The 60,948-nt window shown below is 45.9% G+C and overlaps 1 protein-coding gene across 2 annotated transcripts; it reads left to right on the top strand.

Annotated features, from left to right (window-relative positions):
* The first annotated feature begins 711 nt into the window (after positions 1-711).
* On the top strand, positions 712-36,744 carry LOC115087495 (sulfite oxidase-like). Of its 2 annotated transcripts, none has more exons than XM_029594761.1 (4): positions 712-1,261; positions 9,571-9,634; positions 20,950-21,133; positions 34,400-36,744. In XM_029594761.1, the coding sequence occupies exons 2-4, from the start codon at positions 9,582-9,584 to the stop codon at positions 35,891-35,893; spliced, it is 1,731 nt and encodes a 576-aa protein (XP_029450621.1). In that variant the 5' UTR covers positions 712-1,261; positions 9,571-9,581; the 3' UTR covers positions 35,894-36,744. The 2 variants fall into 2 exon arrangements, with proteins under 2 accessions (XP_029450621.1, XP_029450622.1); XM_029594762.1 differs by lacking the exon at positions 712-1,261 and adding an exon at positions 5,501-5,512.
* Positions 36,745-60,948: the final 24,204 nt, after the last annotated feature.

The following is a 60,948-nucleotide window of genomic DNA, read 5'->3' as shown; positions in this document are numbered from 1 at the left end:
ACAGTACATATATTAAAGTTAAACTTTATTAATTAGAGCTACAAATATAACAAAATTATGGATTTTTCTAGAAGTGACACATCACCTGCGTTATGCTCTTTTTTTTTTTTTTTTTTAATAGGAATTTTGACACACTGAGCTCAAAAGGTTGGTCATCATTGCCCTAGGAGCTGAGCTTTATTTATCCAGAGGAAGTAGCCCTAGGCCTGTTGTTCCTGGAGTGAATATCTGCTCCACTAGGCTGAAGACTACAACCAGACAGCTGGGAGTCTAGGAATCCTATTGTAATAGTCCAGCATGTGCCACTATAGACAGAGAATACTGGCAAGTAACTAGCCTGCAGCACCCTTAATACAATGTTGATGTCACTGAAAAGTGTGGGCCTCTGTTTCCATTTGCAGCAGGGCGGTATGAGTCTGGTCTGATCTTAACCAGTTGATAAAGAAATGGAAATCGCTTCTAAAAAGTTGTTCCCTTCTTGGTAGCTCGGAACAAGGGGTTTTGTGCTTGGAAAGCTGCCTCTGGGGGCTCTTCTGAGACCCTGGGCAGAAACTAAGGATTGGGCCCAGCCAGTGCTGATGCACTGAAGGTCTGCCTCAGGGTCATCACTCAGCTTCAGCAAGGAGACCGCGTTCTGTTCTGGACAATTGCCCTGTTTGCACCCTCATTAAAACTGATCTGGCTACTCCCCCCCCCCCCCCCCCCCAGTTACACTGCTCTGCCCTTTCCTCCGATCCTCGTTTTTCCCCTCCTCTATGCTTCCCATTTCCTTCTTTATCAGCCAGCCTAGCCTCTCCCACCTCCAGCGTGCCAGCAGCAGCTAACTTGAACACGTGGTTGTTACCTCCCAGCTCCGTCCCTTTAGGAGAGCCAATCAGCTGCTAGAGGCGGAGTCTCCTCGCCGAGCCAGCCGCTGCCTCTCCCGAGCAGACGAGTAGCACGGCCCCCACAGCTATGACCCCCGCCATCTGCCGCTGGTGACGTCCTCGCTTTCCCATTGGTCCGCTGGTGTTTAGCTGGCCTTGAAGGCGGCCCCTCCCCCCGTCTGCTCCGCCTGGAGGGTCAAGGGAGGTTGTAGCATGCGCTGGCGGCGTGGAGGGAGTGCGCGCTTGGCACGTTGCGCCCCTGCCTTTACCGCGAGCTCGGAGCCGCCTTCCTTCACCTCTTAATCTGCTGTCGCTGCTGAATTCCTGTTCCCTCGTCTCGGCCCTTGAGCCTGAAGCTACTGCCTGGGAAGGGGAGGCATAAAACGCCACGAGAGGTAAGAGATTGGGGAAGAAGTCGTGGTTTTCTTTTTGCCTGACTGAAGTTTAACTATCGGGGAGATGAGTAACCGTGAAAAGAGGGCATAGGTTCGGTCGAGTGTGCAGGGGAGAGAAATTTGGGAAGGGCTTTTGGTAGAGGTGTTTTGGGGATGTCCAGCCCGTGTGGTGGGTGTTTTATTGTTGCTTTTCTCCTTCCTACTATTGCTCTCTCTTTCTTCCTATCTTTCACCCCCCTTTTCCGCTCTCAAACTTTGGTTTAAAAAACTGTAGTTGGATGAGATGCCATGTTACAGTATCAGCATTCACAATGAGCGCTTCAAAGTCAAAACCATTCCCGATTGGATTAAGTGTAATGCCAGAATGTCCTTTTGTGTACAATGTGGTGAAGGAGGGGTTTACATATTATATTTCTGTAATATGTATATCTACCTGTGGACATACTGTTAAATAGTGTTTTAACATTAGAAATAAAGCTACTGAAAATAAAACTTGTTAGCCTAGTTGGGCTTCTGGTGTTTGGGCTGCTTCTGGATTTGGGACTTCCTTTTCCCTGAATTACTTAAACTAGTGTTTCTCAACTCTTTCCTGGAAACACCTCCTAGCTAATCAGGCTTTCGGGAATGCATGCGAAGCTTGCATACACTTGCTTCCCAATGCATGCAAATTCTCATGCATGTTCATCTTAAGGATATCCTGAACACCAGACTGAATGTGCCTTGAGGTGAGGACTGGGAAATGCTGACTTTATGATAATTTTGGGCTACAAATGCTCTCTTAAAATCCAGCAATACTGTTTAGATGCAGCATCAGGTAAGTAGGGTGTGTGCCATCTACTGCTCCGCCATGGGTAACTGTCTGTCTTTCTATGGCTGAGGAGTGGAGAGGGGAGTAGCTAACACCAGCTCCCCCCCTCCCCCCCCCCATACTCTGCAGCCCTGGGATCTGACCTGGGGAATAAGGTGCCACACTATAATCCTTTAACGTCACACATGGGCAGTAGAGGGAGAAGGTGGTGTACTGAGCTGTGTGTGGTAACAAGGGTCACTCCCTAATGACAGTTGGGGGGAAAAACTGTCTTGGTAGTATGCAATTTTTTGCCCTCTTTCTTGATGGGTAGGAATAGACTTTCTGTAACCTCTCAGTCCCACAGGAGGGGGAGAGCTTTGGTTCTTCCTCTTTCACGTTCAAGTTTGTGTAACTACATGTGTTCAGAAGCGTCAATGTTTTTGTAAGGGCCAGGTTACTGCTGCTGCTCTGGATTGGCTGTGGCAAAGGCAGGGCTAGCTTCAGCTTCTCCACTTTTTTTTTCCAGTGTGCTTTTGAGGAGATAAGGCTTCTATGTGTGGGTCAACCCACTGACTTGATAAGCTCACTCACTTCTGGATGGAATGTCTTGGGTTTTTCTTTGTGTAGTAAGGCTGTATAAACTTCTCCCGTTCACTAAATCTAAGAAATGTAGAAGGTATCAACTTTCTGGCTAAGCACCCCGGGTTACTGATTTACTGAGCTGGATCCTGGTAACAATCAGGGCTTAATGGGGCCAATGTAACAAGATGTACATCCAAAATGGGTGTGCTTTTTTTTTTTTCCTGTGCGCACAGCCACGTCTCCTGGGTGCCCAATGCAACATTTAAATGAGCTGCCACATTTAAAAAGGATGTGTCAAGAATTATGCGTTCCTAGCACTCAGTTGCATCAGGTGCCCAGGGGATGTGGCTGTGCACTCAGAACTGCAAAGGCATGGAAAAATTCACTCTTCAAACCCACCTATAGAAGACATGACCCTCAGTCCTAGGAGCCTGCAGCTGCCACCAAGCCCAGGATGTGAATGCAGGGTGCTCTAATGCTCATTTGGCAGATCTGTCACTTTGAGTTTTAGTTTGTGGGTGATGTTATGTACAATGGGCTTGCTTTTAAATAGTTTCTCCTTCCCATGTGCCAATGGCAGAACTATGGAAACAAGGCTGTCCAATTGTGCATATCTCCTGGTATTTCTGTGTGTTGGTTTTGTATTTTTACACATTGGAAATCTCTCATGGCTGGAGTTAGTGTGTGTTGGGTGCTATTACCCCCTGCATCGGGGGTAATAGCTAATTAGCCTCACCTACATGGAATTTACACAAGTGCTGTCTTGCTACACAATTGTTCAGGTGTGTGTGTTCTGGATGCGCTAATCCCCTTATTGTATCAGGTGCTAGTCTAGCATGTCCAAAACATTCATCCAACCATGAGCAAACCTGGGTGCACCTTATTGCGTCAGCCCCAATATGTGAGGGAAAAGCCTGGAATGCAGTTCTACCACTCCTCTTCAGATTTGAGTGGAACACCTTTGCTACCTCTTTGGTCATTCCCCCCCCCCCCCCCCCCTCCTCCTCCTAGATAACCTGCAGGGAAGAAATGGGGGGAGGGGAGTGAGCCTGGAGCAGACAGCAGAGAATAGCCACTGATCCCTAATTCAGCCTCTACCCTCTTCTGTAAGAAAGAAGGGCTGATACTGAAGCAAATGCTGCAGAGCAAATTCATTCACAAGGATTGAATTAGCACAAGTTTGGAACTAGAGTAATAGTGCCAGTCATCAAGACTATATAAAATTGTTCTAAAGCGTATGGGGTTAGACCAAGACCTAAACAAGTATACCCTGGAGGAAAGGTGAGAAGGGAGATATGATAGACCTTCAAATATTTCAAAGGTTTCCATATACAGGTGAGCCTTTTTTCAACAGCCTAGAACAAGGGGTCATGGGATGAGGGTGAAAGGGGGGGTAGACTTAGGAGTGATATTAGGAAACCTTTCTTTACAGAGAGCGTGGTGGTCGTGTGGAACAGCCTCCCAGTGGAAATGGAGACAAAGTATCTGAATTCAAGAAAGCATGGGATAAATACTGGGGATCTTTAAGGAAGTAATGTGACTTATAAAGCTAAATTAACTGGATGAATCAACAGACTAGATGGGCCATATGGTCTTTCTACCGTCATGATTCTGTTTCTACTTGGCCTCGATAAATGCTGCAGTTAACACTTCAAACTTGTGTTAATGCAACCCATTTTTGTCTGTTACCTGGGACTTAATTTCTGGTGAAACAGCCCAGCATGGTGTTCTACCTCCTTTTTTTTTTTTTTTTTCCTCCCAGGACCCAGAGGTAGAATAGAGACAGCAGTATAAATCTCTTCTGCCCCCCCTTCCCCATTAAAATGGAGCAGAGCTGGTGGTATAAGTCATTTACGGCTCTCTGCAGAAACAGATCCTGCCTGGTGATGGCAGGATAACTTCTGTTCTGTCCTTCCCCCGAGAAAACAGAGCAGGGAGTGTTGGACCTGCTTACCCCAAGATGAGAGCAGCTACATGGCCTTGATTCTTGTGCAATTTCCGGACACAAAGGTGATGAGAGGATGGGAAAAGATACACGTATTAGGTGAATACCTGTTAACAGCACTGCTTCTGCTGCTATGGAGTATGTTATGTGTAGGGGAGAATTCACACCTGATCCCTATCTCTACTCCCACAGTTCCACTTCCTGTCTATCTACAAATTCAGCCCTGGTATAACTTAAACCAGGACAACAAAACTGGGCTCCTACAGTATCTTTGGTGATTCCTGAGACAGTGCTAACACAATTCTACCACTTTCTTTCCTTGGGTTCAGCACGTGTCACTTCTGTTTAACAAGTTCTTTAATTGAAGTGGCTCTGGGCCTAGGCCAATGGTACCCTGCATGAAAATTGAAACTGGCAGTCTGCCTGCTCAAACAGATTTGCATGATCCACTATCCACAGTTGCTTCTGGGGATCTAGACTTCTCTTCCAACCCCTTTCTCCTTCCTCTTCCTCCTCCCCCTCCCCCTCCCCCCCCCCAGCAATGAATTTGTGGTGCCTATAGGCAATGTTGATGCTCTCTCCTGCTAGGTCAGATAACCAACCTTCATTGGTTGGTTCTATATAGGAGGATGGGATTGGATTTAATTATACTGTGTATCCACAAATTCTGTCAATTTATTTAATGCTTTATCTTCCATACATCCAATAAAATATTAATAAAGAAAACCATGCAGTAAAAATTTATACTGCAAAATATTCTCTGGAGGCAGGTTTTTCTCTATTCCAGTAGGATCCTGGATGTACATATTCCTTTTCTTCCACAATCTGCCATCTTTGTTCTAGTTCCATCTTCATTTCCTGGATCTGCAAGACATTTTGCTGTAAACTTTTTTTTTTTTTTTTTTTAAGCTGCAGCTGTCCTTCAAAATCGGAGGTAAGCCAAAGCTCCATCTTTCTCACACTCTCTACTGTGGAACAGCTTTTAGGTTGTTGGGCCTCTCCAATGTGCAAGAACTTTAGATATTTGGATGCCTTCCATTGTCTTATTACCATACAGAGCCTGTACCTTGTCATTGACTTTGGATAACTACTTTTAAGCTAATCCACAAGGACATTTTTTTTCTTCATTTAGGGGTATTTGGGGGTGAAGGGTATGAGGAGTTGTAGGTGGTGTATGCTCATGAGCTATTAGCTCTTAAGGCTGTGATATACACCATGTTACAGTAAATATCAGAACAAATATGTGAATTTTGTTTCCTATTTCAAAAAAATATATTTAAGCAATACATATAGGAACATAGCAAAACACAGTACCATATAAGAGAGAGGTACAAAAACTTTCTGGATTTATTGAATATTAAAACATACACTAAACATAATATGACACTGTCATGTTCTGGCATATTGGCTGCCTCTGATATACAGTCCATAAAGTACTGATATGCTGAATATGCCTATAAAGCAAGCAGGGGGTACAATCAATCATAAAACAGGAACAGAATAGCAAAAGTTATACAAAAAAAACAGGAGGCATACCTTAAACAAATGAGAATCTTATTCTTGAGTGAGTGATTTAAAAGTAGCCATTGACAAACAATTTAAAAAATCAACCAAATTAATACAGGGAAAATTCCATATAAAAATGGACAACTGTAACTGACCTCACTGGAACAAATGAGGCCAAGTTAGCCTGGTAGGGTGGCAACACCCGGAACCCACCCCAGGGGCACAGCTGTGCCACCAAGGTAAACAGTCCAGTAGTGGGAGGGGGACTATATATAAGGAATGTTAGGTTTAACTTTATGAAAAAATATTCATGTTATTTTCAAACACCTGTATTTTATAAATTACACTTATGTGGGGTGATAAAACATATCTCTATATACCATTATAAACACACAAATTACCTTATGTTCTTACTTCAAGGCTGGCTTACTGTGCAGGTAAAATCAATAAAAATGTTTCTAAGCCAATTCAGCTACCTTATGTCCTCTCAAACACTAAAAGGCAAAAAGGTAAAATCATTTTAGCTATAAAAAATACAAACACCCCAGCATCCATATAAACCTTTCAGAGACCCTGCCAATAAGAACTTAGGGATTTTTTTTTTAATTAAGGGCAAGAGTCCCAACTACATCTCTTGCTGTAGTAAACTATATTATCAAAGACAAATCAAAGTTTGTTTTTAAAGTCTTGCAACCATGTAAAACTGATGAACCAAAAAATAATGGGGAAACTGGACTTTCTCTCCTGAAAAAAAAAAAAAAATCAAGGTTTAATACTGCTGATGCAAGGGAGAAGAGAACTGTCAGGCTGATAATGCTTTTGTAAAACCCTGAAGGTCAGAATAGCACTGGGGCAATAGCTTTTGCTGGGGATGTTTGATTCCCAGACTGACTTGTTAGCAGGTGCTTTCCAAGGGAACTACAAATCCTAGAATACAAGATATGGAAGTGGAGATGGCTCTCGTCTCCTGCACTCTGTAAATCTGATTCAGTCCAGAACTCTGGGGGTGGATGGCTGACTGCATTTGAGGAGAATTTCTGGGACATATGTAAGTCCCTCAAAATCTGAGCTGCTTAACTGCTGGAGCACTCCTTTGGGGACCCAGAAAATCTTTGAGCATGAAACATTTGGAAGAAACCTGTTGGTGGCAGGAGCAAGTTAATGAGCTAGAAACTTTTTTTTTTTTTTTCCTCCTTTGTGCCAGAACGAAAAAGCGGACAGTCCATTTCCAGCGAAGTGGAAAGTGACTAACCTCTTGCCACGAAGGTCTGTGCGTGTTTGTAGAATTTAATAGGGCACTGACTTCTTTTTTTTTTTTTTTTTTTTAAACCCTCATTTTATGAGGGGCTTGGTTCTTGTATATACTCTGTTGTGGTAGTCCATATTTGTATGGTCATTCACCTCAGCTGGCTGTGCGATTGTCTGAGGGGATAGAATTGCAACACTGGTTACAGATCCTGTTTTCAGTATGTTCCCTAGCAACTTAAGGTGCTATAAGGACCCAGGCTGGGAGGATGCATTGCCGGGCTGACAGACTGCTGTCACATACAGTATCCCATCCAAGAATACTGTATGGCAGGAGAGAATGAATTAAAACATCCTTGAATGTTGTCCCCAATATACTTATGAGCATGACATCAGAACTACTAAAGTGCTAAAATTTCTCTTACCATGCAGTGGGCTTCAGGCATTTTCAAATAAAGCACTCGACTTGCCAGTTTGCTGAAATGTTATGCCTATCTAAATTTTGTAAGTGTTCCTCAAACGATCCCCATGTAGCAGAACAAATACTTTGCTTTTTCAAAAATTCACCACTCAACACAAAACACTTCATATGGATTCTTAACATGCCCATGTTTCAACCGGCTAACCCATCCTCAGTCAAATTATCTAAAACAAACATCACTAGAAAAGACAAACTAATAATTACCCTGCTTAAGTTCTAATACCTCCCACCTTTCCATATAACTCAACCAACCCATTCATGACGTGGCTGAAACACACATGCTGACACTATTTCATAAATAGAGATAATCAGTAGAAATCTCACCTTTTAAAGGCACAGAACCAATTCAGACTAAATATACATATACAAGCCGTTAAGCCCGTTAAAACGGGCTACATCCCTCTGTCTCTCACCTCCCCCTCTTTCTCTCTCCCCTCACTCTTCACCCCCCCCCTCCCTCACCCCCTCCTCCCCACCCTCCCTCTCCTATCACTCAGTCCCTCCCTCCCACTCAGTCTCACTCACTCCCTCCCCCCTCTCTCCCTCCCTCTCACTCACTCAGTCCCACTCACTCTCACTCAGTCCCCACTCCCTCCGTCCTCTCCCTCAGTCCCACTCCCTCCCTCAGTCCCTCCCCCTCACTCAATCCCTCCCTCCCACTCAGTCACTCCCTCCCCCCTCCCTCTCACTCAGTCCCACTCACTCTCCCTCAGTCCCCCTCCCTCCCTCAGTCCCCCCTCTCCCTCTCACTCAGTCCCACTCCCTCCCTCCCACTCAGGCACTCCCTCCCACTCTCTCTCTCCGTCCCTCCCTCTCTCTCTTCTCCCTCCCTCGCTACCGCTCGCTACCGCCGTCGCCGCCCGCTGCCGGTACCGCCGCCGCTCGCTACCGCCGCCGCCCGCTGCTGCCACTGGACGCCGCCATTTTTTTTCTTTCTGAAGCTGCCTCAGAGCGACGTGCTCGCCCGCACATGCGCGGTAGAGCTGGTCTCTACTGCGCATTTGCGGGCCGTCTGTCACAGGCCCATTTATAAGGTAGATAGCCACCTCCACAACCATTTTTCTCCACCCATTAGCCAGAGCTACATGTGCTTATTATCAAGTGCCATTGGGTAAACTAAAGACAGGGTGATATGACTTGACCTTAGGTTATACACAATGTGTGGCAGAGCCAGGGTTTACAGTTGAGGTACAGGGAAAGCAGATAACTTTATCAAGGTCACATGGTGATAACTGCAGGCTATGTCTATATAACTATGGTGCCAGAAGCAAAATTATTTTTGATAGAACAATAAGTCTTAAGGTTTAGCTAGTGAAACAATACTTGTTCTGTATTCCTAGTTTCTACACTGGTATGAACTTGGAGGCCTTTCTGGGATAATCTTGGTGGGGTTTTTTTTTTAACACATCACACAGGAAATTCCTCCTGTTTTCTGATGCTATTTGATTTTTGTGGTGGTCTGGGGTGTCTGTTCTGACTGTTCTTCTACATGTGGTATCTGGCTTGTGTAGCATGCACAGACCTTGAGACTGGAAATCATTGAAAACGATCCATAAAAGATTATTCATGAGTTAGTCTCCTTGAAGCAAGAACTTTTATTTCTGGAATGTCTTAAAGGAAATATAGCAGAAGCATCCAGAAATAGCTAGGGAGTTTAGCTGTTAAAACAATTTTGTTGCTGTGTTTATTGGACTTTGACAGTTAACGAGCAATATTAACTTTGCTGGCATTTATATTTCTCTCCTACCCCTGTCTTCCAGGTTTGGCAGAGATGCTCCTCCGACATTTGTCCCCTGTACTGAGCGTCCTGCAGATACCAACCAGGTATAAATCAATATGTGAAACTATAACTCACTTCTCCTTCTGCAGCACCAACTCTTATTGGGAATGGATCCTTATATAACAGATGTCTTAAATGTACTCTTTGGTGATGAGGAATGTGGGCTGAATTGGAGCAAGGCAACTCTAACCTGTACATGGTAACAGTTTTAAACAAAAAAACAAAACAAATCAAGAGTAGCCAAGCACAACTAATCAAGGGGAAGAATGAATAACTTTAACCTGCAGCTCCTTGTTTTACTCCTACTCTAGTTCCCTCCCTCACAATGTTCCCATGGAAGGGCCAAAACATTGGACTGTGGCTAACAAATTCATCACTTCATTATGCATGGGTTATCTTTGTGGACTGGTTTTAGCATGGTCTGGAACTGTAGTATATTCTCTCCAGCTGCACCCTGCCAGTACGCTGTACTTCTGCATTGTTTCCCTGGCATGACTTTGCTTTCAAGCCCATTTCCTAATATTATACAACAAACTAGAGCCTTACTTGTAACTATCTTTCTGAGCTTTGAAGACCTCACAGGTCCCTTCTGTGGCTGTCATAAAGCTGGTCTTGAAGTGGCAGAGGCTGCAACCCCTAGGGAGGGAGCCTGGCTTCTGTGTCACAAGCACACTTGCACTGGAGCTCCGGGAGCAATGGTTCCATGCTGCTATTGAGAACTATTGCTGCATTGGTCAGGGTACAGGTGCTTCAGATGGGTGCTGGAGCCAGCAATGCTATTTAGAGGGGTAAGAAGAGGCTGGTGAATGGGTGTGTAGGTGGGGACAAAAGGCCTGTATAAAACATCTTTAACTCACTTTTTTACCATACCACTGTACAGAATTGAATAAGACATCTTTCATAAATATAATCCAGTGATTCACTGGCAGCAGCACCTATGCTTGGTCATAAGACCTGGCAACTTGGCATACAACAATGCTTGCCCTAGCTAGAAAGTCAGGTTTTTTTTGTTTTTGTTTTTGTTTTTTTTTTTTTACAAGCAGCATTAACATTTCTATGTATGTGTATAGAAACAGACATCTGAAAACATTCAGCATCTATGTAGGAATGAATTCTTTTATTTTTTTAATTTTTTTTTTTTGAGCTGTTCCCCCCCCCCCCCCCCCCACTGCTGTCCCTGTAGTGCCACTTCCCATCGCTAAACTTAGTACTGATACTGATCAGCCTGACACTGGTATGCTGCTGCTTTGTTTATATGTAGTGGCTGCCGGGAGGGTCCTTATTGGCTGCCTGACTTACACTTTTACCCTCCTTCCCCTGTCCCCCACCTTGGGCTGTACTGAAGGTAGTAGCACAGGTGCAATAAAAGGAGTTTGAGAGGGGGTTGCCATTAAACACAACCTGCTTCTGTTGACTAGAAAATCAGAGTGCCATGGCAGAGCCAAATAGCATGGAGCTGTATGAATTAGCATGACTGCTCATGATCAAAATATAAGCTATTAGGGCAGGTTGATGCATCGTGCTTCCAATGCAGCTCTGTGCTGGCCTGCCCAGAATTTTGCAGGAGCAGAGGTGGGATATACTCCTGTTCCAGAGCCCTCACACCAATAAAAATAGAACAAGGACTATGCCCAGAGAGTCTACCCATTTGCTGTGGTACCTTTTTCACATCTAATTGGACTCCCATGCACACTTTGCAGATACCAGACTGCAATTCTGAAGTGTTCCTCCCCCCGCCCCCCCCCCCCCCCCCCCAAATTCCAGGACAGAGCACCTCAGCCCTTCAGTCACATAAAGGTTGAAGCATTTCTTCACCGGTGTGATGGCTAAAGATAAGGGAGGGTACCTTCCAACCTCTCCTCTTTCATGATATCCGATTTACTTCCATGAAGGGGAGTCCCAGCATCCCTGGGACTCCCCTATGCCATCAGAACCCCTGACCGGTGGCTCTGGTTGCTTGCAGTGGAATCTGGTCACCTGAGGGTTGTACTCCTAGGGACCTCCCCTGACCAGCCAGAGACGACTCCTCTTCAGTCACTTCATCAGTGGGGTCCTGGATTAGTGTTCCCACACTCAGGTGCTGAAGAGGGGTCAACAGGGATCCCTTCCCACCCCATCCAGGGTCCTCAAATCTCTAGCAGAAGACTCTTCCTACTCCAGCTTTCTGGACAAGCTGGGAAAAGCATGTGAGTTGATGAAGATAAAGATCTTCCTGCAAACGTCTTCAACTTCTTCCCAAGTCTAGAAACACTGGCAGAGACAACAGCAATCCTGATATGTACAAAAACTGCAAACCAGAATGTGGGGATTAATCTTAAGTAAAGAGAACACAGCTCCCCTAGATTAGGAATGTTGCAATTACCTTAGCATTTTGTTGCAGTATCTGCTGTTTAAAAAGCAAAGAAAACAAGGACATACTCTACTAGAGAAGGACCCTCAGTTACTGGTTCATTTTGGTAAAAATGTTTTGGGGTTTTTTTTTAAATGTTTAATGCATGAATGTCCACACACCAAGGCTACATTGTTCACTTCTTACATGATTGTATTCAGAAACTCAAACCATTTCTTCCACCATTCCATGAGCTACTAAGGACACCCATGTTTCCTTATTACTTGGCCTTCAGTCCAGATCTGTCTCATGTGACACAACCGCTGCAAGCAGTAGAACCTATTCCTTACCAGTGGCAAGGGCCAGAGATTATACTTTCTTCTTCCAAGAATTCAGGGGGACTGAGCCTCATCCTGGGTTAAGAAGCCTGAAAAAGTGTACAATTCAGGAAAAATTCTCTACAAATTCTCCAGTTCATCTAGCAAGGGGATGGATGTGACTTTGATCTAAAAGAATGCTTATTCCCATCCCTCCCACTGGCACTATCTGTACTTTATGGTGAACTCTTCCCACTATCAATACAGAGTGCTCCCTTCAGCCACACAATAGCACAGAGGATCTTCAAGTGCCTGACTGGAGTAGCAGTGCAGCTACAGTGTTGGGTATCACAGTATTCCTTTATTTGAATTGGTTTGTGACAGCAAACTCAAAGGAAGAGGTGTGAATCTCTCTCTCCCTGCAGAAGTCAGTACAACTGCTACAATCAATTGGATTCCTACACCTCTAATTCCCTTTGGCAAATCGGATTCATTGGCATTGTGGATAGATTCTCAGGCTTCCCCTGTCTGATTGGATGATACTCAGATTCCTTGCATTCAGACTATTGAATACAGATCAGTCCATGGCCAAATAAGTTCCTTTGTTCTAGGCCACATGGCAGCATTAATTCACATAGTTTCACTAACATGCCTTCACGTATGCCTGCTGCATCGAGGTCTCCATTCCCAATGGGACCAACTCACTCAACCCCTGACGACAAAGTGAGTCGAAGTGGAGACCTTGCTGCTGGGATCTCAAGTTCCCTATATCCATGAAGCATCTTTGTCTTGGTTCCTCACTGAACTTATATTGGTGACAAATGCCTTCACAAAAGATTGAGGGCCCATACAGGACCCTTTCAAACTCAAGGGACATGGCCGTTCATAGACAGCTTTAAATCAACCTAGAAATGAGCTTTTGGATATGCTCGAACAACTTTTACTTGCTTCCTCAAGGGGAAGACTATTTTCATTCAAACTGACAGCCATGTTCTCTATGAATAAGCAAGGGAGCCGGGGTCATGGACTCTTTGCCACAAAGCAATCAAGCTATGGGCATGCAAACATCCAGCTGTTCTGCAAGAGGCCTACCTTTTGAGATCACCAACACATTAGATCTGCTCAGCAGTTTTTCAACAGCACGAATGGTCTTTGCAACAGTCTATCGCTGAAAGTCCCTATAGACTAGACTTATTTGTGTTACAGAAAACTGGAAAAGTGTTGCTCCTCTCTTCCCAGTGAGCACAGATCAGCTCGTGATAACTTTCTGCTTCACTGGAATGCATGCTTTCCCACCAATTCCACTGATGGGTCCAGTCCTTGAATACTCTTTGCATCATTCTATCTGTTCCTCATAGCTCCACCATGGTCCAGACAAGTTTTGGTCTGTATATCTAGTATAGCTGTCCAGCAGCCCTCTGATCCTCTTGGCTCAGATTAGTCTTAACTCAAGAGGCACATCTAGTTCAGCTGAATCTTCCCTACCTCAGCTTGATGGCTTGGATGTGGTGTGCTCGGTATCACTACATTATCCTTACCCAAGCAGATTGAAGACAATTGTGCAGATCACCTCTCCTGGGTGCCTGATTTAATATTGAAATGGGCTGTACAGTAAAAAGGAGGCATTAGGGGAAACTTTGCATCCATAACACCTCTTCTGCATCGGGCACCCAGGAGAACTGACTGTCAGTGGGTTAGAAAAACAGACAATTTTGAGCATCAGGTTTCCTAACCTGTGGCTGTACACTTTATTTTTGTGGCTGTACACTTTATTTTTCCTGTTCTCCTATTTTTCAGTTCCTCAGACTTAATATCACCATAATATTAAGTCAGATGAACTACATAAAAGCAGTATTTTCTCCTTTTTTAATAAACTTTGGGTGCTCCTCAATTAACACCTGCTCTGGGGCAGATGTAAAACTTTTAAGAGTAAAAATGTTTTTTTTTTTTTGTTTTTTTTTTTTTTTTTGGGGGGGTTCAGGGGTGGGGAAGGGGGTAATAGCTAATAGCCTCATCAACAAGAATTTACATGTGAAGAGCACTATTAGCTTTGCACTACTTTGGATGAGCATTTTGGATGTGCTAATCCTTCATTGCATGAGTGGTTTTGGCTGCACGGCTAAGTGCCTGTAAAGCAGTGCACTCAGCTGAATGCACTATATTGCATTGGCCTGATAGTGTCTTCTTAAACCCCCCCCCCAAAAATAAAACTAGAAGAGCATCTGCTTTTAAATGAAAAGTATTTTCCACCTTACACCCGTGGGACTGTGTTTTAGTATCAGTTTGTATATAAACCCAAAGAATTGATCCAAGATGGTGCCATGAAGGGAGGACTGAGTTAGAGCCACTCTCTGAAAATTAGCTTTATCTTCGAATCTACATGCTGCACACAGAGGGGAAGGATTCGGTTTGAATTCTCTGCGCCTACCCCATCCACCCCGACTCAACCTACCATTGAGGGGTTCTTTGCTCTGGCGAATGCATCGACCCCCCCCCCCCCCCCCAGGAGGGAGGTCCACAGCAGAGTTGGGGGAGGAACACACCCTGGCTTTGCGAGACACACAAACATCTTTGAGCCCCAGGGTTCCCGAGACTCCTTCTCCACTATTCCATGACCCTGCTTGGGTCCTGGGTCAGGCTCCATGGCAGATACAGCCAAAGTGAAGCAGACTGCAGAGGCAGGACCCGGAGCATTGGCTCTACATCTGGCGCTACAGGCCCGATGGCTCCATCTGCGGTGTGGTGGGCCGACTTGGAGGAGCAAGCTCAGCTGGGCCTGAGCGTCTTGGTAACTACTCCACTGGAGAGAGAAGAACTGACAGATGAATCTGTAAGAATTCCAGGTGCAGTAAGCACTGCTTTCAGCTCTAAACTGCCTAAACCTCAAGTGATTACATTAGAAGCAGTCTGGAATGCTTTAATTTCCTTGGAAAATTTGCTTTCTGTATTAACTATGGCTATAACAGATTCACAAAAAAAGTATCCAAATTATGGAACCATACTTAATTTGGACACAAGTTTCGCAGCTACAAGAAGTGCAAAGAAACTTATTACAAGGAGAAGTAGTAACTTCGAAAAGAATGGGGAATATGGAAAATGCTCTCAGATACTTAAATCTTGGAGTTTAAATTCTCCTCATGTTAAAGTTAATATCTCCATGAGATCAATTTAAAAAATATCTGGATATACTTCACTTTCCTTTGGATGCTATTCCACCTTTATCCAATATATATTTCTCATCTTCAGAAAAGAAAGGAAACATGCTTCTGCTGACTCACCTCAGAATATGGGCACGAACCTCTCAGCCTTACTGGAAACTTCAGGGGAGGATCAAGTGAACTTCCGAGGAACATTGCTAGTAACTTTGTTTTTCCAGTTGATAGAGATTCTATATTGAGACTTTTTCTTCGTAACAGAGAATAATTATACTACGGTCAGAAGATATGGGTTTATCCCAATATTACCAGAATTACCCAAACCTGCAGGAAGAAGCTGTTAGGAATGTGCCAGGAGGCTAGACAACTAGGAGCACAGATTACAATTAGATACCCTTGTAAATGTGTAATGAAACTTAATGTTTGGTATAGCTTTTTTGAGCCATCCCAGCTGCGTTTCTTCTTAGATAATTATAAGATTGAGGGCAGTGTTACTTAACCAGATCAGGGTATAAAATGTGTATTTTTTGACTCCCTTTATTTCTTGTTCCCTTTATTCCAAATTTGTGTTCTTGTAACCCTTGGATCTGTTAACTTATACAGGGTCTAATAATTACCTAGTACTAGGCAGATATATTGTATATCTTTAAAATTATTTGTAAATGGCCCTTTCTAGATTGAATGATTTCTATCTAAAGTTGTTAATAAATGAATAAATTTAAAAATAAACAAACCCAAAGGATTACTGAGCTCTTTGCTTTCTGCTTCATTAGTTATCTCAGAGCTGTAGTAGCTTACCATGCTCAAATAAAGGGTAAGCCAATCTCTACTCATACCCTAATTTCCAAGTTCAGGAAAGGCTTATGCCATAGTTTCATAACTATTAACCCGATTAACGGCGCGATTACACCAGGCGTCGCGCAACGAAGGGGTTTTCCCCTTTGTGCTCCCCTTCGTGCTAACCTTTGTGCTCCTTCTAATATAATTATATTTATGTTTGTTAATAATTTAACTTATTAATGTTATTTAGCTTTTTGCTTTGTTTAAAATTATTTCATTATTGACGTTTAAATGTATTAGACTAAGGAATTTTACTTCCTACTTATTCTGTTTCATTGTAAGCCGGTTTGATATGCATTTTATGCAGGAAAATCGGTATAAAAAAACTATAAATAAATAACTGGAGGTTTATTATCTGTTCATGGGACCTAAATGAAGCTGTCTTTAAACCATTAGTCTGCTTCTCTCAAAGTAGAAAGCAATATTCCTCATAGCAGTAACATCCACAAGCTTCAGACTTTAGTTTATCCTGTTTATATCAAATTCTATAATAGTGGTGCTCTGCACTCATCCAGAATTTTTTTTTACTAAAGGTAATATCAGCTTTCCATGTTAAGGTGTTGCTATCTATTTTTCCCAAGACCACATGCCCAAGAAGGCCCTTCATACCTTAGACTGTAATAGGAGCCTTGGCTTACAAAAGACCTTTGCCCCATCAGCAGGCAGCCTAGGTATAGCCATGGCCAAACGTTGTCCAACTGGATTGCAGACTAATCTGTAGGCCTGCTAGCGTATAGCAGTGCACAATGCAGAGACTGAGCTATGGTTGCATCACTGGCTCACTTGCAAGCTGTACCACTTGTAGATATCTTCAAATCTGCAACTTAGTTGACTGAATATACTTTTTCATCCCATTACTGAATGGCCAATCTCTCAGTGACTAAATTTGGACATGCAGTTTTACATAGCCTGTTCACCCCCCACAGTGGGGGGCCTGGTTGCTTATTCCAGTAGCTGCTCCTCGGCAATCCTCAGCTTGGGACTCCTATGTAGTGGAAAATTCAGCCTAACTGTAAACGGTGTTCTATGGATAGCAGGATGAATTAGCCATGCTAACAGCTTCCCATCTCCCTTGAGTGTTAACAAGTTAGCGTTTGATTCTAAAATCATTAAGGGGATTCATGAAACACCCAAGCAGGAATTCCTGTATGTAATCTGAGCAAAAGCTCTGGACTCGGCTGTTCAGTGCTTCTGGATGACATCTCGTATGTAACTGGTTGCATCCTGCTATCTATGGAAACCAGTTTACAGCAAAGCAAATGTGCTTTGCTTGATTTGTATCCCATTAACTTTCTGGTTTCTACTGTGCATCTTAACCAGAACCAGTGCTAAAAATGTAATGCTTGTTTAGCACGAGTCTTACATCAGCTCTTATCTTCACTTTTGTCTTTTCTCTTTCCCTGCTCCTCTGTCCCCATTACTTTGTCTCTTTGAGACCTAACCTGAGCCAGCAATCCTTGCACTGTCTGGCCTTGTGGGTGTTTTTGTTTCCTTCTTTTGCAGCCCTTCTAGCTGCAGCTGCTAGAATTGGACTTGCCAATAACCTGTCTAATGGCATTATTACACTTGTTTTCTGCAGGTTTTTTCCTCATCTTATACACCTTTAAAAATTGCTCCAGCTGATGCATTTGTTCTGGGTTTTTTTTTTTTTTTGCAACTTTATTAGAGATAATCACCCTGAGGTCTCTTGAGTCACCTTCTTGGTTTTCTAGCTTAATGGGAACAGGCCTTTATTGGTCTCTGGAACAGTGAGTTTATTAAATACCAGGAGATTCTCTTCTGGCACCCCCCCCCCCCCTTGCAGAGCAGGTCCTTGTGCTGGGCCCGAGATTGGCATGCGTCTGAAACCTGAGGCACACTTCCTGAATCTGGTCAGTGCTGGAGTGATGGCTCCACCGCTGCCCAGGGCCTGTGCACACTGTCTTCAACATCCCCAGCTGCTAACAGGGAGCAGAAGCTGGGGCTCTAGCATGGCTGTGCAGAATATTGTCACTGGATCACCAAGCCCCTCCACTCTTATTTAATTGTTCTTTTATGATTGTGCAGAGTGGGTTTTTGATGGCTTTTATGGTATAGTATTAATGGGACATGATGGGGGTCTATATTAAAACCTATTTAGCTGGATAACTTGTTATCTATCTAAATAACTGTGGCATATTAAGCCACTTATTCAGTTAAGTTATAGCTGGATACATAATTATCAGGCTGGCATATAGCCAGAGGGGGGAGATCTGGAGAGGGTCTGAGCTATCCAGCTAAGGTATCTGGTTAGGTTAGCCTGATAACTTGCTACTTATCCAGATATCTTAGTCTACAATTCCAAACTTAAAAGGGGGGGGGGGGTGTTCCTGTTTGCTCTCCAGCAATGTAAAAATAGTTGGGAGCCATGGGCCTTTCAACTTCTGTTTTAACACTGTACGACAGCAGTACTTAGCTGGATTTCTTTTATTTTTTATATATAATGTATAAAATAAAAATATACTTGCCTTCTGTCCCATATGCCCTGTCATGACGCATGCACACTGTCTCAGATGTGCATATGTGCTTGCTTAGCCAGTGTCCCCTTCCTTGGACTGGCTAACCAATGGCACTACAGCAGCATCCTGTAAAGTTCTGCAGTGGCAGCCACCCCTTACCCAGCATGCAGCAGCAGCCACCTTTTACCCTTCCTCCTCCCTGGTTAGGATGCTCACTGTGTCCATGGCCCATTGTACTGCCCTTCTCCAAGATCAGCCTGGCCATTTCCCCAGAGGCCTTACTACCTCAACAACAACAAAAAATTACTGAAGGTAAAACACATCCTCTCATTTTTTGTTTTCTGGGCTACTGCTGTCTGTCAAAAGGTGATGATAAAGTGACTGCATTGTCCTCCCTCCCCGTGCTGTGATGTGGTGTTCTCTGCTGGGAGGGGAGAGACTAAACCAGCACAGCCTAGCTAGAGCTGAGAGGGGCTGCTCTCTCGAGCTGAAGGAGGTCCTCACTCTTTTTTTTTTTTTTTTTTTTTGTACTTTCCTATGCTATTCTAGCTAGAGGTGGTCTCTCTTGCACCCTGCTGCTGCTTCTACACATGTTCTGGAAGTAGAGAAGCTGATTGGGATTTTTTCAGCAGTGAAGGAGTTAGTAAATTTGTACCTAAAATTAGGTCCCTGTCTTTCACAGTTGTAAAATCTCCACCATCTAGCTCCAAGCGAGCTGCAGTATAGGTAGGGGGAGTAGTGAGAAGAGGATGCAGTGGCAGGCAGGTGTGCTGCTTCTTAATATGTAATGTCATTCTAGCCCACTTTCCTTACAGGCTCTGATGGGCAGGGGAAACCTAATGGATGCTCCTTATTTCACCAGCTTGGTACAATTGAACACTCCCACCCTCTGAAGCCAATGAAGATAGTGAATTGAATCTAATCTTAGGAGCCTTAAACTTTTCAGCCCCTCCCTAAATTGCTGATAACCTGAGCTGCTACTGCTACTGCTTCTCCCTGTAGGAAGACTTTTATATTATGAGGCTCTGCCCCTTGTTATCTTATCAAGACTAAGCCCTGCATCATTAAACCTTGGAGGTAATGGTTAGATGAGAGCCCATATACCTGGAAAAGAAGGAAGATGTGCATGGGATTTACAATGCTCAGCTTTAACTCATGAATTTAGGGGTTGTGAGGCAGTGGTTGCTAGTGCCATAGCATGAAGTAGGTGTAATATTTATTGGGGGGGGGGGGGGGATTGTGCCCACAAAAACTTTAAATTCTGCATACTTTATATTGGTTAAAATAATATCAGTCTGTGTAATTCATTTTAAAATGTAATAGAGAAGTTATTACTCAAGATGCAGACTTTTTAAATATTTTGAATAGAAGTACCCTGTAAGAATGTTCTTGCCTACTCCCCTGGCCTGACCTTTCATTCTGCCTTCTTAGGCCCTAATGCCTCTGCTCTTCACACTCTCTCCCCCCCCCTCTAGCTTCATTTTCAACTCCTTCCACTCTTATTTCCACCCCAGCCCTCCTTCCTCTCCTACTGCTCCTCCCTTTTGTGGGCATGTTCTCACTCTCCCACTCACAGATGATCCCTCTGTCCTTATGCACCTCCTCACACAGGCTCCCTCAGTTCCAGTTACACAGGCTCCCTTGCAAATGTCCCTCTCTCACACCTGCCTGCTTCCGCTAACACATACACATCCTCACTTGCACGTACAGGATCCCATCTCACTCACATATACAGCTTCATAAGCTCAGATTTCTTGCCTCTTACGGAGGTCCTTATTGACGGCTGGGCCTATTGATCTTTGCTGTGAGCAGGAGACACTTTGATTGCAGCCTACCACCCATCTTCAAAATTCTGCACAGAAAAAGAAAGTTCTGTGCAAATTCTATGCTCTGTCATAGTACATACTCCTGAGGAAGTAAGATTTTTTTTTTTTTTAATATAGCCTTTGGGGTTTCAAGTTCTACTGCATTACTATAGCTTAGTTTGGGTGTGGTGTTGGGAAGAAGAACTAACCCATTTCTAATTTATATACAAGAGTCTACCTTCAAATTTTTTAGGATTGCCCCCTTAAACACCACATTTAGACTGACTACCTGCCTCCAGCTGTGAAAAAAGTTCATGGTGTATTTTGCTCCACCTAACAAAGATGCTTTATACTATTAAGACAGTCCTTGTAGGATCTGTGAATTAATTAAATCTTGCACGGGCTTAAAGTTTAGGGGGGTGTACTTGTTTTTCAGGCTTGTAGCATGTGCATCTGCGAGCAGCCCTCAACTATGTATGACATGGGCCACATTTCGCCTGTATGGCACAGATGCCGGAAGAAGCAGCAGCACCACCACCAGTCACCAATGGAGATTTACCACAACAGGTGCCCTGCTGGGACTGGGCGCTGTCCTGCTGTATGGAAATCGGGAGAGAAAGGTGTGTACTCTTGGAGGTGCTCTCAGAGGAAGGAGCTATAGGCGAAGCCAAGGCCCTACCTATCTAGCTTCAGTAGAGTGGTTTTTATCTAAATAAATCCCTTGGTGTCAGTAGTAGCTTAATTGAACTTACCCATGGGATTTTGAGGTCAGATATGTACCCAGCGTTGCTGGAGCCTAATGCATTTGTGTTCTCCCCATGCCCTCCCCCCCCCCCCCCCCCCCCATCACCCTCCTTGTAGAAAATTACACTATTACAAAGTAATAAAAATTGTATTTTTCCTGTACTCCAAACCATAGAAATTTTTTTTAGATTTCACAGTTCCAAAAACTGACAGAGAAAATCAAATTCTTTCCCACCTTGGAGAAACAGAAGCAATAGCAGTCTCACCTTCCTCCTTTACCAGTCCCCAGCAGTCTTTCTCCCTTTCCCACCTCTGAGCCACACTCATAGGCAATGCAAAAAACAGAAACATCACTATTCCTCTTTTTTTTTTTTTTTTTTAACTTTAACAAGGGGTGGGAAGATTGTGCAGGTACATTATAACATATACAATATCTGGACCTTAGTCCAATATATCAGCATTCATTAACACTCAGACCATGTCTGCCATTTCCAATATGGAGACTAGACTTCATTCTGCTCTCTTAAGAGAGTAAGTCAATTTTTCCAAAGTTGCAATATTAATAACTTTAGCCTCCTACCATTCAAGGACAGTTCTTGTTTCCACATATGTACTATAAGTCAAACAGCATGAAGTAAGTGACTTAGTCAATTTCCTGAACTCCTCATACAACCCCTTACCCTCCCAGTAACCCACCAGCCAGTACCAGAGTCTTTGGGATGTGATTAACCATCAATTTGACCTAATATACTCAATGTAGCCCTAGAAACTCTCTACCCTTGGGCCGTTCTACCACATATGTAAACATTTGCCCCTTATTCCACAATCATGCCACCATAAAGCACTACTAGGATGATTTTAGCATAAAAGAGAGGGTGTGATAAGTCTGATGGACCAGCTTGAAAAGCCATTCTCTCCTCTGTACAGAAGATCACGTGGGAGGCCCTCCGTATTTGGTGCTGTTCCATCTCGAGCTTCACATGCAAGACGACTTCATTCCAGACTGACATTAAACCTGATGACATCCTCTCTGTCTATATCATTGCTAAATTTTGTCAATAGTATAGCTGTCAAACATCCCCCCCCCCCCCACACTTTGAACAGGAGAAAGCTCTTCCAAGCCCTTACTTTCCTCCACTGTATCAGGTACACCATGCAATTGCCCCATGTCCTTCTGCAACCAGAAATATAAAAATTTAGAATAAAGAGGGATTTCATATTCTGCCAAAAGGTCTGCAAAGATCCTAACTTGAATCTCCTCAAATAATTGACTTAAAAATCTCATCCCTTTTCCCTACCACTCTTGCATAGCTGGAGGAAAAAGTGACTATCAAACTGCAGGGATTCCTTACCAATGAGGTTATGTAGGAAAAGGCCATACACAAAATGCCTGCATGCTTATTAACATCTTGCCATAACTGGGGTACAGTGACAAATGGTTTGGCTTAATGCAGAGGAAGAGGGCAACTGCAATTTTGCTGCTAAGCTAGATCACTTGGTACAACCCTCCTCCAAGGATATACAATGTTATAAGGGGTCAGTACCCAACACCCATAAATATACCAGCCACTCTGCCATAGTTTCTTTGTTTTAATTCCCAGTATTTTAACCTAGATGGCCTCCCATCCCACAGAAAAGTAAGAATGCTGCTCTTCAATCCTGTAAAAGCAGAAAAAGGGACATTACTTTATCCCTTCTCTCATGTTCCACATAATCTAGGCACAATTGCCATTTTAACCAACTGCATCCTTCCCATCCAAAAAATGTGTAGCTTTTGCTGCTTTGATAAATCAAGCTTTAATCTTACCTATAATAAGGGTATAGTTTAAAATATAAAGTTGGGATAAATCCTTAGGGACCCATATACTTAAACCCTGTTTCAGCTATTTTAAATCTGTTCAAGGCTGGTGGCAATCTAACCTGAGGACCTGCTAGTAATACTTTTGGAATTGGAATAATTAATTACATATCCTGATATGCCACTGTCCATCTGCAAGATATTCATTAAAGCAGGAAAGGATTGATGTAGAGCTGTAATAAATAGCGTATCAACATACATGAGACCTTATGAACAACCCTTGAAAGGTGAAGCCTGACACCAAAGGAGAACTCCTAATTGCCTGTGTCAATGGCTCATTGCCAGGTCAATTGCCAGGTCAAAAAGTGGGCACCCGTCTAGTGCCCCTGCCTGTTGAAAATGGGATCAATGCCACCCATTAGAAAGGACTTGAGCTGTCAGATGAGAATATAATGCTTTAAGCAATAAACGAGTGTGGGAATCCCTATTTCACCAACAGTGAGAAGATACAACCAAAAATACGATCAAAGGCTTTATCTGCATCCATTGATACAATGGCTATAGATGTCCTATTTAGGGGCTAGAGCTAGGATGTTAAATAACCTCCTAATATTATGACCAACCTTTCACAAAAACACTCAGATCAGAGGAGACCTGAACAGGAACTGGCTCCTCCATACATAACTGAAGGCTCTTAGCCAATATTTAACATCTGCATTTATTAATGAAATAGGTGTATAGGAGGCAGTGTGTTAGTGCTAATTCATAAGTCATCTAAGGATCTATCAATGTCTCCATCAGACATCCCTTATAGGCATTAGGTTCATGTAGACCGTTAAAGACTTCACATAACATAGGAGCCACAGGTCGGCACCAGCCCTATAAAAATGTTTGTTTATTTGTTGAGTCTTATATACTGTCTGGTTTCGCCATCGCAACGGTTTACAAAGTTTTGATGTTTTAACAATTTTCAAAAAGGTTCGTTCAAATGGTTGTTAACATAGATTATAATTTTACAGTGTCTAAGGGATACCCATCTGGGCCAGGGCTTTTGTCTAAAACCGATTTCTGAATTGCACTAATAATCTCTCCTGGAGTAATAGGAGCTGTTAAACATCCCAAATCTCCTTCAGGTACTTTAGGAAGTCCTAGTGGATCAACAAACTGGTTAATCTCCTCAGGCATAGGGTCAGACTGAGCAGAATATAAAGTTTCAAAATGCCTGGCAAACAATTTATTATGAAAATTTTGTCTTTATTCATTTTCAAACAGTTACACTACAGCAAGAAAACAACTAAGATTGAGCTCTATGGTTTGTTCTGGCCATAGGCTCGTGTTATGTATTCACATTACAAACAACTAACTACGTACCCAACAAGAACCTCAGCTCTTCCCTCCCCCGGGTAGCACAGTCTTGGCTGCCAATTCTCCAGCTCCTCAGATGATCCATCTCATCAGCAATAAATTGCAAATTTTAAAAGTAATTTAAAATTAAACTCTGGGCTCTGTGTGGTAATGATTGTGTTATAAAGTTCCAGACCATCAAAAAGCTTTCCTCCGCTTATATATGTCCCACTTTTTCACATACTTTTTGCAAAGACCCATGATGAGTACACATCGAGGAGTTCACCGAGCCAATTCCACAGGATCGTTTTCTTTGCTAATGTTAGCACTTTGCGGATCCAAATTCTGGAAAATCTTTGCCCCCTGTGCCACCCCGCTTAAGTTATCAAAAAGTAACACATGCCGTTTGATATGTAATCCTCTTGAATATAACGGATCACCCGTTTCCAAAATGAACTAATATCAGATCAAACCCAAAACTGAGGGCCTAAAGTTCCGGGTGCCGGTTTACATTTAAGACACAGTTCAGAGGCAGATAATCTTATTTTGCATACTAATTGCCTAGGAATATAGTAATGCATTAAGAACTTACATTGTTTCTCCTCAAATCTATATTGCTGGAGAGGGTGCAGATTCATTTAAAACAATCCAGATATTGCTCTGAATTCAAGTCCAAACAGAGCTCAATGCTCCAGCTCTGTATAAATTGGCTACAGTCCATAACAAGCCTCCTGTCCATCAAAAAACGATAAGTAAAGGATACTTTGTGCTTAACTGGAGGATCCAGTGCTTAACTGGAGGATCCACGTCAAAGAAATGTGATAGATATTTTCTGACATGGCCCCAATCTCCACCCCTGAGAGAATGAATATAATGCCTAACCTGAAAGTAGACATAAAAGTGTTTTCTGTCTAAAGTAAATTCTTCAAGCATTGCTGGAAAGTTTTGACAGTTCCTTCCTCTGTAAAAAAAAAATAAAAATAAAAATTGAGAAATCCATAGAACTCAAAGAGGGTCTGGTAAGACCAGATAGGAAATCTCCATTACTTACTAATGGCTACACTGCATTTACTGAACTGTTTAACTGGAGCACAGAGCAGAGAAATCTCCATGCGTGAACCAGTAGAGTCAGCAGAAAACTGTTTCAGCATGGTATCGGTAAGAGTAGTGGGAGAATGCAATAGAAAACCCAGCTTAAATAGGGAGAACTTCTCCTGCTCCATGTGGGTAGGAGTATAAAATTGTGTTCCCAATAGCCAGTCAGCCGCATGTCATAGAGTTCAGGCCACATTATAAAGTCTGAGATCTGCTAGGCCCAGGCCCCCTTTATCTCATCTCTGGGTAAATTTATATAATGCTAAGTGTGGCTTCACTATTTTCCAAGGGTAGGCATACTATAATAGCTTTGCAAAGCTGTTATAGTCATGGGTGGTTAGAAAACAAGGTATCATCTGAAACATGTAAAGCCATTTAGGGAGCACAATCATCTGAAAGAGGTTTACGTGGCCTGACAAAGACAATGGAAAATCCTGCCAATGTTGAAAGAGCGTTTTTATGGAAACTAAAAACCTCTGGCAATTGATTCTATACAACTGATTAGGCTCAACAGGTAAAGTGATGCCCAAATAAAAATGTCCTCCATTGCACTGGAAAACCGTCTCCCGTACATGCTGTCAGGTGGGAAGTGCTTCACATTTTTCTAAGCTTAATTTCAACCCCTGCTACTTTGTCATATTGTGCCATTACATCCAATAAAACAGATAATGATGCTTGAGAGTCTGCTATATGTAACAAAATGCCATCAGCGAAAACTGCCATCTTAAATCCATTTTTACTTGCCCAATCTAAAGGAATCCCTTTAGTCTGAGCATTGTTCTGGATGTGCACTTGTAGGGGTTCTAAGGCAAGGCTAAATAGCAAGGGAGAATGGGCATCCCTGTCTCACACCTCTAGTTAAGTAAACAGGATCAGAGGTCCATCCATTTACTGAGATACAGGCTTGCACAAAATAGCCATGGATTCCAAAAAAGGACAGTGATTGAAACATAAAGCCCCACTCAAGACGATCAAATGCCTTTACTGCATCCAGGCTCAACACCAACGATGCGAATCTACCTAGTTTACTACTTTCTAAAGCAGCAATTATCCTACTCATGTTCTTAATGGGATAATAACCTTTCACAAACCCAACATGCTCATCCCCAATAATAGTAAGTAATAGAGTAGCTAAACGAGTGGCCAATATTTTCACCAAAAGCATAATGTCAAAGTCCAACAAGGAAATCGGCGATATGATGCTGGTAAGACCAAATCCTTCCCCTCCCTGGTAAAACTATAAATGGTGGCATGATTTGGAGCCAGTGGGAAGTGTCCTAGGTCAATTACACCTTAAAAAGCTTACCCAAAGGAAGCAATAACTGCAAAGAGAGGAGTTTATAAAACTCCGTTGAGAATCCATCTAGGCCAGGGGCTTTCCATAATTTCGCTGCTTTAATACCCTGTAGTATCTCCTGTAGGTGTATGGGTTGATTCAAGGACTGTAATTGTTCCAGAGTCACTTGTGGCAATGGGGTAGACTGCAAGTAAGCTGTAGCAGCTGATACATTTCTGAGGGAGGCCAAGGCTTGGTAATAAGCTTTAAAAATTGCACTGATATCCTTCCCTGAGTTAACCACCTCCCCTGACTCATTCCGCAACTGAACGACATGCCTGGCCTGGGTCCAGTCTTTTGTTAAATTAGCCAAAGATCTGCCTACCTTGTTGCCATGTTGATAAAATGTACATTTATAATACATAATACCTTCCTTAGCTTTCTGATGTAACACTATATTCAAGGCAGATTGTGTAGCCAGAAAGCGTTCCCTGTGGGTGTTAGTTGGAACTTGATCATAGCTCTGTTTGTCTCGCTATAATAGTTTTTGTAGGGTTAAGATTTGTGCTGCCCTGGCTATCTCCCCATAGCACTTCCTTATTGGTATTCCAAAAAAGTATTGGTATTTCCTGGTGTCCCCCCTTAATGGCCAAAAAGAATTCCCAGCTGTTCACTAAAAAAAAAAAAAATAAATTCCCTAAAAGCCACATCCTTATAAAAATAACAGGGGAATCTCCACGTCAAAGAGCCAGGCTTTGGGCAAATGCCCCCCTACCCCCCAGGTCCACCCTACAGGCGCATAGTCAGAGATGAGTTGACCAATTTCTGAATCTACAAGCTGTGGAAAAAACTTTCATGGATCAAAAGCATATAATCTATGTGAGATCGTGTGTTGTGAACGCGAGAAATATGCGTATACTCTTCTCTAAAGGGTGGATCGTGCGCCACACATCTACGGCTCGATACAGTAAGGCCGCGGTAAAAACAGTGCGGCAGTGTCAGGCGCACCCTTCCTCCCCGCACCCACAGTTCTCTTCACTAACTCCCCGATACTCTCCTCTAATCGCATGCAAATGCATGCCGCGGCTGTGAAGCGTTAGGGAAGGGTTATGCCCGCGCAACCCATTTTACTGTATAGGCGCTGTAACAGCGCCTATACAGTAACCTGGGTGCGCTGGTACCTGTCATTTCAAATGACATTTGAAATGACAGGCACCAGGAAGTGTAAAAAGTGTAAAAAACAAAAAACCTGTGTGTTATATAAAAAAATGTTAAATACCTGTCGGAGGGCCGTGGTTCCAGGCGGCCGGTGGCGGCGGGCAGCCATCAGCGGCATCCGGTAGTCCCTTCTCCCGATTTCGCACGGGCGGGTCGGCAGCGAGGGGGGGGGGGGGGCGGGCAGCCATCAGTGGCATCCGGAAGTCCCTTCTCCCGATTTCGCAAGGGCGGGCAGCCATCAGCGGCATCCGGAAGTCCCTTCTCCCGATTTCGCAAGGGCGGGTCGGCAGCGAGGGGGGGGGGGGGGCGGGCACCATCAGCGGCATCCGGAAGTCCCTTCTCCCGATTTCGCACGGGCGGGTCGGCAGGCAGCCATCAGCGGCATCCGGTAGTCCTTCTCCCGATTTCGCACGGGCGGGGCGGCAGCAGGATCCGGGAGCGGCAGGTAGGCAGCAGCGGGGTCCGGGGGGCAGCGGCAGCAGGATCCAGCGTGTTCGATCGGGCAGGCAGGTAGGTGGCAAAATAAAGATGGCCGCCTGCACGGGAAAAGCGTGCAATTGGCCGCTGAAGACGTGACGTCACGACGTTTGGCGCACGTGTGACGTCACGTCTTCAGCGGCCAATTGCAAGCTTTTCCCGTGCAGGCGGCCATCTTTATTTTGCCACCTACCTGCCTGCCCGATCGAACACGCTGGATCCTGCTGCCGCTGCCCCCCGGACCCCGCTGCTGCCTACCTGCCGCTCCCGGATCCTGCTGCCGCCCCCCCCCCCCCGCTGCTGACCCGCCCGTGCGAAATCGGGAGAAGGGACTACCGGATGCCGCTGATGGCTGCCCGCCGCCCCCGGCCGCCTGGACCCACGGCCCTTCCGACAGGTATTTAACATTTTTTTTTTTTTTATATAACACACAGGTTTTTTGTTTTTTACACTTTTTTACACTTCCTGGTGCCTGTCATTTCAAATGTCATTTGAAATGACAGGTACCAGCGCACCCAGGTTTTTTTGTTTTTTACACTTTTACACTTACCGTAGCAGGCCCGAGCCTTGCTACTTTTTCGTTTGTTTTTTTTTTTGCTTCGGGAGGAGGGGACCGGACGGACCAGGGCGGGTAAGCAATGTTTTTACACTACACTACACTACACTAACTCCTACTAGGGGGAGGCGGTAAACTAGCAGGTTAAGGCCGCGGCAGAACAGCGGGTTACGGAGGAGATAATATTAGCGCCCGTTACAGTATCGCAGGGAATAGCTAATTCCTTCATTATACAGCTTTTTCGTTCATTTACATGCCGGGTGCAGAAAGGGTTTAGGAAAGGGTTTAGGAAGCGCTAAGGACGCGTGAAACTGGAGACTGTATCGCTGAATGGCCTTACTCCTCTGTATTGTGCGCTCCCAGCACGTTACAGACGGGGAATCTTTAACTCAATGTTACTGTATCGACCTGCTAGTAAATACAGATTAGAGCAAAGGTAGTTTACCCCCTTACCCACTGTGGACCCGGGTGTGCCCTAGTGGCGGAACACTTTAAGTAGTTACTAGCAACGTAATTAAAGTCTTCCCCCCCCCCCCCAAAAGGACAGGCACAGGTCCCTAGGGTAATAATAATTTTGCTATATTTGTGAAAAATGAATGCTGATAATTATTTGGGGCATATATACCTCATAACACTAAGGTGTCCCGTGCAGAAGACCCTCCACAATGAGGTAACACCCCTCTTTGTCTTGAAAGATGTTAGTATCTTTGAAAGAAATGGTTTTAGTTATCAAAATTGCCACCCCTGCTTTCTTGGGCTGGGATTGAGTGGAGTAGACTTTCTCCACCCACTGCCTTTCCCATGATCTACAGCATCTCAGCGCGTTTCCTGAAGCATTACAATGTGCGCCTTCCATCTCTTCAGTGCTTGCAGTATTTTTGTATCTTCACTACACAACCACGTTCCATTAACGTAAGCTGCTAAGTCATCCAGCTTGAAAGAGACATGGTCTGTCTGTGGAAAAGTACATGACCCAGTCAAAGCCCCCCAGCCTAGGCTCTAACTTCCTAATGAACAAGCTTGACACCCTTCCCCCCCCCTTCAGAGCCTGAGCCGGCATGACACAAAGCATGAACAGAGCTACCTGTTACAGAACCCTGAACCCTTTTATCCCCCATACAAACACCCTAAATAGTACCATAAGGTAGTAATCATAACACCCACAAAGTGCTCAAAATTGAGCTGGAGCCAACGTGATACAAATGTGCTGGGGCCCCACTCCTCTATGTGAACATTAAGATTAGGTACAGAAAAGGAATAAACTAGCTTAAGATTGTATAACCCTGATGAGAAATATGAAATACCTACACCTTTGAAAAGAAACAGGAACATTTTTTTTCAGAGAATACATCAGTGACAAAACAGAGCCTGAGTCAGTAGCAGATAAAAGCATCAAAACAATTCAAGATCCGTCCACTGTAGGTGGCTACAGTGTTAGCCACGCATGAGCCAGGCAGAAGCCTCTCGTCTTCCATCTGAAGACACTGGTAAATTCAGGCATGAGCGAAAGAAATCTGCTGCCTCCTGCGCTGATTCAAAGAGGTGGTTAACGATATAGGTAACTCGCAGGGGCGCAGGAAACTGCAGCACAAAGCACGCTTGGTTCTGCACTAATTGAGAACAAATAGAAATAAAAAGCTTTTCTCTTAGCCAAAACCACTGCTGAGTAATCTGCAAAAAATGAGCATGGGGTGACCATCAAAAGCCAGTTCCCTCTTCTGATGATATTGCCTTAGCACTTCCTCCCTCCTTATGCTTAAAATTTTAAGAAGCATGCAATGACAAGTCAGGGCCTTCCCTGGGCCCTATCACACAACCCCATGCGGTGTGCCTGCGCTATCACAAGTTTCACAGGGATCGAGGCAAAATTAACTTCCGTTTGTAACCACATTTCCAGCGCTCCTCTCAGATTGCGATCACCCACTGTTTTCGGGAAGACCGATAAAACGCAAGTTATTCCTGCTTGAACGATTCTCAAGGTCCTCCATCTTTAAATCAGATTTTGCTGCCTCTGACTTTAGGGCCTCCACCTCCTGCTCTAAGGCCTGCAGCTTCACATCTGCTAGACAGTGGGAGTTATTGGCCAATAACACTTGTAAATCATCAAAATGTGCATGTATTTTATCCAATTTTGCATCCATAGCATTTAACAAAGGCGGGTGGTCTCACTCGTGTCACTCCCCCCGACACGAGAGACGGTGGATCACTTGGACCGCCCTCCATCTTGTTTACCCCAGGTGCTGGCTTATTTTTCCTAAGCATTTTTGCCACCATCAGAGCTTGAAACTAAAAAAAAAAAAGCTCCAGCCTGCAATATGCCTGGTAAGTGGTCCTTTGCCGAGATGTTTTGTCATTGCATTGGGAAGCAAAAGAAGCAGATGCCCCACAATACAGAGAGTGGGACCCCGGAGCTAACGAGGCTCATGTTGTCCTCGTGCTCTCCGCAAACAATTTATTAATATCTGCAGAGAAATAGTTCATCACCCCATCTGAATCCTGTATCCCATATATTATAGAATCTCTCTAATTCATTCTTTATCCACCCTAGCAAGCAAAGCATCTGCCTTATTACCATGTTCATAGTATTTTTTTTGTATATACCTGAGACCTTTCAGTAACATCAGTTTGTAAAGTTTTTAATTAACATCATCATTCCTCATAAAACAAACCTATAAATATAAATCAATTTTAATAGTAATCCATATTAATAAAAACTATTTCAAAGCAGGTAACAAATAGAGCATCTAATAAGAGCAAGGATAAAAAAAAAATGCAACTTTAAACATTTCCCAAAAAATCAATACGCATAAAAAAAAGTTTCCCCCTGTCCGTATCAGGGACCTTTTTATTTTCAGTCACCCTGCGCTTATGGATCGGGTGAGTAGGGAACACGCAAGCACCCCTTGCTGTTTTTTTTTTGGTGCCATGTGTGTTTACTGTGCTGGCCCCTCCTCATTGTTTTTTTTTGTTTTGTTATGTTTGTTTTTTAATGTTTAATTTTGTTTTCTTTTTCTAATCAGGACCTGTGCAAGGGTATTAGGCACCCTAAGTGAATCTTACAGCTTTGTACCTGGCCTTTCTCCTCATTATGGCCCTCTGTACACCCACTTTAAAACTATATGCATTTTATCAGAAAAGATTTTACATGAAAAAACTTAAAGTACAGTCTCTTGAAGTAAACTTATCACAACACTGTGTATATTATATTTATATGCACTGCTGTAATGTCAACCAGAAAACCCTGCAAAAAAAGCTAAACTACATTTGGAACACATATGGTATTAAGAACTATTAACGTATGTTAAATGTGGGCTTGGTTATCAGAAAGCCATGAGCAAATTAAATTTCAATTACAATATAATAAACCTCCTATTCCAAAACAGTGCTAATTGCAAACATTATGCCAGGCTCTAAAATATCAATACACCACCTATTAGGAGAACAGAACAAGCCAAGCTGCTATAGATCCCTACATTAAAATGACATGTTAGCAAATACTTAATCTCAAACACACATGCAGAACATACAGACCCTCACAAAATAAAATGACTATAAAGTATAAATGGAAAAATACAGTAAAAAAACTGGTGCACTACAGACAAACATCACCATTCTTCAACACAAACCAAATCAGGAAATATAAAAGTATAAATCATAATAGTAAAACCATACTAATAAAAATATTTCAAAATAGATGATCAACAGCACATCCAATAATTAAAAACTTTTTTGATTTTTTTTTTTTTCTTATTGATTTTCGTTAATGGGGTGTTTATTTGACCGGTATGATGTTTTTAACTATTTTATTGGTATTTGGGAAATTTAAAAAAAAAGTCTCCATAGCTGGGAACGTTGGACTTCCTGTCAGCTTGAGATTGATATGGATTAGTGGGAAGGGAGGAGCACAAACTTCCTCCTCTCGTGTACATACACGTTCATCCTCTATGCTCACACAGATATATACAAACACTCTCTTTCAAAACTCAAGCATGCTCACAGGCACACACACATGCTGGTTCCCTCTCACTCAGGCACACACAGGTGCTGGTTCTCTCTAGGTGTGCAAGGGCTTTCTCTCTCTCAGGCCCGTGCACACAGACACCCGCAGGCTCCCACTGACTCAGACACACGTACATTCCTCCTCCACTTATGCTGGTGAGCCTTATGCGATTCTCCAGCAGCTATGGACCTCCTTCAGTTTGACCACAGAGTGGGATAACATCCCCTGTCGGCCATGGGTTACAAATGCGGCTGGCAAATAAAGGCCCTGTGTGCCCCATACAGCCTGGTGCCCAAGGACGTTGGCCCTTCCCTTGGTACACCAGTGTCTGAGGTTCACCCTGAAGGTTTTCTGCTCTATGGCTGAGGGTACTGCTTAGCCCTGGCTGTTACCAATGTGGTTCCACAGAGTGATCAGTAGAGGGCAGTGTAGTTCTTACCAGCTGCCCCTTGTCCTGGCTCAGAGACCGAGGCCTCTGCCCTGCCAACTCCAGATGAGGATGCCTGACCTACACTGCATCAACCCTGCCTCTTCACTGTGGCATGTATAGTCTAGTAATCCTTTTATATTTTCAGCAAATGTGGGAGGTCATATTTTAAAGTGTTAGGAAGATCTGAACAGAGATCTCTTGTCTTGCTATTTGTTGCTGTTCCTTCTATTTATTTATAAAGCACTATTAGACATACACAGGACTGTATGGATACAGACAAGTCCCTGCTCTTTGGAGCATAGTCTAGTCAAAACACACAGACAAGACAGAAAAGAGGCTTTAGTGAATACATTTATTACAATAAACCATTCTTTAAATTCAGCAAGAATCTGATCAGAGAGGGGCAGGATTTAAGCTTTTAAAAGCAGCCTAAAAACGGTGGAGGTTTAGGCCTGGATTTTCTTATGGCGCAGAGCTCATTGAATCCCGTGGTAACGGGGGGGGGGCAGGCCTGCGAAAGCTGGCAGCAATCGCACCACCAAGGTGTTATCGCTGCCAGCTTTTGCACCCAATAGCGCCACCATGAAAGGTGGCGCTATGGGCACGCTACTGGTGCCGATAACGGGTCTTATCTTATTGCCACCAGTGAAGTTACCGCCGCATATGCCCCGACTCCGCCCCTATCAAGCTATTGCACGCGAAAAGTCCCTTTTCGTGTGTGATACAGATAGAAAATGACCCCCTTAGGTGGAGCTCTAATATGATCAGTGAAGGGGCATGGCTCATGCTCCTCTCACCCTCGCTGGAGAGCAGTGGTACCTATTGGTTTTCTTTGCCCAGGGTTTGTGAATCCTACACCTATCTATCTCTGCTTCCCCCTCCCCCATTAAAAAAAACCCAAAAAACTCTAGGCTTTGCTGATTTCTTTTTTTTTTTTCCCCATTGCAGCTCGCACAAGAGAGTCAGGACGCGACGTCTGGATCTCGCACAGTTCCCGTGCCACCGAGTGACTTGAAAGCATCCACTTCCTCCTCCTACCCCATCTACACACGGGAGGAGGTACGGCGCCACGTGACTTCGATGGATGGCATTTGGGTCACTCTAGGGAAGGAAGTGTTTGATATTACGGAATTTGTAGACATGCATCCTGGAGGGAACCGCATCCTGCTGGCTGCGGGGGGCTCACTGGAGCCGTTCTGGGCCATGTATGCTGTCCACAACCAGAAGCATGTCCTAGACATCTTGAGTGCCTACAAAATCGGGGAGCTGAGCCCTGAGGAGGAGGATGTGGCGCCCGCAGATCACTCGGATCCGTATGCCCAGGATCCCCCACGGCACCCTGCTCTGAAGGTGAACAGCCTCAAGCCCTTCAATGCAGAGCCTCCAGCCGAGATGCTGACAGAGGCCTTCCTCACCCCCAACGATTTTTTCTTCAAGCGCAACCACCTTCCAGTGCCCCGTCTCGACCCTGCTTCCTACCAGCTAGAGGTGGGGGGTCGGCCAGGGCGCCCCTCGTTGTTCCTATCCCTGCAGGACCTAAAAACGCGCTTCCCACGGCATGAGGTGACGGCGACGCTGCAGTGTGCAGGCAACCGCCGCTCTGAGATGAATGCCGTGAAACCCGTCAAGGGCCTGGACTGGGGCATTGCAGCCCTTGGCAATGCCAAGTGGGCCGGGGCACGACTGCGTGATGTCCTGCTGGCCGCTGGCTACAGTGAAGGGGAAGCGGGCGCCTTACATGTGCAGTTTGAAGGGCTGGACCGGGACTTGGCGGGGACAGGCTATGGAGCCTCCATCCCTTACCATGTGGCCATGAGCTCTGAGCATGAGGTGCTGCTTGCGTACGAGATGAATGGAGAGGCGCTGCCTGTGGACCATGGCTTTCCAGTCCGTGTGATTGTACCCGGTGTGGTGGGGGCAAGGAATGTGAAGTGGCTTGGTCGCGTACTGGTCAGCAAGGAAGAGAGCCAGAGCCACTGGCAGCAGAATGACTACAAGGGCTTCTCGCCCTCTGTGGACTGGGACAGTGTGGACTTCACATCTTCACCTGCCATCCAAGAGCTTCCTGTGCAATCTGCCATTACTTATCCCCAGCCGAATGCTGTGATAGCAGAGGAGGATGGCAAGATCACAGTAAGGGGCTATGCCTGGAGTGGTGGTGGCAGGGAGGTGGTGCGTGTGGACGTCTCTCTGGATGGTGGCAACACATGGCATGTAGCTCAGTTGGCAGGAGAGAAGCAGGCTCCAGGTCGGGCCTGGGCCTGGAAGCTGTGGACGCTGACAGCCCCGCCGCCCACAGGGAGGACTGAGCTGGAGATCATTTGCAAGGCTGTGGACAGCAGCTACAATGTCCAGCCTAATACCGTGGCACCCATCTGGAACCTGCGTGGTGTGCTGAGCAATGCGTGGCATCGTGTTTGTGTTCGGGTGAGGAGAGACTGAGGCAAAAAACCAGAGCGCACGAAAACCTCAAAACTTCTCCCTGGATGGCTGCACTCACCTAATTGTGTTTGTTTGAGGGGGAGGAGTGTGGCTTCTGAGGGTGGGTCTTTTGCCCTGTTGCCAGCTTGAACAAGATGCAACAACCATCTCTCATATTGAAAGCTGGTAAAAAGGTGGCAGAGAAGTAGCACAGCCTTGATTTTGCATTGGCGCTGTATGTACTGTCCAGGTTAATGCACAGTCCTGGATTCTATGCACCGAGCATTGTTGCCAGAGGCAGAAGGGGGGGTTCTGTTCGTTAGAATGGTCTCCTAACACCAATTTCCAGCAGCAGGGCCCTGGGAATCTGTGATGGGACTTGTACTGTCTGCCAGCAAAAGAGATTCTGCTGACAAGGTACTTTATATTTGATAGAAGGTGGCTTTGAGCCTCTCACCTGCCCAGTAAAGCTGTCATTGACTCCCACTACCTTCATCCTATAACCTTGCTTCATTTGGGGAATAATTACAGCTAAGCGCAGCTTTTGCAGAAAACTGAATTATGTGCTACTTTTTTTTTTATTGTTAATATTTGCAGTGCTGGCTTTAATAATATTCTATTGGGAGGGGGCCAGAGCCCAGACAGGGTGCTCTGCCTAACAGTTGGAACCTTGTCTTCCAGCTGTACTGATGTTCAGGTGCCGAAAGGTCAAGAGCACAGAGCTGGTTCTTTATAAGTTGTCATTGCGGCACCTTTTGTGCAGGTTTGCACTGTTGTGCAGTTTTAGCTCTCTCTGGCCTCCACCTTGCTCCCTTTTTTGTTCTTGGGGCCTCACCCCTACCATCGTAAAGGCTCTCTAGTCTTGCAGCAGATCTTGTGTTTTGATTGAATTAAATGTTTCTTTAGTGCTTGGGGGCAGAGAGGATAAAGTCTCCTCAGGTAAGCAGTGGAGGGCAACTACAGCCCTGCAGCTAAGACCTTTTTCCTGGGCTGAAATCTAACACCATTTTGCCTCCGTTTATCAGAGCAGTGCACAGGGCGTGCACCTGTTAAAGTCAGGCACAGCTACCCAGAGCTAATCAAGTGTAAAGGTTTTACTAGCATGGGGGGGGGGGGGGGAGTATTGTTAAGAGGAATGAGATGGTGACCATACTACCTTATTCAAGTTCGTCAAAGCCTACTTGGAACACTTCCTGTGCCTTAAGTTAAATATGAATACAGAGAAGCATTGGGGTATGCTGTCCTGTACAGTTTAGCCTAACTAAGGCCTTCAGTGATGAGTAGACCAATACTGCAGGTGCTGTATGTGTCTTCAGTGCTGAGTACAACCCTTCTACACTCTATGTCTCTTAGATCCTGTCCTTTTCTCAGTGTGAACATATCCCCCAGCCTTGTACAAATTTGTTATAGAGGAAGGGAGTTAGGACACTCCTGTCTGCTTGGGATGGGTTTAATACGTTCTTTAAGTTGAGTTTGTAAGTTAAGGAAAAAAAAGAAGTCCCTTACAAGGCACGGATCCAGCACTGAAAAAACGATAGAAACTCTCCTCTTAACTATAACAGGACTGTATACCTTTCCATGACTATACACAGGGGCTGTCATAGTTAGAGCACAACTGCACAAACTAGAGCCTGCGTGCATGTTATTTATACCTCCCTAACTGGCCGATAATAGTACGGAGTGCACGGTTAGCCTGCTCTTGGACGCGTGTTTTCCCTTACCCCTTATTCCGTAAGGAGAGGAAAATGTGTGTCCAACCCGCGGCACCTAATAGCGCCCTCAACATGCAAATGCATGTTGATGGCCCTATTAGGTATGCGCGCGTGATTCAGAAAGAAAAATGTGCAGCCAAGCCGCACATTTTATTTTCAGAAATTAGCGCCGACCCAAAGGTCGGCACTAATTTCTTCTGGCACTGGGAAAGTGCACAGAAAAGCAGTAAAAACTGCTTTTCTGTGCACCCTCCGCCTTAATATCATACCGATATTAAGTTGGAGGTCCCGAAGAGTAAAAAAAATTTAATTTGGCCTGCAGCTGTTGGGCCGAAAAACAGATGCTCAATTTTGCTGGCGTCCGGTTTCCGAGCCCGTGGCTGTCAGCGGGCTCGAGAACCGACACCAGCAAAATTGAGCATCAGCTGTCAAACCTGCTGACAGCCGCCGCTCCTGTCCAAAAAGAGGCGCTAGGGACATGCTACTGTCCCTAGCCCCTCTTTTTACTGCCAGACCTAATTTAAATAAATTAACTTACTGTATTGTGCGTACAGGAGAGTGGGCACTTGCCCGCTCTCCCGCGTTTTTTACTGTATCGGCCCGTAAAAATTTTATCAGTTTAGAGAGCAAAACTGGAAAAAGGAATAGGGGATAGGAGAGTGGAACTATTAATGAGACAGTAATATATATTTGACAGAGAGTCCAGTACATGTCTATCTATGTTTATTTAGAAATTTATATAGTGCCTAAGGCTGTAAGTAATTTACAAAAAGCACAAACAAAATGCTTAAAACAAGATGATAAAATGCACTAAGACAAAGTGAAATACAAAAGCTAGCTAAAAAAAATTGCAAAAAACATCAAAAATTGAAAAAATAAAAATCACTCTACAGCTGAAATGTGGACAGTCTGTAGAAACTGAAGAAAAGGTGTGGTGGAGCCAGTAACAACACCAAACACAATAAAAACCTGTGATCTGTCTCTTGTCTTTTTTTATTGCACCATCCTCTGAATGTTAAGAGTTCTTTATCGGTTATGACTGCTAGATACCAATTTATAATTGGCTACACCAGATTATAACTGCATAATCAGTCAGAGTAAGCTCCATTTACCTAGCATTTGTCTTCCAGCAGAGGCCAGTCTGGGTTGCAAGTAGCCAGCAGCTCCCACAGTGTAGATCTGTTTCCTGTTACTGGTAGGGATAGCAATGGCTTTCTTCAGTCTAATTAGCTAATAATATGTTATGGACTTTTCCACCAGGAACTTACCCAATCCTCTCTTAATCCTCGCTATCAGGTCGATACAGTAAAGTGTGCTCCGTCGGAGCGCACTGTCAGCCTGCTCTGGACGCGTGTTTTCCCTTACCCCTTATTCAGTAAGGGGAGGAAAACACGCGGCCCACCCGGCACCTAATAGCGCCCTCAACATGCAAATGCATGTTGATGGCCCTATTAGGTATGCGCGCGGGATCCAGTAAGTAAAATGTGCAGCCAAGCCGCACATTTTACTCTAAGAAATTAGCGCCGACCCAAAGGTCATGGCGATATTAAGTCGGAGGTCCCCAAAAGTAAAAAAAAAGTAAAAAAAAAAAAAAAAAATTGAATTCGGCCTGTGGCTGTCGGGCCGAAAACCGGACGCTCAATTTTGCCGGCGTCCGGTTTCCGAGCCCGTGGCTGTCAGTGGGCTCGAGAACCGACGCCGGCAAAATTGAGCGTCGGCTGTCAAACCCGCTGACAGCTGCCGCTCCTGACAAAAAGGAGGCGCTAGGGACGCGCTAGTGTCCCTAGCGCCTCCTTTTCTCCGTTTTTCCCGCGTCGCCTAATTTGCATACTGAATCGCTCGCACTGGCGAAGGGCCGGTGCGCGCGCCGGGAGAGCGGGCGTTCGTCCGCTCTCCCGCGGTCTTACAGTATCGACCTGTATGCTAGTTACCTTGACCATGTCCTCTGGCAACAGCTGCCATAACTTGACAATGGGCTGAGTAAAAAAAAAAAAAAAAAAAAAGTGTGATTTGTTTTTAATAATATGGGCAGTTGATACTGATGGCCCCTCCCCTCAGCTCCTTACAGCATATAACAATAACCAATAACACTCACCACAAAATTGGAGTTAAACAAGGCCACCGCTATTGCTAACAACCAATAAACAGACACCAGAGCCAAATTGTCATCACAAGTGCCCCACCCCCGGAAGCATCTGCCAAGCCCCAGCATGACGACTCCTTCGCAGGCCACCAAACCTGCAACTCTCCAGTGGTCTCCGGCAGCTACGCAGGGACCCCCACCACAGCCCCCAGCAAGGGGTCCCCAATTATGTGCTGAACCCAGTCACATGAAATTAAGCCAGAGACAAGAAAGTCTGCCACCTAGCGGCTTCCTATCTCTACACCCCGCCCCCACGAGTAATGGCGCTGGTAATTCCGCCACAGGGAGAGGGCTGTGTGGTTGTATCCACATGGCCCTCTTCCCCCCCCCCCCCCCCCCAAACCAAGCTGTGGCCTAAACAATGTGAAAAACATATTCCAAGGCCTCCTGTATAGAATTAAGGAAGAGATCCTTACCCACATCCGAAAGGTGAACCCCGTGCTTTCCGTACAGGCCGGAACACACATCCCAGGACCAAGTATGATGAACCTGTAACCCCCCATTGCCTCGACAACCAAGACCCAACCTGTTTATTCAGTTTAATTCTACTGCGGCCCCCAAATCCTTTGATTCAAACAAAGAGGCCTTGGAATAATATCTGACCATATCAAAATTGTTTCTGGCAGCCACAGTAACAGCACAGCCAGATCCTTTTGAACTGCATCCAACAGTTGCCTGGAGGACCAGTCCCCCAGGTCATTGCTTCCAAGATGAATGAGTAGAACCTCCGGAGATGGCCACCTGGACAAGGAAGACTGCACGAGAGGGAGTAGCTAGTTCCATCTCATTCCACGTTGACCCAACCACTTACCCGGATTCCGTGTCGTTCAAAACTCAGGAGAGGGCCGTATGGTCTCTTTTCGGCCCAGCAAAGTGTCCACTGCTCAGGTTGCTGTGAATCTGGAAAAACAGATTGGCGCAGCAAGCAGACTATAACACAGCACATTTTAACATTTGCCAGGTCTCACATAATGTAGCAAACGCTCCCGACTTCCAACGGCCAATGTGATGAATTATGTCGCTGGACTGGCCAGAATCCGCAGCTGAAGTTGCTGCCCCGATCCGGAAAAAATGAGTCCCGTAATGACCCCCGCCCGCACCCAGTGCAGCAAGTACGTTACGTAAGACCATAGTAAATTGATACTGCCAAGCATGTAGCAGATAGATTCAGGACCAATGCGTATAGTGTGCTCCTGTTAGCAGTTGGAGACGGAGTCAGATTTCTATCTGATGTCAGCACCAGCACATATTCCCGTGCAGGAAGCTCTGCTCTTCAGTATTTTCCATCTCCATAGCAGTTTGGGAGTCTATACACTCTTGCTCAGTGTTAGAGTATTAAAACCAAAGAAGAAAGAAAATTCCAAACTGTTATGGTTTCGAGGTGTTTGAGTGGGTTCTTGGGTACTGAGGGAGATGACCAAGCCCACGGGAAGAGCCCCGTGGGGAGCCACAGTACTGGGCCAGACTCAGGATGCACAGAGTTTTTTCTTTTATTGTACAGCTTGTGTATACCACTAGAGGGCAGTAGTGAGTTGATCCAGAGGTAGCAGTCCAGTGACCCTTGACAGAGGGAACCCGTCTCCCAGGATGGTATAGGGATATCCAGGAGTAGGTTTCCCAGCACGGCAGAGCTGTAGATGAGATAGACTGAGAATTAAATTACTCACTAGATGGTAGCTGTAAGGTTGATGATTCCACCAGGCAGAAGTTGATGGTAACAGGCAACGAGGCAGGGAGAACAGGCCCTCGAGGAGTGAGCACCTGATCCCAGTAAGCACCTGAAAGGAAGCAGAGGGCCCCCGAGGAGCGGGTACCCAGCTTAGAATATACCCCGAAGGGCAGAGAGGCTTCTGGCGGCAGCAAGGAAGCGGCAGAGTAGCTTAGACCGGACGAATCCAATCCTTGCTAACTCAATGAGCTAGCAAACAAGCGTAGGCTAAATACCCGGATGCCGTGATGTCACTCGAGGGGACAACCCGAAATTCCTGCCATGACGTGGATAAAGATGTGGGTGGCGTGCGCGTATGCGCGCGCACCCTAGGAGGCCCTTAGGAGAAACATGGCGTGAGGCTTTGCCATAGCCATTTTGGGGACGCTGGAGGACACGGCTTGCAGACGCGGCGGCAGCCATCTTCCCAAGGCTAACGGGGAGAGAGAGAAAAGGTGAGGCGCAAGGGTCGAAGCCGTCTGAGACCGACGGAAGCAACACAAACAAAGAAGAAATCTTACCTCTCCAGACGAACCCCACTCTCCTGCGGTGATACCTAAGGATCCCTTCCCCAGTTGAGATTTCCTGAGGTGATTTCCGAGATCCCTCAGAGGTAGACCTCGGTCCAGTAGCCGGTTCCCGGCATGGACTTAGTCCCCGACAACGGGAGCGGCTGAGAGGCAGCAGGTGCAATACCGAGCACGGTGGTGAAGGTACTTCTCTCTCCCCCCAGCTGGAGTCTGCCCGGAATGAAACCGGGACACGCCGAGACAAGGTAAGGTAGAAAACTTTTTTCTAAGTCTCCAGTCTCTGAGGCACAGATCGCCAGCCGGCATCTGTACCATCGGGTTGATCAGCCCATGCCGGACTAGACCCCGATCGGGTACGAGGGTCCTCCCACGTGGAGACCCTCTGAGGTGGTCGCCATCTTGCTCGCGTGGTTGCCGACGCCATTTCGCCGCTCTGTCCACCTAATTGAACCGTGCGCACAGACGAGTCGGGCACACAGCTGCACGCACATCTATGCGTGCAACTGTGCCGGGCGCACAAGTTAAGGCCGTGCGCACAGCAGCGCGGGCGCATCTCAGTGAGCACGCAGCTCGGCCTACACGCACATCTTGGGCACACCCGGAGCGCATAGCTAAGCCTCCTGGCGCGCACATTAAATGCACAGATTGGAGTTTCAGTGACCTACGCACACAGCCATGGCACCACGGCCAAGAAAACCAAGACACAAGCCCTCTGCCCAGCCTGTGCCCGGCTCTGTGTCTACAGTGCGAGGAGGCCCTAGGAGAACCTGTACAAGGCCCTCCCCAGCCAGTACAGGAATACGGATCCACCAGTAGTACCGCGGACCTCTATCCCCAGCACGACCCTCCCCCAAACGGGGTCCCTGGGGAATGCAGCGTCCTTTAATCTAGACCCAGGATCCTTCTCCTGGGTAGAATTCTTTAAGGGTCTACACACATTTGTCCACATGCTACCGCCACCGATGGCACATACACACCTGCCACCAGAAGGACCCTTACCTCCCAGGGCCCTCCAGGCCTTCCAGTGATGTGCTCCCTCCAGCCAAAAACCTCAACATAGGGGACACGGACACCTCGGACGAGGATCAAGACTCCCTGGAGGAAGGGTAAATACCTCCAGGAATGGAAACTTTCCGAACCATGAGGCGGTTCTTCTCCAAGGACGAGATACCAGAACTCGTGGCTCGCTGCTTGAAGGAGCTCACCATCCCAGGCACATGTGCCAGAGAGGAACCAAAGATGAACCCTCTCCTAGAAGGGCTCCGTCAGGCCTCCCACCATTTCCCCTTGCTGCAAGCTGTACAACAGCTGATCAACTTGGAATGGGATGCCCCGGAGGCCAGTTTCAAAGGGGGCAGGCCCTGGAAGCCCTATATCCACTGGACCCTCAGCCAAAGATCTACTAGTGTTCCCCAAAGTGGACACCATGGTCTGCACAGTCACAAAGCGCACTACCATCCCAGTTGAGGGAGGAGCGGCACTCAAGGATGCCCAGGACAGACGTCTGGAAGCCATCCTTAAACAGTCATTTGACGTATCAGCTATATCACTACAGATTGCTGCCTGCTGTGCCGTGATAACACATGCCTGCTTATCCATGACCAGGAACGCCGCCACGCCTGTCGAAGCACTAGAACCAGCAGTATCCTTACTCATGGATGCGACCTCTGACCTGGTACGCACCTCAGCCAGGGGTTTGTCTCATCCTTAGTGGCAGCCAGAAGGCATCTCTGGCTCCGACGTTGGTCAGCCGACGCGACTTCCCAAGACAAAACTCACGAGAATGCTCTTCTCCTGTTCGGAAGCGAACTGGAGAAGTTAGCCGACAAATGGGACAAATCCCCAGTACCTCGGCTACCAGAGGACAAGAACAAAAGAAGCCAATATCCCTCTCCCCGATTACCTAGGAGCAGAGGATCATAGCGCTTCAGACGCTACAAGAGTACATACCAAAGCCCCTTGCTCCACAGGCAGGGGCCAGTCCTTTCAGAACAAAAACAACAAGAGGGAAGCCAGCTCTGGCACAGGCATCAACCGCACCCCACAATGGGAATCAGCCGACCCATCCACAGGCAGAAGCCATAGGGGGCAAGCTTGCCTTATTCTACCAAAGATGGGTCGACGGATAACATCGGACAAGTGGGACCTAACCATCATTCGAGAGGATACTATCTGGACTTCCGCAGCATCCCTCCGGATAAGTTCGTGAAATCTCCTTGCCACGCACTATCCAAGAGGACGGCAGTGGAAACCACACTGGTCAAATTACTCACCCTAAAGGCCATAACACCGGTGCCCACGCAACAACAAAATACTGGGCACTATTCCACCTATTTTATTGTCCCCAAAAGAAGGGAACATTCCAGCCCATACCGGACCTCAAGTCGGTCAACCGCTACCTGAGGGTACCACACTTCCATATGGAGAACTCTGCACTCGGTCATAAGGGCAATACAGCCGGGAGAATTCCTACATCCTTGGACCTGTCAGAAGCCTACCTGCACATCCCAGTCCATCACAAGCATCAGCGCTTCCTATGCTTCATGATCCTGGACCACCACTACCAGTTCCCGGCGCTACCCTTCGGGCTAGGCCACAGTCCCCCGCATATTCACCCAAAATCATGGTGGTAGTGCGGCAACACTGAAGAAGAAGGGAATCCTCGTACATCCGTATCTGGACGATTGGCTGATCAGGGCAAAATCTCCAGATGAAGTCATCAGGCGACCACCAGAGTCAAGACTCTACTGGAGAGCCTCGGGTGGGTTGTCAATACAAAAAAGAGCTGTCTGCAGCCCTCCCAATCTCTAGAATACCTGGGAGTCCAGTTCGACACCAAACAAGACAAGGTCGTTCTTCCCCCTACAAAGAGAAGGAAACTGATGAACCAATTGTGAAACCTGCTAGGAGGTCCCCGCCCCAAAGTATGGAACTACCTCCAAGTCCTCAGCCTCATGACTTCAACCTTGGAAGTGGCCCCTGGGCAAGAGCCCACATGCGTCCGCCACAGCTCTCCCTACTGGCACGATGGAACCCGATGACCCAGGACTACTCCGTTCGCCTCCAGTTCCCAGAGGAAATGCGGAACCAGCTCCAATGGTGGCTACAAGAAGACCATCTAAGCAAGGGAGTAAGGCTATCTCCACCAACCTGGGTCTTGCTCACCACGGATGCAAGCCTATAAGGGTGGGGAGCCCACTGCCAGGAACTGATGGCTCAGGGGCAATGGAACAAGGAAGAGTCGGGGTGGAACATCAACGACTGGAATCCCGGGCAGTCAGACTAGCCTGCCTACGATTCCGTCACAGACTCCAGGGCAAATTTGTCAGAGTCATGTCGGACAACGCCACGACAGTTGCCTACATCAACCACCAGGGAGGAACAAGAAGCCAACAGGTGTCCCTGGCAATAGATTCCCTAATGGCGTGGGCGGAAGAAAACCTACAAGGGATCTCAGCCGCCCAAATCGTGGGGAAAGACAAACGTCGCTGCGGACTACCTCAGCAGAGAGAGTCTAGACCCAGGGGAATGGATGCTGTCTTCCACAGCCTTCCAGTTGATAGTAAACCGCTGGGGAACCCCAGCCATGGATCTCCTGGCAACCCAGTCCAATGCCCGAGTCCCCAACTTTTTTAGTCACAGATGAGAACCACAATCCCAAGGGATCGATGCCCTCGTCCAGACCCTGGCCACAGGAAGACCTGCTGTACCTCTTTCCCCCGTGGCCCCTACTGGGCGGGATCATCTGCAAGATAGAACACCACAGGGGATAGTACTTCTGGTGGCCCCGGACTGGCCAAGAAAGCCATGGTATGCAGACATTGCGAAGACTCTTGACGGGGAGCCCTCTCCCCCTACTCCCACACAGGGGACTTGGCTCCAGAAAGGTCCGATCCTCCATGAAGACCCAACTCGATTCTCTCTTACGGTATGGCCATTAAGAGGACACGCCTGAAGAAGAGCGGATACTCGAGGGCGGTGATTGACACCTTGCTCCGAGCACGCAAGTTCTCTACATCGCTAACCTACATAAGAATATGGAGAATATTCGAAGCCTGGTGCAAAGACCACAACATCCTTCTGCGGACAGCCAAAATTCCCACGATCCTGGAATTCCTACAGGACGGCTTACAGAAGGGGTTGTCCCTCAACTCCATCAAGGTTCAGGTGGCTGCATTGGCATGCTTCGGAACCAAAGTGGAAGGCATGAGCCTAACATTTCATCGGACGTCCTCCTGCTTCCTGAGAGGGGGACAAGCAGATCTGTCCACCCTTAAAGTGGCCGGTACCTCTATGGAACCTCAATCTAGTACTAGACTTCCTAACGGGAGCTTCCTTCAGACCTATCCGTGGTCTGTTTCTATGACTACTAACCTTGAAGACTGCATTTCTAGTGGCAATATGTTCGGCCCGTCGCATCTCTGAACTTCAAGCACTATCCTGTCGGGAACCCTTTCTCAGATTCACACCGGGATCCATACAGTTATGCACTGTCCCTCCCTTCCTTCCAAAGGTGGTTTCTCACTTCCCTCTAAACCAAACCATTTCACTGCCATCATCAGACGAGCACAAGGGCTCGGAAGAATCTCGCCGTCTTCGCCACCCTTAACGGCGGTTAGACTCCTTAGTCCAATACCCGGAAAGGTCAGAATCCGTACAAAAGATAGATCACCTATTCGTCCCTCACAGCGGGAAGAAGTAAGAAGACGCGGCCTCACAGGTAACCATAGCCCGCTGATCAAAGAAGTACTCAAGGCGGCCTACGTAGAGGCGGCAAGCCTCCACCGCTCAAGTCAAGGCCCATTCCACTAGAGCCCAGGCAGTGACCTGGGCGGAAAACTAAGATGCTGTCACTCACCGAGATCTATCAGGCACCGACATGGTCCTCCATTCACACCTTCACCAGGTTCTACTGCCTGGATGTTCAAGCTCGGGAGAACACAGCATTCGCAAGGGCAGTAATACGTGGGCCACTGGCAGCCTCCCACCCAGCTCGGGAGTAGCTTTTGTACATCCCATTGGTCCTGAATCCATCTGCTACACGCTAGGAAATGGAGAAAGAAATTACTTACCTGATAATTTCGTTTTCCATAGTGTAGACGATGGATTCAGTATCTCACCCATGGCTGCCGCTATGCACGAAAACCTCGGGTGTCAATCCCGAGAGCAAGACAAACACGGATAAGCCACGCTTTCTTTCAGCTAGGACACCCATAGTTACCGGGTGTTAGCATTTCTCGGTTGCGGGCACTGCGGTCTCCAGCTATAGTCCCATCAACCAGTTCAGTTGCTCACATTTCTCAAGTTATTCAAGTTTTAAACAAAGTTAGCCAAGTTAATCAAATTATCCAGACATTACATATATATACACAATTACTTTGCACGGAGAATATGAAGAGCAGAGCTTCCTGCACGGGTATATGTACTGGTGCTGACATCAGATTGAAATCTGAATCCGTCTCCAACTGCTATCAGGAGCACACTATATCCATTGGTCCTGAATCCATCTGTCTACACTATGGAAAACGAAATTATCAGGTAAGTAATGTCTCCATTTTGTTAGGGGAGATCTGCAGGCATACACAAAAAATGGGATAGCGCCAAGAGGTCGCGCCATTAAGTAAGCCCGTACATTGGCCACTGGACAAGTAGCGAGTCCCGGGACACTAGAGAGGACCAGCCATGCTCCACTCCCAGACTGATCGATCTTGGACCGATGAATTTTGAGCCTCAGCCTGTTGCCCTCAAAGAAAACATTCTCCGCCCGCAAACCATTATGTTCCTGACATGTCCTGGAATGATCCACCAATTCACTAACACAAAACGCCCCGAAAAAGGCAGAACAAAGGCAGCCCGGAATAGGCAAGCTTCAAACAGAGAGAAACAGACTCCTGGCAAACACTCCCACATTTGTAGTAACATGGAGTGGGTAATAGACTACCTATTGTCACCATGCTTAGGCAAGCGACGCGACCACCCCGTCAATAAGCACCTCAACAGAAAGCTTTCTGAGGGATTACTCCACCCATGCGCTTTGAAAAAGAAGGCCAATTCTGAAATGTGAGAGGCCAACGAGGACTTGGACAAGCCCGCCTCCATGAATGAAGTGATGTAGTTAGCGAGCAACTTGTCCGCAACAGGTCCCCAGGACCAACCATGAGCCGCCAAAAATCTCACCGCTTTTGAACACCCACACAGGTACGCCTTCCAGGTTGAAGGAGCCACCGATGACTTCAAGATCTTTAAAAATGGCGCGGGCCATCCAGTGCTCCTACCATGTGACAGGGGCCGGCCAATGGCTCGGGCGCAGCCGATAAACAAAACCGCGATCGGGCCGGATGAAAAAAAAAACACTATGTGAATCGGAACCGGAATCAGAACTGATTCCGGTTCCGATTCACATCTCTATCCGAAACTGCTCCCATTTGAAACGAGAGAGTCAGCAATTTTGTTATCTACTCCAGGAACATGCTTAGCAGAAACCATTGCATTTAATTGCAGACAGCGTAAAACAAATTTGCACATCAAATAGTCAATTAACACTCATTTTGTGGATAAATTGTTGATAACCTGTACCACACCTAAATTATCAGACCAAAATACGACCCTCCTATTGCGTAACTGTTCACCCCAGATTACCAGGGCAACTACATTTGGGAACAGTTCTAAAAAGGTAATGTTTCTGGTCACCTCAGCAGCAACTCAGGAATCCGGCCACGGAGATGCACACCACGCCCCCTTACAATAAATACCAAAACCGACACCCCCTACCATGTCTGAAAATAATTCCAGTTCGTGATTCGACAGAGACTCCGATTGCCACATCGACACTCCATTAAAGTCCTCCAAAAAGGCATTCCACACTTTGAGATTCTCGCGAATCCGGTGTGTAATCCATATTCGATGATGCCGCTTCTTCACACCTGCCATTGCCTTAGCGAGGCGCCGCAAGAAGACTCATCCAATCGGAATAACCCAGCAAGCAAAATTCAAACTGCCTACTAGAGACTGCATTTGACGAAGCATGAGTTTCTCTGCTCGAAGCGCCTCGGAGACCAACGCACACAATTGTTGAACTTTTGCATTCAGTAGTCAAGATACCATAGCTACCGAATCTAATTCAATGCCCAAGAACACCAAGGTAGTGGAGGGGCCCTCTGTCTTATTTGGAATTTGGAATTCTGAACTGACTCGCGACTTCAAAAAAGGTATACAAGTGTCGGAAGTAGCTGGACCTACAAACAGAAAATCATCAAGATAATGTACCACTCCTCGAACCCCGCAGACTGCTTGGTCACCCAATGTATGAAAGAACTAAAAAGCTCAAAATATGCACAGGAAACCGAGCAACCCATGGGCATACACTTGTCAAAGAAGTATTGACACCTGAATTGAAAACCCAATAGTGGGAAATATTGGGATGTACCGGAAGAGGCAAAAAGCAGACTCAATGTCCACTTTGGCCATCAAAGCCTTTGCACCACAACAATGTAACAATTGAATAGCTGAATCAAAGGAGGCATAATGAACAGAGCAGACTTGGCAGGGAATGAAATCATTAACAGAGGAACCTTCAGGGAAAGACAGCTTATGAATTAAACAATATTTTCCTGGCTCCTTCTTCGGAATCACCACCAACAGAGAAATAATCATTCTTGCAAAAGGTGATTCCAAAAAAGGACCCGCTATCCTGCCCAAAACTAACTCATCAACCAACTTTTGACAGACCACAGCCTCCATCCTACCAACCGATACAGAATTAGTACTTGAACCTTCGTGGACACCCACCACCGGGCTACGAAAACCAAAAGTAAAACCGTCACTTAACATCGCAGCGGCCCTACGCTTCAGATATACGCTTAACTAGGGAGCCATTCTCGCCGCTGATATGGGAGAAGGCGCTCTGCCAAAAGAGAAATTACTTGCGGGCAGCGGAAGATCCCGCACTCAGCTTGCGGGGGCATTTTGTGGCAGGATGACCGACTGCGCAGATGGAACATACCGTAAATGTTTGAATTTACAATTGGGTTCAAACATCCTGATCTGTTTAATCGCCAACTGTCCTGCTCTAGCAACTTGTTCACGAAAGGGCTGGCTGATCTGAGAAGGGGCCCTGACCATGCCATTGACTTTCTCCAGACCCAGACCTCTGCATCGCTCGACTACTCCGTTGTCTCTTTCCAGACCCAGACCTCTGCATCGCCTGACTACTCCGTTGCCTCTCTCCAGACCCATACCTCTGCATCGCTCAACTACTCCGTTGTCTCTTTCCAGACCCAGACCTCTGCAGTGCCTGACTACTCCGTTGCCTCTCTCCAGACCCAGACCTCCTCATCGCCTGACTACTCCGTTGCCTCTCTCCAGACCCAGACCTCTGCAGTGCCTGACTACTCCGTTGCCTCTCTCCAGACCTAGACCTCTGCATCGCCTGACTACTCTCGTTGCCTCTCTCCAGACCCAGACCTCTTCAGTCCTGATCTACTCCTTTGCCTCTCTCCAGACCCATACCTCTGCATCGCTCGACTACTCCGTTGTCTCTTTCCAGACCCAGACCTCTGCATCACCTGACTACTCCGTTGCCTCTCTCCAGACCCAGATTTCCTCATCGCCTGACTACTCCGTTGCCTCTCTCCAGACCCAGACCTCTGCAGTGCCTGACTACTCCGTTGCCTCTCTCCAGACCCAGACCTCTGCAGTGCCTGACTACTCCGTTGCCTCTCTCCAGACCCAGACCTCTGCAGTGCCTGACTACTCCGTTGCCTCTCTCCAGACCCAGACCTCTGCATTGCCTGACTACTCCGTTGCCTCTCTCCAGCCCAGACCTCTGCTTCGTCTGACTACGTTTGACTATCTCCATGATCAGACTTCAGCCTTGCTTGCCACAACTCCAGATTGCCGCCAGCCATGACTCAAGCTTGCTCTACGATGCCTCTTCAGCCTACATCCTGGACTTGGCCTATTCAGGCTTCGGCTTGCTCTTGCTCGGGCGCCCCCTGTCTGACTTTGATGCTTTGGCGCCCGAGTCTCCGGGACACTTCCTTGTCCAGTACCAGACTGTACCATCTCTCTACTGCTGTCTCTGGGATGACCCTGATCCCCCCGTCGACGACGACATACGGAGGCCCATGTAAGTCCAGCCAGCCCTGGCACCAAAGGCTCAACCCGCGGGAACAAGGGGTGGTATTGGTGAAGCGCCAGCTGGCCTCTGTACATCAGCCCACTTCGCCAGCCGGTGGGGACCCGTAGGCCCCTACCTATGGGTTGCATCAACCCTACCTCGGCCCAAGGGTCCACCTCCAGCGCAACATTTATCATCAATCTAGGCCATTTACAAATTTTACATACTTAAAATAAATTAAATAAAATACCAATACAAAATAGTATAAAACATGCAACATGAATAAGTGATTCTTGACCTTCCCCTCTAAACCCTCTTGCTGCTTAACTCTTCAGCCCTGTCTATTTATCTTTAGATTTTATAAGCCTCCTTAAGCCTGGTTTTTAGCATTTTTCCTAAATAGCTTATGCTCTCTCATTAGCTGTATCTCCTCCAGCACTGAATTCCAGAGTACTGATCCTGCCACTGTAATTTCTCATTCACACACATGTTCAAGCTAGCTTTCTTCACTGAGGCGGTCACTAAAAGACCTTTATTCATAGACCGTATGTTGCGTCCGTCGGTCCTCGACGGCTTCGCCCCACTTGTTGCACCCCTATCTCGGCTCCTCCCGCTTACCTGGGCAAGATGGCTACCACAGCGTCGTCAAGCCGACCTCTCTGGCGTCCCCGGAATGGCTATGGTGCAGCCGTACACCATTGCTCCTCCCAGGTACCTGCTAGGGTGCGCGCGCATGCGCAACCCTCGTCTAAGTATGCCCAGTGGCGCAAACCTCGAGGGCGTTCCCTCATCTGATGTCACGCCAATCTGGGTATATCTACTTCTCAAGATTGCTAGCTCATTGAGTTGGCAAAGGCTCGAATAGACTCGTATGGATACGAACTGTTCCTGTCTGCGCTACTCTGCTGCTTCCCTGCTGCCTGCAGGAAGCTTTCCTTCTGCACTTCAGGGTTTGCTACTAACTCGGGTACCCTCTCCTCGGGGGCCCTCTGTTCTATTTTCAGGTGCCAATCAGGGAACTGGTACTCGCTCCTCGAGGGCCTGCTCTCTCTGCCTCAGTGGCTGTACCTACGACAACTATCTGGTGGAATCTCATCCATAACAGCTAACACCGAGTGAGTAGTCTAATATCTCATCTGTCTCATCCACAGTACTCCTTGCTGTGGAACCTCCTGATGTCACCTAGGAGAGAAGGGCTCCCTCTGCCGAGGTCCCTGAGACTACAACTCACCACTGCCATCTGGTGGCTATCTTCAAGCTGTATAATAAAAGAGTTCAATTCCTGTGTTTTGTGTATAGAGTCTAGCCCAGTGCTGTGGCTCCTCACAGGGCTCCTCCCCATGGGTGTGGTCATCTCCACAGCACCCAAGGATCCACTAAAACACAGGTAATAACACCGTAATACCATTTGCGGCACATACCACTGTAATCTGGATCTCAACCATCCATTTTCCAGTGTATAGAGTACCTTATGTATTATTACTAACACTTTAAAATGGATTCTGGCAACCAATGAAGGTCCTTAAGTACAGGCATAATATGTTCATACCTCCCCACTCCACACAGTACTCTGTCCGAGGAATTTTGTAACAATGGCACTGATTTAGAGCGCTCTTCTGAATCTAATATTGAGGGTTCACTGATCCAGAACCCCACAATCAGGTGATACAGTTTGCCTGATTGTGGTTCAGTCCCAGGCATTGGTAGCACAGCTCATGACCATCCTTGAGGGACATTTACTGCAGATGCAACTCTGGTGATGGTAGATTTATTTTTGCCAGACATGTTGAAGAGGCAACATTTTTTTTTTTAAAGCCTTAAAAAGTGCTGTTGTGGTGCTGTAGACGTAATGAAGCACTTAAAAAGGTAAAGATGAAGAAAATATAGAGAATATCAAGATTTTTAAGGTTATAGAGAAAAAAATATCTGAAAAGACTGAATACATGTCCAGGCACTAGCAATAGAACCTTTTGCCTGCAAAATCAGAATGAATGAAAACATCACACCAATCAAAACAGAAGGAGCAAAGCTAGTGCAAGAGTATTAGGTACTCCTAGGTGAACCATATACCTACTGGCATCTCTAGACAGAATTATCTGGGGAGACAATTGGGGGGAGGGGGCAAACCTAAGTGACATTTCCACACATTGCGCCCACCCCCACAACATGGTCCCCTGCCTTTAAATTGACTATAAAAAAGACACAATTGGAAAAAGTCTCATGGGCCTTCTGTGCAATTTGTTTTACAAAGCTGGCCAGTTTCAACCTGCTAGTAAAATTACTATTACAATTATTTGATTGTCTCATTCAACCAATTCTATATGGACAGCAGAGTGAAGTCTGGAGCCTATGCATAAAGGTGCAGAATTTCAATATAAACTTTGCACCGCCAGTTCTGTAGCACACTCCGCATCCACAGAAATTTCCCCTACAACAGATCTTGGATGTTTCCCTTTACAACTCACCATACAAAATAAAATTTTAAAATTCTGGTGTGACCTCAGTAACAGAAACAAAAACACAAACACTTTCTACTGCCAGATACTTTGTGAAGTAAATCAAAACCCTGCAAATAAAGACACTCAATCTGTGTAGTAACCCAGTACTAACTCCCAGAATTTAAATAGCAACAACCCTACCTAGGAAAAGACAGCACTGGATCAATCTCCTATGTGGAAAGCACATCAGGCTGGACTTAAAGTAGCTACACACTAGCAGAATCCCTCACTTTGATCACACAGGCAGAACATAAATAGCCCCTCACCAACATACAGAATAAAGTGACTATAAATGGAAATGTGCAGCCAAAAACTGAACTGGAAACCACAACAATCCAGGCTATATATAAAAGAATAAATATTTCATAACAACTGATGAACTGAATATCCAAAATATCCTAACACCAATATTTCAAAACAGCAGACACATCAACACCACACAATAAATAGATAAGGATAAAAAAACATCCCTATCTCCATAACCTGGAAATGTTTGATTTATAGATTCCCTGAGATTGTTGTGGAGGAGGGGAGGGGACGGCATAGCCCTTTCTCACACACACAGACTCTCTCTCACACATACGGGCTGTCTCTCTCACACACACACACACCCGTACACACACATACACAAGCTCTCTCTCAGGGCCTCCCCATCTCTTCTGGGCCTCTTCTCCGGCTGTCAGTGGTATAGGGTCTGCTGGCAATAGCAGGATCCTGTCTCTCCTCAGCCACCAGCGGCATGGGGGTCTCCTGGTTGCTGTTGGAGTGCTTCTCTTCTTTTTCGGCTGTCATGGAATAGGGGTACACGCCAGCCTTCCAGGCCCTCAAATCTTCAGCTGCCATCGGGATGGGGGTCTGTTGGCGGTCACTGGGTCCCTCTTATTCTTCGACTGCCATGGGATGAGTTTCACAGTGGCCTACTGGTTCTCCTTAAGTTTGGGGAAACAATGCCTCCCCCTCAAACTCTGCCCATGATCATGGCTGGGTGGGCGGCAGCAGGAGTCACATTTAAGCAAATGTCATTTCCAGCTGCTGCAGGCCCTGCAGCAGCAGGAGATGATGTTGCTTAAATGTGACTCCTGCTGCCAGCTGTGAGACAAGGAAGGTGGATTTAAAGATCTGCAGCTGACAGCACTACACCTCTGCATCAGATTAGGCAGGGACGTGGTTTATCCCTGCCCAATCTGATATGCAAAACAGGTGTAGCAAGCCATTATTTTGGGGTGGCACTTGTCACCCCTTAGCAGTGCCTGTGCTTACAACCTTGAGCCTCACCTTCCCCACATTGCTGTCTCCACAAACAACTAAAATTATGCATTTATAATAACTGATTTTGCATGAAGAAGGACATTCTGAGTACAGTCTTCTAAGGAAAACGTAAGTCTGTTTATTTCTTTGTAATATGTTTTTATTTTGACAGTATATGTTTTATTCTGTAATCCTCCTAATATTAAACCAATTGGGGGTAAAATAACTAGCACGACAGAAATACAACAAACCCGAAAGTGAAAAACATTTGAAATAATTACGGTATGTGAAAGAAGACCATCAACCCCAAACTTTATCAGTAAAATGCCAATTCGTTACAGCTCTTCATTATAAATGTCTCCTGCATACTGTTTGTGATTTTTTTTTTTTTAATTATTGCACATAACATATACATCCACTAATAAATACTACTTATCTTCTTGTAGCCATATCACCTGACACAAGCCCAATGTTTTGTTTGCCTGCCTCAGGGGTATATTTTCAACAAATGTGTTTTTTCACATCCACGCAGGCTTACTGGGGTCCCGATGCTCTCTTTTTCAACCATTATTACACAAAATGATGTCACTGAAAGAACCAATCAAATCATAAATCCTGGGGAACCAATTACCGCATGCTCAAATTAAATATGCCACATTAGTACTTAACTACTGGCTTATTAGCTTTCAAATAATATTGGCTTGTTCTATTTCCTCTCTTCTTCAATATGTTTTCTTTGTGTGTGAATAATGTCACTAAAAGGATCGTAAACCCTGAGAAACCGATCAGCACTTAGTTAAATCCAATCTGTCATGCTAATGCTAAGATGATGCTGATGTCATTAATGCTTAAATGATACTGGCCCATTCTACTTCCTCGTTCATCCCCAGGGAGTAATCGACTTCCAAGTAAATAGCTGATATTGCTCTTTGTAATTCAGTAATGATGGTAATCATCCCTCTGTTCAGGAATGTACATTTGCTCAATAATGGACCAGCATAACTCACTGAAGACATGATTCTGTGATTTGCAATGATGCACTATTGGTATGTGCGCTTGACGTATTGAGGCAACTGTGGTGTTCTCTCAAGTGCAGGTGTATCGGATGCTTAGTGAGTCCTATATATAGTAATGGACAAAGACGCTGAATCATATTAATTACATTAGATGATTTACATTACATTACATTCTAATTACATTAGAAGATTTGCATGCACATATCGCAGTGTTTGCATGCACGATGAAAATGTGTCGCCTGACTGATGAATGAAGACTCTTTTTTAGCTACTGCTGCTCCAATGACGTAAGCGCATATATTGGCTCCCCTTGAGTGTGCAATTAAAGGTGTTTTTGAAATATAGAGTGCATTGATAATATATGCCAATGGAAGTGATAGCCACTGATTATGTACCATACTTTAAAACACATACTTCCCTGGTTTGTTGACTCTGTTGCATCTGTCAGTCTCAGACCTCTGTGCCTCACCTTTCTTCCTCCTCTCTCCTCAAGCCTTGGGAAGATGGCTGCTGCCATGTTTTCATGCCGCTCTCTCCAGTGACCCCGGATTGGCAACGGTGTTCGCCATGATATTCCTGAGGACCTCCTAGGGTGTGCGCGCACACGCCACCCATGTCTATATCCACGTCATGGCGGGAACCTCGGGGCCGTCCCCTCCGAGTGATGTCATCACATCCTAGTATTTAGCCTGCCCTTCATTTGCTAACAAACTGACGGGCCGATACAGTAAAGTGCGCTCCGATGGAGTGCACTGTTAGCCCGGGTTTGGCCGTGCATTTTCGACGCGCTAGCTTTACCCCTTATACAGTAAGGGGTAATAGCGCGTCGAAAATGCTTAATTTTGCTGGCGTTGGTTCTCGAACCCTCTGACAGCCACAAGTTCGGAAAACGGACGCCGGCATAATTGATCATCCGTCTTCCGGGCCGGGCCGATTTTAAATTTTTTTTTTAAATGTTGAGGCCTCCGACTTAATATCGCTATGATATTAAGTCGGAGGGTGTACAGAAAAGCAGTTTGCTTTCTGGCTCGCGCGCGAATAACAATTGGGCCATCAACATGCATTTGCATGTTGCGGGTGCTATTAGTTTCAGCGGGGGGGGGGGGGGGGGTTGGCCATGCGTTTATGACACGCTAGCTTTACCCCTTATACAGTAAGTCCATTATAAGTCCGTTATAGGTCCGTTTTCCGAACCCGTGGCTATCAAAAAGGAAGCGCTAGGGACGTGCTAGTGTCCCTAGCACCTCTTTTTACCGCGGGCCCTCATTTAACTACTGGATTGCGTGCCCAGAAGAGTGGCCTGGGTGCACATTGGGAGAGCAGGCGCTTGCCTCAGAGCGCCGGCTCTCCCGCTGATTTTACTGTATCGGCATGTGAGTTAGCAAGGATTGGAAAGGATTGGATTGCCTCCGGTCTAAGCTGCTCTGCCGCTTCCCAGCTGCCGCAGGTAGCTCTCTCTGCCCTTCGGGGTATTTCTACACTAACCTGGGTACCCGCTCCTTGGGGGCCCTTCTGCTCTATTTCAGGTACCTATCTTGGGATACCGGGTACTCGCTCCTCGAGGGCCTGCTCTCCCTAATCTGGTACCTGCCACTGAACAACAACTGCCTACCAGGACCTTCAACAATACAGCTTTCTGCTTCAGTAAGTACTAACCCTTTCAGCTTCAGCGCTCTGTATCTACATCTGGGACCTGTCCCTGCTACGCCGTGCTGCCTATCACTTACTCAAGTGTGAGACTGGTCTCCTCTGCTGAGGACCCCTGGACTACTTCAGCTGGGTTACCTTCACTGCTGCCCACTCCCCAGGCAGTACTATCAAGCTGTACAATAAATACAACTTCTCTGTGTCTGCGTGTATAGAGTCTAGCCTAGTACTGCGGTTCCTCATGGGGCTCCTCCCCTTGGGAGTGGCCATCACCACAGTACCCAAATCCACTCCAACGCATCTTAACCATAACAGACTCTTCAATTTATACTGTAATAACACGTCCTGATCAGAATACAGGGCCCGATATTAAGCCGCCCTGATTGCCTTCATGGAATAACCATGTTGTAAAAATCATTGTGTAAAATCTAGGCTTGCTGTTTGAACTCTTGCACTGTAGAACATAAACCTTCATATGTGGAAGAATTGACTCACAAGAAGTCCCATTTTTAGGGATCTGGGGTGAAAAACTATGAAACAATAAAAAAGTATTCTTGTTTGTAGATTTATAAAACACTGATGAACAATTTTTCCCTGATCAAATCATTATGGGCTGGATTTTCAAAGGGTTACGCGCAATGGGCCTATTTTCAAAAGGCCTGGCGAAGCACGTAAAGCCCTGGGACGTGTGTAAGTCCCAGGGCTTTACTAAAGGGGTGGGAAGGGGGGGGAATGGGCGGGGTGGTCCAGGGGTGGGGCGGGGTCAGGGGTTCCCGGTTTAGTGGCCATTTGCAGCTGTGCGGGGGATCGCACACCGGCAGTCAGCTGGCGCATGCAACTTACTTCAGTCCCAGGGCTGAAGTAAGTTTTGAAACAAAAGTCAAAAAAAGAAAAAGTTAGGGGGGAGAGGGCAGGGAAGGGAAGGTGGGGTGGGGGGTAGGGAACGGGAGAAGGCACGGCGGCTTGGCGCAGGCTCGGCACGTGCAAGGTGCACAATTGTGCACCCCCTTGCGCACGCCGACTCCCGATATTATAACTTGCGTGCACCTGTGCGCAAGTTATAAAATCAGGCATACATGTGCACGCTGGGTATTGCAGTCACATGTACGCCCGCGCACACCTTTTAAAATCTACCCCTATATGTATATCCAAGCATGAGACAAATGAGGAATGAAAATCCATGGTGAAATCCAAAAATGGATTCTTGGTGTCAATCTACTGGTAAAACTCCTGTAAATCTGAAAGGGTAGATGTCCAGATAAAAAAACAGGACATCAATGTATCTGGACCACCCATGAATATTTGAAAATCATGAAGATGTGTAAACATGGGACTCCTTAAAACTGGCCACAAATAAATTAGCAATAGTGGGTGTTACCTGGTGAATCCATGGTAATACCATGAGTTTTTGCAAAAAATTTTTCACTAAACACAAAATAGTTATGATGCAATACTAACACCGCCATTTTCAATAAAAAATCATTAGGAATCTGATCAATGTCATTACGATGTTCTAAAATGTCCTGAACCACCTATAAAATGCTAAGACAAGGGGTACATTTATTGTACATTCTGTAATCCGCCTTGTACAATATAATTGCAAAAAGAATAAAAATGTATTAAATAAATAAATAAATAAAATATCATTACACAACAGCATGTATATTTTATTTAGAAGCACTGCTGTGTTGTCAACCAGTAAACCCTGCAAAAAAGACACTTGGAAGCCTTACAGCATTAGGCATATTGTAATGCGTTTTGGGTATGGTTATGGGTTTGGCCCTCAGAATTCCATGAGTAAACTTCTCATACCAAAAAAACATGAACTGCCAGCACTCAAACAGCAACAACCCTATCTAAGAAAAGAAACACTGCAAATATTACACCAATACACCTCCTATTAGGAAAACAGAACAAACCAGACTGCTATAGACCCCTGCACAGAAAGTACATGCTAACAGAATACCTCACCTTGACCCACATGCAGAACACAGATAGATCCTCATTAAATTGGAATAAAGAGACATAAAGGTAGATTTTCAAAGCCGCGCGCATGTGTCTACATGCGCGCGGTTCCTGGCGGGCACACATGGATGTGCCGATTTTTATAACATGTACTTGTCACTGCGTGCATGTTATAAAATATATCTGCGCACACATGTGCGGGTGGATCGCAACTCGTGCGCGCGGGGAACTTACCTAACCCTAACCCTACCCTTGCTACTTTTCCCCCTCTCCTCCCGGACCCCTAACTTAATGCTCGCACATGTTTTAAAATCAGGCTGATAAAGTATAAATAGATATGTGCAGACAGAAACAACTGGAACCTGCAACAAGCCAGACTCTGTATGCAGTGCAACAACAGAAAACCAGAAAATAGTTTATGGATTTTTTGAGGGTTCTCTGCTATTTCTCTAAATAAACCCACATGAAGAAACATATGTTTGAAGCCCCCAGTTGTCTGCCATAGATAACTCAGGATGCTACAGATAGCTCAGCAATAGCCACATAAGAGGCATCACCAAACTAGAGAGCTGAGGAATAAAATATCCATAATAGCGAAGCCTGGTGGCTCCAGTGCCAACACTGTCTACTACCATACAAACGTTCCTCAGTTCAATTTCTTGAGTCCAGTCTTCTGCTCCCTGGGTTGGCTGGGGATGGTGCAGAGGCAATGTTCACAATCCCCAGAATGGGAAGAAGAGGGAGTCATGATCATTGCTTAAGGTGGATGGATTCAGGGCCCATGATTGCAAGGTTCTTGAAGAAAACCTTTGTGCATGGCCCCTGCCCAGGATTGTGGGGACAGGGGGATAAAAAGTAGGGGAAAAATCCCCAGATAATTGTAAATGAACGCTCATGGTGCCAAATTCCAGCCCTAATTCCAAATGAGCTGGAAATACAAAGAAGCAGGAGGAAACTGATGGGTTAACCCCCTTCCCCTCCCAAAAAAAACAACCATAAGAAAGTAATGCCGGGGGGCACGTGACGTCACCGAGGAAGATGGCCACCTAACCCGCAAGCTCCCAAAACAACCCGAGTAAATCTGCAACAAATCTATACCATCTGTGGTCCTCGCTGTTTGCAAACCTATTTTAGCCAAATCTAAACCCTCCCAGATGGCATCGAAATGGAAGATGGCTGATTTAAAGCAATTTTCCTATGCAAAAAATGCTACCGACTCAGCGGAGGAGAGTGCCAACCAAGCTACAATGGCGCATGCTGAGCCAGCATTAGGAACCGAAGGTCTAGCAGGTCCCTCGGAGATTCCAACCTGAGACAAACTTAGAGAATGGTTTATGGACATTAGCTCGGATATGAAGTAACACAAGGCTGACCTGCTAGCATCAATCTCAGACGTTCGAGAGGAGATAGCAGCTTGGGAATCTGAGTAGATGAAATAGCCGTACGGATGGAAGACCAGGAAGATTCACTACAAAAGCTTGCCTCTCAACA

Source organism: Rhinatrema bivittatum, chromosome 3 (genome assembly GCF_901001135.1).
Source record: "Rhinatrema bivittatum chromosome 3, aRhiBiv1.1, whole genome shotgun sequence".
NCBI lineage: Eukaryota > Metazoa > Chordata > Amphibia > Gymnophiona > Rhinatrematidae > Rhinatrema > Rhinatrema bivittatum.
Note: the sequence above shows the minus strand (reverse complement) of the source record. Positions and strands in the feature narration are given on the sequence as shown.

Bases quoted from the DNA above. Each gene is read 5' to 3' on its own strand.
- LOC115087495 (XM_029594761.1), top strand. From the start codon at position 9,582: ATGCTCCTCCGACATTTGTCCCCTGTACTGAGCGTCCTGCAGATACCA. The intron at 9,635-20,949 runs GTATAAATCAAT...CTTGTTTTTCAG, and splicing joins GTCCTGCAGATACCAACCAG to GCTTGTAGCATGTGCATCTG. The intron at 21,134-34,399 runs GTGTGTACTCTT...TCCCCATTGCAG, and splicing joins ATGGAAATCGGGAGAGAAAG to CTCGCACAAGAGAGTCAGGA.